Source organism: Corvus kubaryi, unplaced genomic scaffold (genome assembly GCF_017639235.1).
Source record: "Corvus kubaryi isolate FWS band 111438036 unplaced genomic scaffold, C.kubaryi_AGA036_p1.0 65055, whole genome shotgun sequence".
Taxonomy (NCBI): Eukaryota; Metazoa; Chordata; class Aves; order Passeriformes; family Corvidae; genus Corvus; species Corvus kubaryi.
In genome coordinates, this window is record NW_024581730.1 from 130,861 (window position 1) to 188,704 (window position 57,844).

Consider the following 57,844-nt stretch of genomic DNA (forward strand, 5'->3'; position numbering starts at 1 on the left):
AAACCCCTAAAAAACCCCCCAGTTTACCTGTGATGAGCCGACTTGGATTTTACCAGCTGGAACCTACACCCTGCCCACAATATTCCCAAGTCAATGAATCACAGAATGGTTTGGGTTGGGAGGGATCACCTCCGTCCAAAACCTCGCCATGGGCAGGGATACCTTCCACTAGACCAGGTTGCTCCAAGCCCCGTCCAACCTGGCCTTGAACACTTCCAGGGATGGGGCAGCCACAGCTTCTCTGGGCAACCTGCAGCATTGAGCAAGTCCCTGTTGCTCCCTGACATCCACCTGCCATACTTAAGGACACACAGTTTAGAAGATAAAGGACCAGCACATGAACATTTTTAGAAAGCTCACACAAAACAAGTCTTTATTCTTTGTCGCAGAAAATAAATACAGGTGCATATTCCATATGCTTTTCTATAAAAGCACTCCTACAAAATCACTGAACTGCATACAACAGTACAACCTTTTTGGCTTTTAAAATGCAAATATTATACAGTCACTTCATTTTGTTATCGTTTAAAGCACTTGTAGCAAGCAGCTTTGGAAAAGGAATGCTTAATTTAGAAGCCAAATTCTTGCCTCAAGTGTTTTGTGGGATTTTTCCATTGTGTATAGTGCAACTAACCTAAAAGCAACTAGAACAGTTTTTTGTAAAATGTTTATCCCACCCACCCCCCAAAAAAACCCGCAAAAAAAAAAAAAAAAAAAAAAAAACCAAAAAAGTCTTAAAAACTGTTCTACCTTGATACTTAAACCAAGAGAAAACAAGAAGTGGCTCAATGGAAATATTAAAGTAAGCACGACGCTTCACAGCTCGCTCTCTGTTTGCTTCCAGTTTGGCCCGGGGTATTTCTTTAGAGGAAGAAACATTAATCATCCACTCCTATATTCCTGAAAAGGTACGACATGGACTCTCCATTATGGATCCTGCGAATGGCTTCTGACAGGATCATGCTGATATCCACAGTCTTGATTTTAGGGCACTGAAGTTTCTGTATTTCATGTGGAATTGTGTTTGTAACAACCACCTACAGAAGAAAAAGAGATCATGAAAACGTATCTCTGTTGTGTTTTCCACCTTTCATATTGAAAATGTGAAAGGGAGTTTTACAGATCCCATGAAACCACCCTGGCTGACAAAACAACGTTTTACATTACTGTCAGGGTCACAATCTTAGGAAGAGCCATGTGTTGCCACAGATTTCATGTATCCATGGATACTAAAGGCACTGTCCCTCCTCCCTTTCATTCATTCTGCCACACAGGCCCAGAGGAAGGGACAAAAATATCCCACCCACTGAAGGGAAAGGTGTGCTGATACTGACAGTCCAGCATCTCACCACTTCCCACTGCTATAATTTAAGGACATGTGGATGCTAATATTCCAGCACACAATTCCATAGTGGGAAAGCTTGAATCCAGGAGCCTCCCATCTAAATCCTTAAAGCCAGCATATTTCAATGAACAAATCAGGAGAAAATTGCTAGTTTAGAAAAACCCCAAATAATTTGATGAGAGCTCAGACTCCACACTTACTTCATCGATGGCAGACTCCTCGATCAGCCGGGGAGCGTCTGAGGACAGCAGGCCATGGGTGGCCATGACAAAGATCTTGTAGGCCCCCCTCTCCTTGAGGGTCTCAGCTGCAGCCAGAAAGCTGTCAACATCATCTATGATGTCATCCTGCCAAAATCCCAGAGTCACTGAGGGTTCACCACATCAGACAGATCAACACAACACGTCTGACTAATGCTACAGCTTCACCAAGTGTAACAAACCCCAAACTATCAGAAAATTGCCCTTTTCCTTGACAAACCTTGTAAGAGATTACACTCTGCTTTAGAGAAATCATGAGTGAATCAAGGAATCATAGCATGGCCTGGGTTGGAAGGGACCCTAAAGATCATCTCATTCCAAGCCCTGCCATGGGCAGGGACACCTTCCATTGGACCTGGTTGCTCAGAGCTCCACACAGCCTGGCCTTGAACACTTCCAGGAATGTAGAAGTGGAAACTCATGGAAACAAGGTCCAAATGCTGCTTTCCAGAGTGGATCCTTTCATTGCTCCCAGTCAGCTTTGTGAGTGTGCTCAATGCTGCTCCATGCTATCAGAAGTCCACCAGAAACCAAAGTTTAGTGGCTGATACAGAACAGCTACTTGATTTCTAAAACTTTAACATGTTTAATATCATTTATGAGAAGTGATGGCATCTCACTTACCACAATGATAGCTATTCTTCCTCCCACATCTCCAACAACTGTGATGGGTGGCTTTTCCTTGGGAATCAGCACTGATTAATGGTAAATGTTTTTAGAGGGGTAGAAAGGAGAAAGGAGAAAGTTTATGTAATTTACTTCCAAGTATGGAAATAGCTGCTGGAGTTATTAAAGACATGAAGCAGCAACTATTTCAACAGCATTATTGAGAAAACCAGAAGGATTCTAATACATAAATAATTTTTTAAAGCTTAATTAAAACATTAACGATATTCATTTATATCTGAATTGTTTACCAATTCTATTAATTCTTAATTTCAACACAGAAACAGAGTGGCTTGCAGACACAGCCAGTTCAGTCACCCAAGCTGGGTTTTTGCACTGCAGTTTTGGTGGTGCAGCTGTAGGTCACATCCATACTCAAGCAAGAAAGAATCTTTTTCCCCCCACCAGGAAAGATTTTTTTTTTTTTCCCTCTATGAAGAACCACTCCTTTTAGACAATCCATCCCTGCCAGACCCAACCCCTAAACCCATGAAAACAAGAGGTAACACTTTCCCACACACACTTACTTACTGGGGATCTCCAGACTGGGGTGGATAGCAGCTACATATTTGGCAGTAGGAGGTGAGTGCCGACCATCCACCATGTCAGACTCAGCATCCTGAGCTTCCCCGTGGATCACGGCGATTCCCAACCGTAAGCGCTCAGCAAACGACTGTGCCCTGCAGAGAAAGGGTTAAAAGAACCCAGAAAAAGGTTAAGTTTAAAATAATTCACATATGTACAATCCTAATCTATTTCCATTTTATTTCTAAGGTTTCAGAGGGAAGTCAAATGATCCTAAAATTTTAGGAGAATTCACGGAAGAAGTCAGTTGTCTCTCAGTATCTTGTTTTTAACAGGTTTGTTAAAGTCAGAATAACCTTCAAAGTGCCCATATGGGCCGTAAAGCAACAGGATAAATGCTGCAAGTCACAAAATGCTGACTACTCCCTTCTGCTTTGCCCAGCAGCCAAAATAACATTTCCTAGCCTTCAGCATCCTTGGGATCCCATGCTTTAGCAGGACACATCTAACAGTAACCAAGAACAGCCTTGATGTCTGGATTGTCTGTATTTAATAGGAAAAAAAATATTCACATGAAAAGAGAAAACAAGTGTTCACCTGTTTATTTTAGTACTAAATCAAGACAATATCCCTGACCTGCTGACACATAACCCGAGATACCCTATGGAAAAGGGGAGCCAGACGATCATTCTGCCTGACAAACCACACTTGGAGTTGAACAGCTTGGATTTTTTAATTAGCTGACATGAAGTTCCTTCACAGCGCAGTATTTCTTCAACTAAAATTAGAAATCTCTGTAAAGAAGTATAAGGTTAGCTGGGGGAGTGGGAAAAGCAGAGAGTCAGGAAAATAGGAATTTGTATCCCAGATATTGGAAGCAGCAAATTCAAATTAGCACATCCATCCCACTTTACTTTGCACACCCAAGGATTTGGGATCCTGCCTAAGCCACCCATCCAAGTCTCCTCTGGTCCAAGCAAGCCCAGCAGATCCAGAGTGATTCACTCTGCTCTAACATCAGCATCTCAGACCTGTGCCTGAATCACCTCCTCTATCCTTAAGCCTTGTTTAACTATCCAAACAATCAAAAGTCCAGAGAATAATTTGCCCATCGTGATACTCATTTAATTAAAAATGAAGAATCTTCCACCCTGTGGTTATCATAGTTATACTATTTTTGCAAGTAGTTAATTACAGGTAATTATTATTCCAAACATTAAGAGTTACGACTTAGCAGGCATAACCGTATCAATAAAACCATAATAATTACCTTAAAATGCAGTATTAAACTGAATAAAGTTCAAAGTAACAGTAAAATGATTTATTAATTTTCCAGTGAGCTCAGAAACCACAGAGACATTCTGAACTTCACCACGCATGGGTTCTTTTTCACAAGCAGGCATTCATCAAAAGTCTCTTCCTAGATTGTTTTCAGCCTGGATTAGGCTGAAACATCCAATCATCCTTCTCCCAATACAATGTAACTCCTCAAATACTGCCTTAAATACTCATAGGAACATGTGAAGAAGCTAAACAATACAGTTCTGGGATCCTCTCCTCCAGAAATCACTGTGTGATGTGCAACTCATCTATTTGCTGGCATTGACAATTACTGGATAAGCATTAAAATGCTGCAACAAACACCCGCCTCCACCCAAGAGGCAATACTGACACTGTGGACAAGAAATGGAAAAGAAACAAATGTAAAATTACCTGGCCAAAACAAAAGAAATCACAAAAAGTACTGTTGGAGAAAAAGATGACAAAAGGTGATTTGCTACATAAAATAAGAAAAACACAGAGTATCACAATTCATTGGTATGGAAGTCTAAATAACTTTTCAACAAACTCTTGGTTTGTCAGCACAGCAAATACAGCATCTCTTAAACCATCACCCAGCTCTTGCAGTGCCTGCTGACAGCACTGTAATTCCAGAGTTTAGGAACAGTCAACTAAAAAGCTTCATGGATTAAGAACAGTCATTCAACCACCAAAGACTTCACAAACACAATCATCTCAAACAGCAAACCCAGTCTCACCATCTGTATTTAGGATCTGATCAACCATGTTCTTAGTTATGCCCATGTTAAGAAACTCATCTGGATTAATGGCATTACACTTCCAGCCACTTTTCCTCATTTACAGCAGGAAATTTATAATGTAAATGCACACAAATGTAACATGATTAAAAACCTTTACCATAAACACTGCACCGATTTAACCCATCCTTTTGTGTGTTTTTGTTTTTTTTTACTCTCCTTAGATTTATTATGATTACAGTGATGATGTAAAAACTACACAGCTGACAGAGCAGAATTGGGAGGGGTGTGAAGGCTGCATCTCCTAATTACTGGATATCTGTCCTTCACTTGATCCTAAGAACAAAATCCCGACAGATTTCCTGCTCTAAGGCAAGAGAGCAGATCTTACCCACCTCTTTGCAGACGCAGGAGATTTGGCCACAATTACAGCATTCCTGTAGTCTGGTATCTGTAGTAAATAACAGATAGCAATGTCTACTTCATATCTTTAGACAAATTTAAACTCAGTAAGAATCAGAGAAGTTTATTTTGCCAGAATAATTTTAAGCATTGAACATTTTACCTAAGAAAGCAACCTCAGAATCCATGGTACATGATTAGGGTTGACAGCTCAGTAAAAACAGGTATTTAGAAAATTCACATATTAACTTCAAACTGTACCTTTCATAAACCCCATTTTATTGTACAGATAACAGAAAAGTAACTGCTTTAGGACATCAGGGTTACACCCACAAGTGTTAAAAAAACCAGGAAACCATCAAAGAAAAGTTTCCTGTTCAACGTAAATTGTCTTTAATCACTAAAAACCAGCATTTTACCATTTCCTATTGCTTTATAGAGTACCCCAAGAGAGGTCACACCTCTCCCATCACATGACACTGACTCTTCCTATGGATGATCAGAAGGGATAGAACTTCCACAGTCACTGCACTGATCCTGGAGGCACAGTCTCATAGTGCTGCAAACTCTTCCACGCTGGTGTCAACATAAGGAGATGCTGCCGCAAACGCTGACAGCACCAGAGGGACGAGGCCAGGAAGTCTGGGTTTCCCTCTGAGATCTCACAGGTGTTTCAGTCAGGCTTCACAAGCACAGTCTGCTCCTCAGTTTTTGCTGCCCCTGCCCCATTCTCATACTGGTTTTTCACTCCAGACTCCTGTTCCACATTTAACGTGCATTTTAGTCCCCATCTCTCGAAAGTTTCTTATCCTCATCTCCATTTTCCCTACAAACAGTGACTCCACATCAGACTCATCTTGCTTGTCTGTACCTTCTCAAGCATTCCACCATTCACACTTCCAGTCCTCCTTTCCAACAGCAACTACAACTACACTCCCTCTGGTATCTCATCTTACCCCACTCCTTGCAAACTCAGCCTTTTCCTTCACTGTGCTGCCCTGGGATGATCCATCTCTACGGAGAGCAGCTTAAAGAGAACCTGTCTGTCATCCTATCCAAAAATCACAGCAAAGTCCTACAGAGCAGGCCCAGTCCTCAGAATTCCAGCGTTAAGGGATGGAAGACTCTTCACGAAATACCTGCAAATTGATCTGTTAGGGATGTAATTTCACAGATTTGTGGGGATGACACCCTGTCCTGCAGCTCACCACCTTGCTGGCAGACGTCAAATACCCATTTCAGAGCACAGAAATACTTGGGGTTTCTGCAAACACAGGCAAAGTAAGTTCTTCCACAATCTTACCCTCAAACACACACACTGCACTGGCTGAGTATTTCCAAAAGCTCTACCTGACATGGGCATGGGAAAGAAAAAATAAGTTCTGAATTTGGGCAAGGGTTCAGCCAACTGAAAGTAAGAAATTTTCTGAGGACGTCAGGCAACATTAATAATCCACAATGTTAGTAACTCCACCTATAAACTGGGAATTCAGCATGTTCTGTCCTTTATAAACACTGAGTTATACAAGAGGCTACAAAGATTAACATGACGGAAGGTATAGACAAGGCAGGGCCTGTCACTTGACATAATAAAGGCTTTGATCTTGTTCAGACATCACTGCCTCATTTTTCCCCTGCCAAATTACCAAATTTGTTCTCAGCTCTTCAAAAATGAAGTCAGAAAGTCAGAAATGTCATCCAAAAGACATTAAGGTGTCAACAAGTCCATGTAACAAAGGGCTACGTCACTCTGGGATTAACACGTGCGCAAAGGAAAGAGAAGCCACCAAGTATCCAACATCTGCCAGGCATACAGAGGAAAATTTTACTATCACAGGATTTCACTGACTGGAGTGTCTTCATCCCAGAACAGCAAGTGATTCTCTTCACATCTAGGAATAAACTTCCAACAGGCAACAACTACAAGCCCTCGTTCTCATAACGTTCAATGAAATGTTCTTTAAGTGACCTTCATTCTTATCAAACCAGACTCCATTTCATGCTCCTCAGTATATCCCATCACAACTGCTCTGCTTTGAAAGCTCTGGCATTCCCATTGCAGGATATCCAGCAAGCTGTGGCCACCAGGAACTTGAGATGAATACTAAATTCCTCCTGAGAAGCAAGGGATCAAAGTTTTAAGCAAAAATACTATAAATGATCTGGCTGGTGAAGGTACTTGCCAGTATAGATCCCATGTGATCAGATCCATTCAGTTAACTCTGGTTTTAGAAAGTCCCCTCATGGATGAGCAGAAGGATGAACAACTGAAAGTATCTTTCAAGAATTCTCTACATATACTTCAGATCTCTACAAATGGTCATTTGTTAGACTGCACAGCAGCGCCAGACTCAAAGCTGCAACAATTCTGTATAAACCATTAAAAGCTCAGGAATCAAAATGTGCTTCAAGACCAAATCAGGACCATGATCTTGTTATCAACCATAAACCACACTTCTAAGCAACATATAAAAGCACAACTTTGTCTTGCATCTGTGTATTTGGTTTTCCAGTTTTGTTCTTTTAAGTTAGGAAGTGCTTACAATGTGCAACGCTTCTCTCCTCAAACACAAGATGAATGACTGTGCCAAAGCCAGAGCCTGGAGTTTTGTTCTGCCATCCTCTTTGACTCTATTACCAAATGAAATGATAATAAGAGACTCAAATGGTAACTGATTCCCCAAACAGATTTTAATACTGTCATAACAAAATCATGTTGGTTTGGGTTTCTTTAAGGGGGTGGGGTGGGGTGTGTTTTGTTTTTTACATTGAGGCATTCCTATCTCTATAAAAAGAAAAAGCTGGGATTCAAAAGCAAGAGTGAGCTAAACCTTTTCTCTCAGCAGGAAGAAAGCACTTGCTTTATTCCAAATTACCATTAGTCAGAGGCTTAACGTGCATCTTATACCTACAATTATCATTTATATATTTTGTATAGGTGAATCTACCAGTAGCACTTCTCAAAACCCTTATAAAAATAGGATGGAGAAATGGAGGCAGAGATCATCCCAAGTTAAGCTCCTCAAGTCAAGACATGCAGCCTGAACAAACAGTGGGTAAGATTTCCACCCACCAGTCTTACTTTCGGAGTACAATCAATGGCTCTCTCATAGTTTACAATCTCCAAAGTGTTTCTTATTATGTGATTTAAATTTATATCCACACAAGCAGCCCATCCTATGAATGTCAAGGAAACTAGAAATAGGAAAGGAAGAGAACATCAAGAGCAAGAAAATCCTATTTTTTTTCAGTGTTAGGGGAATATATCTAAAAGAAAAACAGCATCGCTGCATGAGTAAGAAAACACCAGCTCTTCATGAAAGCAGAAGTTAAACACGCGGGGAAGAGAAGAACCACCAGCCCCAACACCACTCCCTACCCCAACACGACCCTTCCCCCCTTAAAATTCAGTTTGAAGAGTTAATCTTTTCAGAGGTATTTGTTTCAGATGCCCTGAGACATGACAAAAAAAGAATTTAAAAAACAAACTGGAATAACAGGCCTTCCTCACCTCTTCTTGGATGTACTGGAGTAAAAATGGGGATGCTCTCAAGTTATCAACTGGAATATTGAAGAAACCCTGAATTTCCTTCTGATGTAGATCCATGGTAATAAGATGAGTTAGTCCTTTAGAACAGAATAATAAAACTTACAGAGAAGCACATCAAGAACAGGAAGAGAGAAGAGATACTTTCTTTTTCTAAGTTTCACTTCATTGCAGTTTATCCATAAAAATCTCTAAGCTGCATGAGAACACTAAGTGAAAGTACATAATAAATTATGTTACTCTTAAGCACACTGGCACTAATATGTTTTGAGACTTCTACAGTGACTTTTTTAAAGGAACCTCAGAACACTGCACATAACTGACTCTGCAGTGCCACACTGAGGCAGGCAAGATCCTTCTCCATTGGACATGGGACAAAATGGAAGCACTGATTTGTCCCATGTCCCACAGCAAGACCCTGGCATGCTCATCAGAGTTTTGAACTCCTGAAAAATGGGCCAAACTCCTAATCAAAAACCACTTCTCCCAAAATAACAACCCAGATCACACAGTTTGTTATAACTGCCTGTTTTTTCCCAGGGATGAGAGTGAAAGGAAAGGAGCAGAAAATGTGTTGAAGGCTGTGAAAATGAATAATCTCATTCTCCCACATGGTCTCAAATGTAAAGGACAAAGTGCATTCATCCAACAAGTAAAAAACAGGCCAGAAATGACAAGGCAAAACTGTTCCAGACTGTGAGAAAGGCAAAGGATGGTATTATGAGAGGCGGATACCACAGTCCAAAGCAGCTCAGCCCAGAAGACTAATTTTGCCAGCTCAGCACAAGTCAATGTAAAATGGTTGTAACCAAATTTGGGTTTTTCATGAGCTCATCATTTGGAAACATTTCTAATTACATTCTCCTTTTTATGTAGGTTTTAAACACATTAAAAGCTTGGCAGTTATTTTTAAGCAGAGTCCAAATTTGTGCACAGATCTCCCTAAACCTGGAAGCTGACAGAGGAGCCCCCCTTGCCCTGATTATTTAAGGACAGCCACACTCTTACCAGCTTTGCACATCATCGAGGCCAGCAATTTAGAGACAATGGAGCCCCTTTTCCTCATCTTGCACTGTTTGCTGTAGGGGAAGTAAGGAATCACTCCAATAATGCTTTTGGCACAGGAGGTTTTACAGGCATACACCATGATCAGGAGCTCCATGATTGTGGTATTCACATCCCTGCAACGAGAAACATCTGCTTCTGTATCTGGTGCACAAAAATCCTGCATTCAACACAGTATTTACACCCACTCCAGGGATTTCATACCAAAGTATGTTGACTGAGTGAACATCACTAAGAATTCAGCTGTGCCCCTCGGAATGACAAGTGCCCTGGATGCAGCATTTTAATTTTTCACAAAAATTACACTTCTCTATTTTTCTTTAATTGGCTATTTTGGACAATTCAGCAGTTTTTGTTATACCAGGTTGCTGTAACAAAGTAGCCCATAATTCATCTCCAATATCACTTTTTCCACATAGATTTTTAAAGAAAACATCATCTATTACAACATATTCCTCTATTGTTCAAGCCAACAACAGGCTAAATACTTAATAATTAGCATCTATTCTCTGCACTAAATGAAGAGATGAAGAGGGCACTTTCTTAGAGACCTGGTCATCAACTCAGATCTACTATTTCTGCTCCCACTAAAAAAAAGTCTAAGCATTTGTGAAGTTCTTCTCACATAAAATTAAAGAATTTCTGAATCACAGGACACACTGCCCAGGAAACATTCCTCCTACATCTAGAACTTTGTGATAGTACTAGAGATAGGGAGCTGAAAAGAGAAGAGTTTAAAGAGAATGACATAAGCAAAAGAATACACTTAAGGAAAGAATGCAGAGATCAAGGGGAAGGTTTTATAGATATATTCACTAAAAATTAAAATAACAGTAGTTAGCTTATGCCAAAGTTGTCTTTGTGTACATATAAAAAACCCAACAAAACCAATAACAAAAACCTTCCACAAAGAAAAGCCTCTATCTAGTTAATCTAAACTTACTACACTATATCACAAACATAAAAGGTGATTAAAAATGAAAACCAGAAGCATTCCTATGGACAGCCCACATCAAATGCTAGCACAGGGTCTTTAAACAGTTACTCACTTTGAAACTGTTTGGATGATAAATACGTCCTTTCCTCTCACAGACTCCTGAATCTGCACTCGTGTTTCTGCCAAGAAGAGAAATATGTAATATTTGCAAGAGCAAAACTCCTTTTAGAGTCTAAGAAAAGGGGAACCAACACATGCAAATCAGCCTCAGGTACATTTCCAGTATTGCTAACTAAATGCTCACCTCTGTTTGGCTCTTGATAAACCTGAACCTTCCCCATCTCAACTCCCAAGCGCCTGTGGGAACAGAAAAAAGGTGCAAGTCAATAAGGGGAAAGGAAGGGCAAAACCAATGTAAATCCCATATAATGCAATAGTTACTGAAAAGGCTGCATTCCGTGGGAGAAAACCAAGGAAAGAAAATCCCAAACCATAAAACCAGTAATTACAGTGAACATTTCTTTAAAAAGCACCTACAATTTCCAAAAGCTGCACTCCAGACTATGCTAAACTTATTTTCAAGTCAAGCTCAGGACAAGAAGCAGGAGAAAAACGCTGGAATACTAAAGCATGTAACATTTTCTAATTTTTAATATATTTCCTGTTATATATATATATATATATATACACACACACACGTGTGGCAACCTACATGTGCACAATACTTAAAAATACCACTTTTAAATCATTCTTCTCTAGAAAAAACTCAATGCAGAGTGAAGAGGAAAGAGTAGCAGGCACTATATTATGGATAACGGAAGAAAAATATCTGCTGTATTTATCCCTTGTCAGCATTAGCAAGACCCCATCACTACAAAAAGGAGACCAGGGTATACTCTGCACTCAGGCCCAAATTCTTTCCACATGTAACCTGAGTTCCTCTGCATCCCCCTTTCTCATCCTATCACACCTAACTCTGGGTAAATAGGCCTCTGGAAGAAATCCATCCTGTCCAATATTCCCAATAAACTTACACATCCTAATTAGCACAGTAAAAATTTACTTAAGTCCTAAAAGTTCTGCTGAAGCTATTCATGGACCTAAGCTAAAGGAATGTTCCCATCCAAAACATACAGTGAGCAGGAGGGATATAGTTTTCCTGCCTAAAAAAAAAACCCAGTACAAGGAGTAAGAAAACTTCTGCCATGATGATTTAACACCATCCAAACATTAATTAGCCCCCGTGTTTCCTATAAAATGCTGCAGCCAATCACAACCTGCCATGGAACAATTCAAACATGAGTTAGTCTCTTTGTTATTGAGCTGTTGAAATACAATCTGTAATAGAGCACACTCCATATTCTTGCAAACCACGGCAGTTTTCCCACGTAACTTTCCTTAAATAGGGAAATCAAGCGTCCACTAAAACAAGTCCCATCAGAATAACCCCAAGACCCCAAGATTCCCTGCAGACCTTACTTACTCAGCAATCCTCTTGGACAGTTCCATGCATGAGGAATTGGAATTAGCTGAGAACAGCACCAGCCCACCCTTGGTGATATTCATGATGGCCCCAATTTCAGTTGATGGCACACAAAACATCAACCCTAAGTTGTTTTGCCGCTTCTGTAAGACTGCAAGAGATCAAATCCATGTTAAATCCATGTTAAAAACCACAAAAAATAAACACATTTTCTCTGTTTAGAAAATGCAGTTTCCCAGAAGCCTGGATATTCCAGCATCCTTAGTATCTGTTATCCCCCCTTTAATAGCTTCCCTACAGCTCTCCAAAGATCCCCCAAGACAACATCCCCTTCTAGCACCAACAGGTTTTTGCCTTTTTAACTGTTTTCCTCAGGCTATCATCCCATAACACTGATACTTTTTTCCATCAGCTTGTCCAGTTCATTTTCCAGAACTGAGCAACGTTTATTGACGTTTCCAAGATCACAAAGACAGTCGGGTAGAATTGAGCTTCAAAGAGCTCCTGGGTCCTGGCTAGAAGAATCTATTTCCATAGCTGAGTCTCTGTTCATCACTTCACAGTAACTTATAAACTTACAAATAAGGATGAAATGTAAGGAAGAATTCAATAAAGCTGGCAGCTGTAAATAATGACCTCTTGCACAGCAAATCCACTTGCTGAAGCAGCTGTTGTCATTCTTTGAAAGCAATATTTCTCCTGTGAAAACAGGAGAAAAATATCAGGAGGAAATCAGTATCATTTGTTTTTATGTTTCAAATAAAGGCACTAATCTCGCCAAGGATTTGATGTGATTCCATCTTTTTATTATGCTATGTAAATCACATTTTCATGGTTACTTCTATTATAAAATTTTAGTCAAATAAAAGGAAAGAAAGGATCACATTGACCAGCAGCCCTGGATAGATCGAAGCAGCATTCAACTCAAAATCCTGCTGCACTTCACTTCTGCTGTATAAATAATCCAATCCTTCATCATCCATTTCAGTATTATGTAGGGGACTGGAAATATTAAATGTGACTGGCATAATTCAAAGTTACAGCTAAATCAGTAACTTCTTTCCTGGTAAACATCTCCCTGCTGAGAAACAGAATTATCTAATAGGCACATGTAATTGGTTAGAAAAAGCTGATGATGTATCACCAATGAAGTACTCCAAAACAGCAACTAAAAGAAAAACAAGAGTTTTGTATTTACAGGAACAGCTGGCTAGGTCTGTAATGAAACTCCTTCACACCTCCCTGACAACCAGACACAGTCTCACTCAGTTTATCTTTGGCAGAGGAAACCAATTCACTCTCATGAAGAGCCAAAGTCAAGTCAGGAACCTCCTAACAAAAAATCTGTTGATGCCAAGGTTGAGCTCTGCTCAACTGCTGTGAATGAAAACCAGCCTGTCATCAGAAACATCCAAACTGTGCTGAGACCGAGCACAAACAGCAACCATTTCAGCCCCCAGAACGTCTGAATGTTTCACTGCACTAAAACCAGAAGGGCCCCCCATATCCCTAAAGCAAGACCAGTATCCCTCTCAAATGAAGTACCTAAAACCACCCCATTTCCTAGCTACTGTTTCTCTGTTCTGCTGCTCACTCACTCTCTGCAACTCCCAGCTGTCAACTAATGGCCATCACACATCAAATATTCATGACAGTGCTCAAGATCCATCTTGGATCCACCAGAGTGAGCACAGACCTGAAACGCTTTTAGGTCTCAGACCATCACATGAGAGCACCCTGCTTATGTGCCTGGATGGGAACAGCGTGGAGGCACCTTTCCATGTTACTAAAAGCATCCATAGAGTGCTCAGATGGCATATTTTTTATCCAATTATGTGCCTTGTTTCATGGATTAGAGAAATGAGGAGCATTATGAAATCTGAAAAGATGAGTTGTTGGCTCCCAACTATTGCTGAGGGTGCACTTTACACCACAATAAGATACTGATGTATTTACAAGCAACAGTGAACACTGCTCTTCACATAACTATAGGTCAAGGACTTTCTTGTGGATGCACTTCAGCAGCTACAAGTGGGCTATGGTGTGTGTGGGCAGGGAAGTTGCATTTCAAGAGTCATATGGATATATCAACCTTCAAACAGGTGTTGGGATGAAAGCAAGCTCACAGAACTTTATTAGATGTGCAAAGACATGACTCCACAGGGGTACACGGGACCATAACCCTCTGGTTTGAGATGGGCCAACCTTCCACGGTTGAACACAAGCATCAAGAACAGGCTGCAGCACAAACTCCTGCCTTTCCTTTTGTGCTGCACACAATTACAGAGACACGTCATGATGAGCACAACAATTACTGGGCACACACGGCTTTACGCCTCCATGAACTGAGCATGTCCACACAGAAAGCAACAGAGGCAGGAATAACTGGATGGGATAACCATGGTACTAAGGAATGGACCCCATGGGATGGAGGGAATCTGCACCCTCTCACCAATCACCCCAGAGGGAATTTTCCCATCCCTCCAAACTCACCGATCCCCCTGGGCTAACAGACCCTTCCACCTCCCTACCAGTCCTTCAGATGCTCCAGGTGGGTTACACAGGCCCTGTGGTCCCTGTGGATCCCATCCCTCCTCCCCGAGAGCGGCCCGGGCACGCCGCAGCCCCACGCCGGTGCCCCTCACCTGTGGGGCTTGCGGGAAGCCCGAGCAGCCCCAAAAAAAGGCCGCCCAGGAGAGGGTCTCCATCCCCTGAGGGGAGGGCGACGTAGCCCATTCCTCAGGGGTCGGAACCCCGTGTGGGGAAGGGAGATGTCCTGCCCCCACACAGCCGGCTGAAGTGGGCTGAGCGGGTGGGAGTGCCCCTCGCTGAAGGCCTTACCTGCCGACTCCGGCCCCCCGGCCCCGGGAAAAGGCGGCCCCGGCCGGAGGGGAAGGAGGGGGAGAGGCAAAGGCGGCGATGGAGCTCAGCCCCTCCGGTGCTCCGCGGGCAAGATGGCGGCGGGGCGTGAGGGAGGGAGCGCGGGCGGGCGGGGCGGGCCTGAGGCGACGCCCCCCCCGCCCCCCCCTCGCCGCTGAGGGGACCCGGCGCCATCTTCCCCCTTCCTCCGCCGCGCTCGGGGGCTGCGGGACGGGGTCTTGGAATCACAGAATCTTAGAATCAGGAGGGTTCGAAGAGACCTTCAAGATCATCCAGTCTGACCATCAAGCCAGCACTACTACGAAACCGCATCACCCAGCGGCAAATGCCTTTTCCAACACCTTCAGGGATGGTGACTCCACCACCTCCCTGGGCACCTATTCCAATGCCTGACCGCACGGACAATGAAAAGAATTTTTCTAATATCTAATCTGAATCTCCCGTGTCTCATCTTAAGGCCGTTTCCAAGACCAACCCCCTCCTCACTACAACATCGTTTCAGGGAGTTGAAGAGAACGATGAGGGGCTGAGCATCCTCCAGACTAAACAAACCCAGCTCAGCCATTCCTCATAAAATATATTTTCTAGACCCATCACGAGCCTTGTTGCCCTTTGCTGGGAAAGAGGAGGACACATCTGAGTCCCCAGCTGGGATAATGTGGGGACCTCAACACCATAATTCAGCTGCCCGTCCCCACCAAAAATTACCCCTGGTGCAAAATCCATGTGAATAAAGTGACGACGTCCACAGGGTGCCATTATTTTGGAGCTCCCACACCTGCATCCCCACCAGAGGGATGGGCAGGTGGCTGCCATGCTGCTGTAGGTGTTTCCATCTCTAGGGCCGGTCCTCTCCATCCCTGCTGGACACTAAGCTACCACCAGGCTTTTGCCATCAGCAAAGTGTTTATAGAAAAAGAGGCATTTCTGGAAAGTAAATTAAGAACAGAAACTATCAGTGGCCTCTCAATTCCTTGTCAAAAGCATACACGATTTATCCAGAGTCCTCTCAGGACTCTCCTTGCCACATACATGGCTTGAACTGCATGAAGATTCTTTTGACATCTGAAATGAGACTCTTATTTCAGTCACCCTGTTTAAAAAGAAAAAAAAGCTTTATCCCAAAACATCTATGACAAAACTGCTTTGAGGAAATTACAGTCATCCCACACAGACATACATCCCTCCTTTAAATGCAAAACCCAAACACCATGTTTTTTCCCCAGACTGCGCAGTTAGAACCTGTTTTAAATGACACTTCTCAGTACACCCCAGTTGAACAGCGTTTTATGGATCAGAATTTTAGCATTTACCATAAAGCTACAAATCAGGTACTTTCTGCTGTAGCTTTTCTCACAAAAAGCAATTAAATTTGATTATTCCTGGACTGCAGGGTGCACTGGAGCAAGGCTGAGGATCCCAGCAGATATTTCTGTCCTTAACATAAAAGAGGAGGAAAAGCCACAGGCCAGCTCACCAAACATGCCTGCGAAGGGACAACATTAAATTCATAGTTTGAAACCGCATTTCCGCCAGTACAAGCTGCATTTTCCACTTTAAATATTCACAGGCCAGTGTTTTCCCCAGATTTCACATTTGCTTCTTGCTTCATACATTCCAAGACTTCTTCATCTCCTTTTTCAATTTTTTTCTCAGCAGACTGGGAGCTGGGGAAGGAGAAGCCATTTAACCTGGAGCCCTGGAGCAGATGTCGAGCACTCCACTTGCAGGCTCACAAAGCCAGGACATGGGTGAAATACGTGAGCAGAGAGGCCATCAGCCTCTTAGATGCTGCGGTGATCCTCTGCCTTTCCTACATCCTCTTCCAAATTGCTCTGAGGTCCAAATCGCCACCCCCACCATTCCCAGTCATGTTTTTCTGCTTCCAGGCTGGTGCTGCCATACAGTTGATTCAGGATCATTGACCCAAGCAGGTGGGGTTTTTTTGTTTCAGGGCTTTTAGGACAAAAAGGAAGGGGGTTGAGCTTTTTGTTGGCCTCTTCACAGAGCAGCAGAGATTTCTCTTTGCATAGGTCTCCCTCACAGGATTCTGCTACAGGCTGGTGTGGCAGAGCAGTTTAATGCAGAACAACCAGAAACAACACATGGTGAAGCACTGACCCATAATGCAATTAGCAGCCTTCCCCAGAAGCATTTTTCAATACCCTGGGGCACTCAGAATTTGCTGACTGTTTGATTTGTGCTGCCCCAAATTCCTGACATTGCTTAAGCACACCACAGGACCAGGAACTAAGTGATTCTGTCTTCCGATCCTTTTTATAAGGCTACTGCCTTTGTTTTTCTTAGGGGAAAAAAAGAATCAATTTCTTTCTCACCTCTGTCTTCCTGATCAGAGGAACACCAGTTTAAATCTCAGCTCCCAAGCGAGATGGATTTGTTAATTTGACAATACTCTATCCAAACACTAAGGGTTCAACAAACTCCAAGATGAGCACACAGATTTTATTTCATTTACAATGATTCAATTAGCAGCCAGCTAAGGAATTCTGAAAATTTTCTGGGTGTGAACACACTGGCTCACAGAGATTTGCTGTTTGTAATCCAGACGTGACCCTGGCAAGCAGAGATGTGCAAAAAAACTCCCCCACACTACACCTAGTCCAGCCAAGGTGAAGGGCACTGCTCATCCAGCACTGGGCTGGACGACAGCTTGCATCCATCACCTGAGAGAAGATAAATGCTGCTGTCACACAGGATCCTGAGCTCCATCCATCACTGCTCAGCCAGGTTAGCTTTTGTTTGTTTGTTTGGAGTTGGTTTTGTTTAAAAAAAAAGTGGGTATTAAAGCTCACATACCAAACCACCTGATAATGAGAACTATCAGACATGGTGCACCAAAGAAACGCTCTGATTTGATCCTGACAGAGCTCTGTGAATAGGTTTGGTCTCTCCCAACAAATAAAGGCATCCCAAAAACATCCTCTACCCTACACAGCCCCTCTGAGCCCACAGGGAGGTTCTGCAGCACACACTGAGCACAGACCAAAAGCCATCACCTCCCTGCTCCCCTGCCTTCAGCTTTACTGCCTGAGGGACAACTGTGTCCAGTTTCCAGAATATTCTGCCTTGGATAGTACTCAGCTAGGGAGGCAGCACTCAAAGCAACTATAAATGCATTTTGGAATTGATGGAAGGAGGTGTAATTTTGTATCTTGGGAGTGATCTGGAAATAGCATTCCCTATGTCTGGGAAGCAAAGTGCATTAATAAAGGTCCTGGAGCAGGAAACGTGTCTTCTCTGTGTGAAGGGCTCTGGCAGTAGACAGCACTCATTGCTTTATCAAATATTACTGCTTGGCCATCTGTGGGAAACAGGCACAGACTCATTTGTCACAGTCCTGTTCCCCCCTGAGTCACAAAGCTCTGACTGAAGGACTCCCCGAGTTCAGGGCTTTTTTCCTGTTTCCAACTGCGCTCCCGGTTCTGGGTCTGTCTGTAATGTTTAACAGATTGGCTGCATGAGCTCTGGCACAGACACGAGGTTATCTCCAACCAGCCTCCCAACAAGGAGACAAGAGGTTTGTGGGAATACCTGGAGTGTGACAGGTCCTGCACAGACAGATGGCTCGAGGTGGGTATCAGGGCAAGGGTTTGGACAAACACTGCCCTGAAACAAAAGCGGGCTGTGGTGCCTCTTGTTTGGTACACAGATTCCTTCTGCTTTACTGTGTGTGGGCAGCTCTGTCCTGCAAAGTCTGTGTAACATCCTGTTCACCTCCATCACCTGATGTTTACAGGTGTGGTTTGCCCTTTGACTGGCCTTTAGAAAAAAGTGGTTGGACTGCAGAGTGGAATCATGTCATTGTAGGGAATTTGAACAGCTACACAATCCGTCACAAACCCTAGCTAGTGCCCTATTCCTCCTTGTCCTACCGACTGGGTCCCAGTGTGATTTGCCATTTGCCTCACCAAGCTGCAGGTTCTTTCCGAAGAGCACACAGGCACCATACTCTGTGCAGGCATTTAGTGAGCACAGGAAGGGCTGACTTGGTCACTGTAGAGCAACTTTGCAGATTAAAGCAGAATTCAGTGTATGAGAGCACGTCCTGTGCTTTGCATGCACAACTGCGGGCTGTAAAGAAAGATTTCGTACCAGCCTTGGCCCATACACTAAGCAGGAGCTGGGAGAGGTGCAGGGAGAATCAGCAAAGTACAACCAGCAGAGAGCATCCTATGTCCTCCCAGTTTGGTGCCAACCAGGGCCAGCCCTGGATCAGCAAGAGCAGATTAACACTTGTGCTGGGAGTGGGACCTTCACCCAGCTGCTACACCAAAAAAAGGCTGAGCCTTACCTAGGTGTTTACCCCACTTCCTGACACTATTACTAACATCTCCTTCACAGAGAAGCTTTTTACAAGTACCTCTCCTCTAACTCACTGTATTATTTCCTGTCTCATTGCAGCAAGCTCTGGAAGAGGTTCTGCTCTCAGACCTCTGTGCACTGTCTTTGACCTCATCAAACAAGTCAATTCCCCAAGTTCAAGAGTGGGACACTTAAAATTTTACTCACCAGAAAAGTCTCACCAGAAGAGCTCTCCTTAATGGGAATTTCCTCACCTGCTGCAGTGTCCCTCCCATTCATTTGCATTCACTATCCTGCTGCTGGTACTTTCAAGGCTGTCTTAGCTCCCACTCCTTCCTCTTTCCTCTTAACTATTCTGAGCCCAGTTTTTATCTCCATGCTGTCATCCAGGTCCCAGGAAGAAAATACTTTCTCCTCTTAAGTTACTGCTTGCCATGTCCTCCTTGGCTGGTTTCCTCCCTGACATCTCTGCAGCTTCTCCTACCTCCAGAGTCACCTGCAGTAGTCTCCCCTCCAAAGCAACGCAGCAACAGCTGCTTCTGGTGAGATCCCTGACTTAAATGCTTGCTAAAAACTTGCTTGTTCTCTCAGCTAAATCTCTCCATGCACAGGCTGGCCCACACACACCTCAATGCCTTAACCCCAAACACCCCAGTGGCTCTGCCCATCCCAGCCCACTGTTTGTAGGAGCGGGACTGTCAGATTGGCCCCTCTGCAGGACCAATGAGGCCTCACACCAGCAGGGCAGCGGGTTCAGCACCTTTCTCAATGACTGCAAATACTGGGGGGTTCAGGCTGTTCCACCCATCCCATGGCATCTGAAAGAGCCTTGAGAGCAAAGCTGCGTCAGAGTGGGGCACAGCTGCCAAGCAGCCATTCAGCCTTGTTGGATTGTCTGTTGGAAAGTATTTCCCCCCTTTTTTCATTCAGGCTTTTCTAGATAAGCATATGGCAAATGGAAATATCAGAAAGAATGAACTGCCTCCTAGTTGGGAATGAGGGACTGACAATTATCCCTGTGATAATGAGATAATCTGAATATGAGGGAACTTGATACAATGGGAGATTTATCTTGGAACCAGTCCCTTGGCAGCCTGGCCTGTATTGCTGTCAGCACTGTTTCCCATTGCACAAAGGGCAGGGATCAGACCTGGGATGACAGATCCATCTCTATCTCAAGCTCATCCTGCTCTGTTACCTACGGCTTTTCAAGTGGTAATTCCTTAGATTTGCCAGACACTCTGCTTCACTTAAATCACGTTGTCCCATGGGAATTTGTACCCACCTTGGATCTCCAAATGACCCAGAAAATTGCTTTCTTTCCTATCACAAACCAGGTCAATATTTCAAATCCTGACTTTCAAGGCTGCCAGGGTGAGGAGAGAGGCAAGACAGGAGTCCAAGGCCTTGGTCCAACATTCACGGAGACTCTTGTCGCAAGGAATTACGTGGATTCTGCAAACAGATAAGGAAAACCAGAAAGAGCAAACGTGGATCTGCACAACCTTGACATGGCAATCGATGCTGTAGTTTACCTCCAGGAGCAAGTAAATAGCTCCAGAGTTACGTGCTGCATAGCAAACATTGCAGTTTTATCTGCATGACAGGCAGCAATTTGTGGCAAAGGTTAAAGCTCTCTGTTCACTCAAGCTTGACATATGATGGTCATACTACATTCCGTGTTCTCAGCGGGTTTGTGCATGAATGTAAGGTTAAGTGCATGTGTGCCTTTAGGATCACGACCTTCATTCAATATTGCATGGCCCAGCAGGCCCGTAATTAATCCCCAACACGTTCAAGTGACAGCTCTCACTCGTAACGTCATCCATGCAGAACAGTGAGGTACGTGTAAATTCCTACGTTCCAGCTGGGAGTCAGAGATTTTCCAGCCACCACAGCAGGGAGGCTCCAAGGCAGGTTTCTGACAGGATGAACAGGACAATTGGTAGATTGGACTATTTTGCAGATAAATTGTGTAGGGCAGGAGAATGAGGTGTGATACAGCCACTGCTCGTTCAGCTGCTGAGGATGCTGTGCTATCATTCCCTGTTACCTGACCAACATTTTCTACTCACGAAAATGTAGGTTTCAAAGGCTGCTGAAGCCTGTGAAGAAAATCCCCACCACTTTCATCCTGGACAGTTTGCAAACATGAAACTTGACCAGACTCAGCTCAGCCACTTGCTCTTCTTCCTCCTCCCAATCACTGGTTTTCAAATGTACCCAAAGGTCTGAAACCCAATAATAAACCATAACCATGGTCTGGCAATGAGATCCATGTACCCCAGGCAAGTCCCACACCCAGGTCATGTCCTGTTTGCCTCACTCATAGAGCTGCTGTTAATACCAGTGGGTTTTTTTCCAAATTCTAGGTATTTAATCTTTTTATCTACTTGTTCTGTTACCAAAGAGGAACCTGCTCGGTCAGGTTGGATCAAGTGTTTTATCCCACAGGCAACACAACAGGCTGGGAATGTTTTACACAAGTTTATTGGGGATTAATATTCATTCACCACCAGCATAAAATATCAGATCTCTGCTATTTAAGGGCTGGAAACATGTCAAACACAGAGACAAGCATTGCTCAAGTTATGCTGTACATCAAATCTGAGTAACAGCATGACCACTGATTTGTCCTGCCTGAGGAGAGAAAAGATGAGTGTCTTACTCACTATTCCATTCCCTACAAACATACATACAGCCATTGCATTTAACCCTTTTTCTATAAAGGATCCATAAACAAGAGTCAAAAGGCACAAGGAGTAAAATGCTGCTACTTTGACCCACCTTGCTGCAGCTCTGGAGAGTTCTTCCATTCCCACTGTGTGTTAAATCATAACATATTTGAGATACCTCCAAAACATGAGATCACAGCTTGTTAGCATGTGCAGCCCTTCACAGTCCCCAGTCCCATGATTTGAGCTCTGAAATGAGGGAAATTGTAGAGAAAAGAACGGCCCCTTCCACACCAGAGCCCGCTCAGACCCTCGGGACCTCCACTTCTGAAGCAGACCTGGACTTGCGCCGGCTGGTCAGGCTGCCCAGGACCGACTCCTCGCTGAAGGCCCCTTCGAAGGTCGACAGGATGGACTGACGAAACTTCTCCTTGAAATCCGGCCCCACAAAGACGTACAGGATGGGGTTGATGCAGCTGTTGAAGAAAGCAAGGCTGGAAACCAAGGGGATCCCTATGTAAAGGGCCAATTTCATCTCATGGCTGGAAGAGTTTTTGGATATTTCCAGCAAGGAGAAGACATGATAGGGGAAATAACAAAGGAAAAATGAGACTGTGACAGCGATGATGATTCTGTAGGTCTTTGCAGAGTTGGCCAACTGCCTTCTTTTCAGCTTGACAGCGACAACACTGTAGCAGATGAGAATCACCATGAAGGGGATGAGGAACCCACATAAGAATCGCGTGATGATCATCACTTTGTGCCGCATCCTCCACAGCTGGCGCGTTGCCTCAGACGTGTAGTCATCGGACAGCGCAAAATTATTGTAACAACTGGTGACGTTCCTGGAACTGACCACAGTGTCCCGAAAGACGAGATACGGGGAGCTGAGCAGGAGAGCCAGGACCCACGTCCCCAGTGCGACCCTGGCCGCCAGCTCCGGGCTCCTGCGGTTGTGAGACCAGACGGGAAAGGCCACGGAAATGCAGCGGTCAATGCTGATGACCGTCAGGAGGAAGACACTGGCAAACATGTTGAGGAAGGCGATGGTGCTGTTCAGCTTGCACAGGAGCTTCCCAAACGGCCAGTGGAAGCCCAGGGCAGTGTAGGCAATGCTGAGGGGCAGGAAAAAGGTAAAGATGAAGTCAGCAATAGCCAGGTTGAGGAACCAGACGGAATTCACCGTCTTCTTCATCTTGAAGCCTGCAATCCAGATGACGAGGCCGTTCCCTGTCACCCCCAGCAAACAGGCAATGCTGTACACCACCATGGAGAGGATGTGCATGGTCTTCTGGAGGCCAGAGTAGTAGTCATGGTCAGTGGCATTCTCAGGCTGCTCTGTGGGGCAGCTGGCAGAGAAGAGCGAAGGGGAAGAAGAGGTGCTGTCCATCACTAGCAAGCCAAGACCTGAAATCACAACAGCACTGTTGTCTGCAGCTCCTACGGCTCAAGAGGGGTGAAAATCTTTGCAAGCAACTGTGCATAAAATGTGTATGAAAAGCAAGATTAGATAAATTCATTTATAATTGATATAAAGTCTTTTTCTACAGCATGCGCAGCTGCACCTTGCAGAAACCACCTTGACCAGAGAAACCAGCCCCAGTTTTGCTCTTGGTGTTGGTGCTGTCAGAACACCACCTTCATCCAACTACCCACAGCAGCAACCCATCATGGGCCAGCAGCAGAACCACGGAAACCCAGATCCCCCACTTTGACAAGTCCTCTTTGGATGACCAGTAACGAATTATGACAACAAAAACTAGCTAGACTGGTAACGTTGATGTTAACAGACTATTTTTTCACCAAGCCCATTCCAGGGAGGTGAACTCTAAGTGCAGAACACCCAAGCTGTATCCAAGTGTAACCATTGTCCGTTTACCCACCCACTACCCTCTTGGTGAGCACGCCCATCTCATGTCTCCGGCTCATCCCAGCACTTGCCTTGGCAGCAGGACTCACGGTGGTGCTCCTTGGCTGCTCTGCCCACATCTGGTGGTCTCACCTCCTGGCTGACTCCCCTTCTGCTGCTCCTCTCCAGGGTGACTCACCCTGCCTCGCCCCATTTTCCCATGGCTTGGGATCACGAGGAATTTAGTGGGATCACTTATTCTCTAATCTTCTTCCTCAATTTGTGGTGTGTTGATTTAACCCCTGAAGCCCCAGAGGGTGCAAGGTTCCCTGAGGCCGGTTGGCCAAGCCCACCCACTAACTCAGACTTGGAGAATGAAGAAAACACGGCCCCTCTCCTGCCTGCACCATTCATCCCCCTGGCAGCTCTCCCTCCTGAGCATCCGGAAATACATCCGGGTCACCGGGGCTGCCCTGCCGCGAGCGGGGACAGGGCCCGCTCTGCTCCCCACACCAGCAGCACCGTGCCCAACCTGTGCCATGGCCTGGCACACCAGCTTTCCTGGATCCAGGGTCTTGGCTGGGGGGTCTTGGGGTGCCTAGAAGTGCTCCCTGCCCGGTGCAGGGTGTGGGGGAGTCCCATCCTTTGGCCCATGGGAGGAATCGCGGGACAGTGGGAACACCGCAGGGCTGGGGGAGAAGCACCTGCGGGTGCACGGCGGGCAGGGCTGGAGCTGTGGGTGAAGGCAGAGGAGGGGTGACGGCAGAGGGGTGACAGCAGCGGGCCCCCGCCCCTCCCGGCCGGGCCAAGGTCACCCGCGCCCCGGGCGCCACGTGCGGGCCGCGCCGCCAGCCCCGCCCCGGCGCAGGCCAATGGGAGGCGGGGAGCGGGCAGAGCGCGGCGCTGATTGGTCCAGGCGCTTCCCGAGCGTATTCCCCGCCGCCGGTCCCGGGGCGCGGCGCGGCGCTGATTGGTCGCGGCGCCGAGGGGCGGGGCCCGGCCGGGCTATGGTAGCGCGCGGGCTCCCGCGCGGGAGCGGAGTCAGGATCGGGTAAGGATCGTGCGGGGCCGGGGCCCGAGCGGGGCGTGCGGCGCGGGGAGGCCAGGGCTAGGGCATGGCATGGCACGGCATGGCACGGCACGGCACGGCATGACATGGCATGGCATGGCATGGCATGGCATGGCATGGCATCCTGCTGCGGGGAACAGCGGGCAGGCAGCGCCCGTCCCCGCCGCCCGGGGCGCGTCACCGGGAGCCTCTCGGGATGTGGGAGGTGATGGAATCAGGTTACAGGGGGTGCAGAACTATGTGGGGTTGGAGCTTCGGGGAAGGGGTTCAACAGGTGAACTGCCAGGGCTGGATTGGTGTCCACTATCAGAGGGACATGATGGGGAGGGTCTCATCCTGACTGGGAATGGGAGCTCTGTCCCCCCTGAGCCAAAAGCAGTGAGTGCGAATGCTGCTGCAGACTGTACTGGGGGGATATGCAGGACCCAGACATCCTGCTCAGAGCCAGAGCACTTCCCCTCGCAGCCCTTTGCCCAGCCCAGCCTCTCTGGCAGTGAGGATTCCCACCCTGCCAGTGAGATCTGGACTTGGGCCAGAGCATGGCTGAGCATCCCTGCCCAGCAAGAGCAGCATGAATGGACTTTGGCAGCTTGGCACAAGGAAACCGTGTGGGATTGCTTAATAACCTGGTCACGGTCCTTCACCCCTCCTTGCGGGGTTAACGAGTAAAAAAGATGAATTGTTTTCTGCCAAGACAGCAGCTGGGCTGTTACTCCTTCCCCAAGAGCAGCAGTGGCATTGACTGGGCCAGAGGGCTCCTACCAGGCCTGGGCATCACACATGCCATGGAGCCAAGCAAAGGCAGAGCTGCTGCCTGTCGGGGCCTCTCAGCTGCACAAGATGCTTCAGTCAGGGTTTGGGGCAGGACTCTGACCTTCTGGGGTTTTGCCCAAGGGAAAGAAGCCAAGAGGTTTAAGCGTGCTGGGCATCACAGTGTGTGTTAAAATTGAGATCTGTGGGTAGGAGCACTTCATTGCCCTTGAAATTAAACATCAGGCACTGCTAAGATGGGCAGGGGGAGCTCAGGGAGGGGTGGCAATGGGAGAGTATCAGAAATTATCAAAGCATTGTAATTAACAAACTGATCTTAAATCAGCAGGGGATGCCTGAGGGTTGTGTGTGTTTTCCTCACCCAACAGCCCACGGCTGTTCTCAGGGAATATGTGGGATGGCAGCAGGCAGCACACAGGGAGATGAGGAGGCACCAGCCCTGCTGCCATCCCACAGACTCCCCTCTCCCCTGGCAGGTGACTTGGACACAGCAGCAGCACCATGGCAAGCTCAACACAGGGCCTCCCCAGCGCCGAGCTCTGGGCCTCCCATAACAAGATGGTGATGGAGCCGCTCGAAACCAATGACCCGGAGGTGAGAGCCCCTTCCTGGCTCCTGCTCAGCTGCTTTGTCCATCTCCCAGCCAGCTGTGGGGATGCTGACCTCCTCAAGCCAGGGTCCAAGGCTGCTGGAACCCATCCATCCTCTGTGCCCTCTCTGTGACGGGTTGGGATCAGCTCTACCAAGAAGGGATCGCATCTCCCTTCTCCAGCACCTTTCCAGGCTCCTATCCAAGCCCTGTACCCTCTCCTATACATACCCTATGGTGAAGAATCCACGTCTCCGTGCAGAGCCAGCACGGGTGAAGCCATTTCTCTCCTCTCCCAAAGGTGCACAGCATCATCAAGAAGGAGAAGCAGCGGCAGAGGCTGGGGCTGGAGTTAATCGCGTCGGAGAACTTCGCAAGCCGAGCAGTCCTGGAGGCCCTGGGATCCTGCATGAACAACAAATACTCCGAGGGTTACCCAGGACAGAGGTATGGGGCTGGGACAAGTCCCACCAAGCCAAACCCTCACAGGGTGGGAGAGGAACCCCCCATCCTGCCAGGCCTCACCTCTGGGAAGGAAGTGATGTCCTTATGCTGGCAATCAAGGTTTTCCAGGACAGGATCCGACCTTCTCAGCCTCTGTCCTTGGCCACACATGGGACACTCTCAGCAGGGTCACATCTGCTGTGGCTGCACAAACAGGGCATCAGCCCAGTTCCTCCCCAGCCTGGGTCTGTTCTGAGTAATGAATTTGGTTTTACCCTGTCCTTTACTGCAGGTACTATGGCGGGACAGAGTTTGTGGATGAGCTGGAAAGGCTGTGCCAGAAGCGAGCCCTGCAGGCCTACCAGCTCGACCCCCAGAAGTGGGGAGTCAATGTCCAGCCCTACTCAGGTATTGGAGTGCTCAGGAGAGCCAGGCCAGTTGCCCAGGCCTCTGTGTGCCCCAGCATTCATAACCAGCTCAGTGTGCTCTCTCTGCAGGGTCACCCGCAAACTTTGCGGTGTACACAGCCCTGGTGGAGCCCCACGGCAGGATCATGGGGCTGGACCTGCCCGATGGTGGCCACCTCACCCATGGGTTCATGACGGACAAGAAGAAGATCTCTGCCACCTCTGTCTTCTTCGAGTCCATGCCCTACAAGGTACAGACAGCTGCTCCAGCCAGAGCCAGGACATGGTTATCATAAGTGTTGGTGCCTCTTAAAGTTAGAAGTACCAGCGTCAGGCTGCCAACAGCCCCTCCTGCAGGATAGCACTGCAGCTGACCTTCACCACAGTGAGGTGGCTGAACCCTCCTCTTCCTCTCCCAGGTCAACCCCAAGACCGGTTACATTGACTATGACCAGCTGGAGGAGAACGCCCGGCTCTTCCACCCCAAGCTGATCATAGCAGGTAAGGATCACACCTGCACCGACCTCCCTGGTGGCACAGCCTGGGTGGGGGTGGCTCCCTGAAGCCAGCAGCACTCCTTTAAGTCCATGGATGCTGCAGAGCCAGGAGGAAATTTCCAACACAACCACCCTGGAAGGAGCTTGTGTTCTGTCCCCAGCTGGGCTGTCTGCACTGCAAGCTTCATCCTGGGGCTGTCCCAGGGTCCAGGCACATCTGCTCCTGTCCCCTCTCATCGCCTCTCTCTGCAGGTGTCAGCTGCTACTCGCGGAACCTGGACTACGCCCGCATGCGGAAGATCGCTGACAACAACGGGGCTTATCTGATGGCCGACATGGCCCACATCAGTGGGCTGGTGGCCGCTGGCGTGGTGCCCTCACCCTTCGACCACTGCGACATCGTCTCCACCACCACCCACAAGACCCTGCGGGGCTGCAGGGCCGGCATGATATTCTACCGAAAAGGTGCCCGACCTGGCTCTGGTGCTGGGGAAATGCTGCAAGTTAATGCTCCTTCCTGCTCTAACTGGGAAGGAGGGAGGGCAAAAAGATCCTGGGAGCGTCTGGGGAGCCTCCCTGGGCTAACCCTGGCTCACATTTGAAGAGGAGCAACCACCAACCAGCCCCGCTCTGCGCAGCCAAGGGATGAAAGCAGCTCATGGGAGAAGGTGGTTGTGCTGCCTCGTGACCATGTCCTCCCTCTCCTGCAGGCACCCGCAGCGTGGACCCCAAGACAGGCAAGGAGACCCTCTACAACCTGGAGAGCCTCATTAACCAGGCGGTGTTCCCGGGGCTGCAGGGAGGCCCACACAACCACGCCATTGCAGGTACACAACTGGGCTGGCTGCCAGCTCCAGCATGGCAGAGGGAGCTGGTAAAGGTGTCCTGGCAGCAGCACAGGAGGCTCCAGCTGCCCTGCAGGGCTCACAGCCTTGGGACGCTGTGGCAAAAGGCAGCTGGTTGATCCAGCAGTGCCCAAGGGGTGACCAAGCCTATCCTATCCTGTGTTTTGGCTCATGGTGATGCTGCCAGGCTGGTTAGGGGAAAGGAAGGATCAGTCTGTTCGTTAGTTTGGCTCCAGGATGGCTTCTGCTGGCAGTGCCATGCATCTCCAGCTCTGCTGGTGGGAGCCCCCCAAAACTGACCCTGGCCTGCCTCCGTCCGCAGGGATCGCCGTGGCGCTGCGTCAGGCCATGACGCCCGAGTTCAAGGCTTACCAGCAGCAGGTGGTGGCCAACTGCAAGGCGCTCTCGACCGCACTGATGGAGATGGGCTACGACATCGTCACAGGTGAGGACACGTCTTAGCAGTGGGATGGGGCTGATCCTGGGGTCTGACCAGGGCAGTGCTTCATGGACCACCACGGGCAGGGCTGTGTTGGTGCAATTCCTCAGCCCTGGTTAAATCTCAAGTCTTTTTTTTGCTGAAGTTTCCTGTAGGAGCAGCATTCCCCAGTCCCACATCCCCACCAAATCCCTCTCTTTGCAGGGGGCTCTGACAACCACCTGATCCTCGTGGATCTGCGCAGCAGAGGCACAGACGGCGGCCGGGCCGAGCGGGTGCTGGAGCTCTGCTCCATCGCCTGCAACAAGAACACATGCCCCGGTGAGGGATCCCACAAGCCCTGCCAGCTCCTGGTCTGCTCCGGAAGCCAGGCTGAAATCCCACAGGTGGTGGTTTTGGTGCCAGGCTTGGTCACGTGTGCCTTGTGTTGGTGCAGGTGATGTCAGCGCCCTGCGCCCCAGTGGCCTCCGGTTCGGGACACCAGCTCTCACCTCCCGCGGCTTCCGGCAGGACGATTTCCGCAAGGTGGCCCAGTACATCCACAGAGGTGAGTCGGGGGCGTGTGGGGCCAGGCCTCAGCACCAGCCTGGGCCAGGGCAGCTCCCCCGGGTGAGGAGGCACCAGCTGAGTCATGCTGGAGCCATGCCCACAGCTGGCAAGGGAGCACACCCAGAAATGAGGAATAACCAACCCTGCCTGCACATCTGGATGTGGGTGCAGACATCTGGCCACAGCTGGGACTGGCCAAACTCTCCCCACTGCAAAGGCAGCAGGCTGAAAGCCTGTCCCTCTCGCAGTTTTCTCCCCGTTGTCCTCAGGAGTTCCAACTTTGTTTCCCAGGGCAGCAAGTCCCTCAGATGGGAGGGAGGGAGGGAGCAGGGCTGTGTCCCAGGGAGCAGCAGGGCTGGGAGAGCTGTGGGATGCAGTAGTTGCGAGGGCTGACCAAGACATCTCCCATCCTGGCAGGGATCGAGCTGGCTCTGCGCGTGCAGAAGGACATGAGCCCCAAGGCCACACTGAAGGAATTTAAGGACAAACTGGAGGAGCCAAAATACTGTGGGGAGCTGAAGGCACTGAAGGAAGAGGTAGAAGCCTTCGCAGCCACGTTCCCACTCCCGGGGCTGCCTGTCCTGTAAGGGGACACAGCCATGCCTGCTTCCGGAGCCACGGGAGTACCCAGGATCGTGGCACACTCACATCCCCAGCCTGAGACCAACACCCAGTGCCTTCTCCCAGCACTTCCCTGCTGGAACTGCAGCAGCAGCTCCTCCTTTGGCTCTTACTCCCCTTTCCCCTCCCATGTGGTGCACGGGGGCCCCCTGAGTACAACCCCCATGAGGACACCCGCCCTTCACCAGTGTGTCACCACTGGGACCGAGCACCAGGTCACCCTCACCTCATGGCCAGGTGCTATCCAGTTCCTGCTGGCTGTAGAGCAGCAGATGAGATTTAGGCTGGTCTGTCCACATGCCATTGTCCCATGGCAGTGTGAGGGACAGGGGCTCCAGCTGCACAAGAGACCTCACAGCGACTAGAAGTTCCCCTGGTTTCAGCCTCAAAGATTCCCCTTCATCCTATGTGCCTTGCCACCTCCACAGGCCAAGCCTTGTCCCAAACATCCCTCCTGGGATCACCATCCCATCCTAACCAGATCCTCCAGTATTTTCTCAGACCCCTTGGCACAAAGCTTAGGTTGAACCATTTTTTAATAAGCACAGTAAAATTAAGAATTTAACCACATGACAAGAATTATAAGCTTTAAAAAATACGACCAATTTTTTTTTTTTTTGTATTTCAAAAATATCTGAACCCAAATAAATATTTTTTTTTTTAAAAGTACATTTCTCAGACTAGTCATTTGGTGTTAACATCTGTTAAACTCTTGTGCAGTAACATTTACAGCACGACACTAAGACATGCTTCTTGGATTTCTCCCGGTCACACTCGCCCTAACTACTGACGCAAGCATTCGGCACGCACAGGCACACACACAGAACTCAACATGCAGGAATAGGATACAGTGCTTTTAAAGTAAGGTGAGAATTCATCAGAGCCTCCTGGCAGCCCTCAGAGGCAGCTCCGAGCCCAGCCCCATCCCCGTGCCCGCGGGCGTGCCACCGGCAGGACCGGGTACCCTGCTTCTGCCTTCCAGTTAACTCTGTCTGGGGGAGCAGTGGGGGGGGGGGGGGGTTGTGGCCCCTCCAACATCGGGGTGCAGTTTGGTACTCTGACATTGGGCTCTGGGGCAGGTGTTCTGCAGCCTGGGCAGCTCCCTGAATTCCCTCACACCCTGTGACAGGAGCCTTCTCACAGTGCTGCTACAAGCCCCGGGTCCTGCCCAGCTCCTGAAATCTGCAATGTGGGCTGTCCCCCACCACCAGACCAGGGGGCTTAGGACCCTCGTGCTCAATAAAACCCAAAGAACTGGCCTGGGAGCACGGAGCCATCAGGTCCCACCCCTGCAGTGCCTCTCCCACCCTCCCATCACGGTGAATATTGCTAGAGTACAGGCAGCTCCTCCCTGCCAAGGCAAGGCAGCTGTGGAGCTGCTCAGAAGTGATTGCTATCAGATGAAAGGAAATCTGAGCACTGTTCTCTGAGAAATGAAACCTGTGTAGGGTTAAGATCACCTACAGCTATGGCTGACCCTCCTGGGGTGGGAGCTGGAAGCGGCGGGTTAGTGGAGAGCAGGGCAGGGGCTGGCACTTAGGAAGAGGAGGAGTGAGAAATGGGAGCCCTCCCTCCTGGCCGGGGGAGGCTTCTGCACTGATGAATTCTCGGTCAGGTCAAACACCTCCTCTCCCTGGCGGCGAGGAGGGAGCCGGCGTGGCCGTGCAGGAGCGGGGACATGCTGGGCTGGGAGCACTCACAGAAGCAGGAGATGGCCATGCAGGGCACCGCTGGCTCTGGCAGCTGAGAGGCTGGTGAGGATGGCACTACCACTGCCAGGAACCCACCCTGCTCCTGGTGAAAGGATGGCTCAGGCAAGACAACGACACACGTGCCAGAACTCATGGCAGGAGCTATCAGTGCAAAGGTTGTGGCTTGCTGTTAGTCTGAATATCAGAAACTGGTGAGGTACCACAGCAGAGACGGGGGAAAGTCCTAAAGTGCCAATACAGGGATCTGTACTGTACAGGAGCAGAAGAACAAAGACAGAGAAATTACAGAGGAAAGAGGAATTCAGCTCCCAAACACCAGCTGTTCTCGGAATCCCCCCAGTTTCTGCCACCACAAGCAGAGAGGGCAGGTTGGGCTCCAAATACACCAAGGTGCCACAGCCTGGTGTTAACTCCCCCTTTGCAGTCCGAGTTCAGAGGTTACACTGCTGAGAGGAGGACAAGCACTTGAGGGCGTGTTTCTCCACAGCTCCCAGTTGCAGACAATCCCAGAGCTCCTGTTGGGTGATGTTTCAGCCAAGCCCCCGGGGCATCCTCCCCAGTCAGAGCTGCTTTGTGGTAGAGAGGTGAAGCGGGTCATACAGGTGGTAGTGCAAGTATTGCTCAACACGGCCTTGAATATCAGATACTCCAGGTTGGACAGAGGGAGCAAGAAGTGAGTTATTTATCATTTTATGAGCACAGCTGAACACCACAGGTAGAGACCACTGTGACTAAGATGAGCCACCACTAATCATCTCTCCCACTCCGCGCTGGAGGAAGACGTGAGTGAGTCAGCAGGAAAAAAGTCTCTCCCTCCCTCCCTCCTTAAACCCAAACAGCACTAGGTTGTTTTTCAGCAGGAAACAAGCTCCTGTTTTGAGCACTGCTCCAGAGCAGGACGCTGGGAGCTTTCATCTGCCTGGTGTCACCTGCACTACTCATTTACTCAGATGCCTCTTCCCCCAGGGAATCTCACCTCAGCTTTAGTGTGGAAGTTTGGGTGCGGATGAATCAACCAGGGGGCACCTTGAGTCACTTCAGGAAGCAGCCAATTTGATGGACATGGAGGCCTTTCACCAGCAGACTCAGTTCACATGAGACAGGAGGGCACAGGCAGGACAGGAAAAGGCTTTGAACACGTGGCAAAGGTGAGCAGCCCCAGAGAGATCCCGCTCACCTTCAGCAAAGGCCACACCAAACTGCTTCCAACCACAACCTCAAAACACCATCACAAGCAACCCCCTACCCAGGAAATCTCTCTGGAAAGTACCACGAGGCCAACTTGGCTGAGCCACCACAGACAGCAATAACCTTAAAAACAGCCTTTCTGCCCTGTTGGTTTCTACCCCAGAGAGCCCTTTCCAGGGGAGAGAAGGAGGCGGCACGATCCTGAGGCACAGATGCTGGTGCAAAATGACAGCCTCCCCAAGGAGCCTCCCTGCCTGCAGGACATGGTTTTGGAGCAGTGCAGGTCTCACAGCAAGTCTCCGTGGGGTCTAAGCCACACTAGGGAACCCCAGGCTGTACACAGAAACTTCCCAGGCTCAGAAGGAAGATCACATTCATCTCCAAAGCTGCCTTACATTATCACCATAAACAGAAGTTTAAAAAAAACCAACAAACCAAAGAACAGATCAGCTCTTGTACGATCTCAGCTGTTCTTACCCCCTAATCAGCATTAAAAAGAATTAAAACCAAGATTATCTTTCCCAGCAAGACTTTTCTTACTTAGAAGTACCTCAGGAGCTGCTACTGCCACATGACACCAGGCAGAGCAGCCCGGGCCCAGTATCACCTATGAGACTCCAGAGGGAAGCGCTGCGCCCAGGCACAAAGCTTTCGGCACTGACAGGAACGATCTGGGAATGTCACCACGTTGGTGATACATCCTTTATGGCATAGAAGCTTTGAAAAGAAAAGTTCTCAGTACCCAGGCTCAGAGAGCAGCAGTTCTGCCCCATCCAGAGCCACCCAGGAGCCCCAGGAGAGGTAGTCGAGACGCGACAATGGCTCAGCCAGGAGCAGCACGCAGTGACGTCAGCCCTGTTTTACCACAAAGCACAAACACCAACTCCCCAACAAAAAAAATAAACTAAACTATTACGGATACAACATGGAATCTAGTACATTCATCCCCAATCTCTCCTGAGCACTCATACCTCACCAGCCAGGCAGCCTGTGGTAACACCCTGCAGTCTCACAGCATGGCTCCAGCTGAATCGCATCGTTTCCCCATCACAAAAAGCACCTAAAAATAGGGTCCTCACCCTCCTTCAGTTCCCTTCTGTCTTTAAAAAGCCAGCCCTGACCTGACACTCTTTGAGGATTCCCAGTCTCACTCCAACCTGCTCAGAGGCCGCCCAGCAAATCGGACGTGACAAATGAACAAGGCACAGTGCTCTACATTCACAGCGGCTCGGGGCTTGCCAGCGTTAGGGAGTGCTTCCACCTTCCTGATTTTAACAAAACTGGGAGAAACTGGCAAACCCTTTCTGGAGAGAAGCATGTGTGCCTCTGCTGTGCTCCCACTCACCCAGGGACAACCTGTCCTGGGAAGGGCCAAGAAACTCAGGAAGTGCAGGAAGGGACACCATCCACTGTGGCTGCAACAGACCCATGAGCTGCCGCCCTGGCAGGGTGCTCTGAGCTACACTCACAGGACAGACACATCAGTGGATAAAAAACTTGACATGGCCTTTACACCTCTGGTCACAGCCCTGGCTCTATGGAAGGGACAGACAGTGCTCAGGGTTCTGGCAGAAGCGTGCAGAGCACTGTGCTGTTTGGGGGGCTGCACACTAGTCAGTATTGATCCCCAAGACAGCCCACCTCCCTCCATGCCATAACCCCCCTGGGATGCTGCCATGATCCACTTTAAAAGTTAACAGTGCCCCTTCTGACATTTACAGTGTGCCCGATGGTTTATGTGATGGAACATCTACGCTTTTGGCTACAGGGGACACCCAGAAATCCGCTCCTGCAGACCTGGATTCCTGCGGAGCAGAGACACAAACACCTGGGCCCCTTCCCGATGGGTGAGAGCTACTGCAGACAGCGGCAATGTCAAGCACGGATGAGCTCTGTCAGACTCTGAGCACGCGGGCACACAGCCTGTGCAAGGCTAGATCTTGTACAAAAAGCTGGGAACATAGTCAAATCTGAGCAGGGGGTTCCCCCCCTGCCCCGGTTCCTGAATGTAGTGCAGCTTCAGCAGCTCAGCCAAGTACTGCACTATTTTGATATCTTCATTGGCAAGGCCCAGCTGGAGCTTTAGGAAGTTAATCCTGCGATTCACAACGGATTCCTCCGGTTCCCTTTCGCTGATGGGAAGGTGCAAATGATGGCAGAAGGTGAAGAGGAAGGCTTTAGAACACAGCTGGGTGAGGATACTTTGGACGTGCATGTAGTAGGTGCTGCCGCGCTTGATCTGCGTGCGGTGGTCAGCCAGCCGGGCCACCACGGTGCCCTTGTAGAGGGGGCAGCGCAGGGTCTTGCTGTCGGCGTCCAGGATGCTCAGGTAGCGGCTGTACCGGCTCAGGGCATGCAGCACGTTCACCCCAGCAGGGGACACTGTCCTGGAACAGCAAGAGAGAGGTCACGGCTGGAGGGGAGCCAATAGTTAAGCAGCAGGGTGTGTCTGTGCCCTCTATCCCGTGTATTTTCCCTCTAGCTGATGAGCTGGTGCAAGACCTCTGTGGGTGAATAAAGCCTTCCACGGAAGAGAGGGGACAAATAGGCTCTCCAGCCTGCCAGATCCCAAAGAAACCTCGATTTCCTGGATCCCCACATGCCCTGATCAGTGCTGTGCATGCTACAGCATAAACCACCACACTTCAGGTCAGCTTTCTCCTTCAGGGACATGGAGAGGGAGTGATAGGACACCTCTGGTGAGCAGACACATCATGCAGCAGCTGGAAGCTTCTCGATGTGACTCAGAAACCCAAAGCAGTCCCCCCTTTCCAAGAGCTCCATGTTCCCCCCAAACTGCTTTGGGAGGGAGCTGCTCTGACGTGGTCGAAGCCCAGTGTGATGCAGAACCTTCTGCATTTCCCGAAAGGGAGAACCATCCTTAACCCACAACATTCCCTGGCTATTTGTCATTCAGGTGCACTCAGGTGCAAACCCACAGCAGATACAATTACCTACCAAGCTTAACCTAATGTTATTGAAATGCAAATTATGAGCTTATGCTTCAGCTCCTCCATTCTTTGTGGTGACAGCTGCTGGGCTGAGATATGGCTCCCAGCCTCAAACTGGGAGCTCCAACTGGTGTAGGGGCTGTCCCTGTGCCCAGGCAGCACCTGGCCTTAGGAGACACAGGATCCTTACTAGAATAAATAGTTTAGCATCTAAGTCCCTTCCCAGAGCCCTCATACAAATGGTTTGTGGAGAGCACCCACATTAAACTCAACACTTAATTAACATTCCACGGAGGAGAGCTGAAATGACTGACACACGTTACAGACAGTTCTTAAATAAAGTTTTCTGTTTATAAAAATTGCATCTAACCGCAAACATTGAGCAATGAGTACACACTTGGGGCTTTTAAAAACCTCACTGACAGATAGAGAGCTTGTGAGCAGCTGTTAGCAGAGCTGTCATCCTGCCTCACGAGCATAGGAATGAGAGCAAACTCACAGTTTTTGGGTAATTTCACCATCCACATCCCCCAGCAATACAATACTTTGCAGCTCAGAAAGCAGGTTTCTGTGTTTTAATTTTCCTGCTGTTTACAAGCACTCCTGCAGGAGCTATTCCAGCCCGGCTCTGAGCACTGGGCTGCCACTCTGACTCATGTTTTCCACGCTGGTGACAGCAATGGCCATTCCCTGCCATACCTGCACCCAAAGCACAGAACACATCCTGGAACACACAAAAAAATCCTGTTCATAACATCAACAAGGGCAGGGCCCTTGAGCTGAGCAAACACTCTTTGCTAATATGAGCTGTGAAACCACAGTTCAGGACTGGGTGTTGGGAAGGGGCACTTGTTTTTGGGACAGTCCACACCCTAAGCAGAGGTTTCCTACAGTCCCAACACTGCACCTGCACAGCTCCAGGGGCCTTTCTTCCTCACCAGCACAGCCCGAGGTGCTGCACTCCAATTCTGACATACAGATATCATCACCTCTTCAACAGGCTCCACAAGGAAAAACCCTCCCCCCAGCACAGCACCATTAACCCTAAAATTCCAGAAATGTGAGAAGAGTTCCAGTAGGAGATGGCAAAGCAGAGCACGCAGACTCCACAAACACTTGTATCACATCATCCAGGAACACAGTGGGACTCTGGTGTTTGTTCTCTGCTTTGCCAGGCAAAGACCTAAACCAGAAGGAAACCTCCTGGCCAAGGAACTCACCTAAGGCAGGCAGCAAGTGCCCAGCAGATGTTTTAAACATTAACTCTCAAGTGAGGCTGGATGCAGAGATGCAAATCTACCCCTTTTCCAAAATAAATCCCACCAGCAGAAATCCGTGGTAGCTGTGCCAGTAATTAAGAGACCTCCCCTGCACACCCATTGCCCTCTGAGATGAACTTCTTACCACACACCTCGACCCTATTAAAGCAAACAGATCCTGGGATTTACCTCTGGAGTCCGATCAACTTCCACTTCTGGAAATCCACCAAGTGCAGAGGGGAAGTAACCCAGTGCTTCACGGGCTTGGCATACACACCGCAGTTGGGCACGAAGATGGAGAGCGCCGTCACGAGCTTCTTGACCATGGCCTCGTCCTCCCCCAGCACCACCAGGGTCCTCCCGCTGAGCAGGGAGTAGATGGCGGGGTGGGCGAAGGGGTACTGGCGGATGAACCGCAGCGCGTTCTGCCCAGCCCTCTTTCTGTGCCTTTCCCCGGTGGCACAGGCCAGATGGGCGGGAGAGGGGGTCCTGTCGGAGCACGTGGAGGCGGCGCTGCTGATGTAGCTCATGGAGTCTGAGCACTCGTCCAGGCTGCTCTTACTGACCTCCCTGCTGCCTGTCAGGTAGTGTGAGTCGAGCTCATAGGGCAGGAGCCCCCCCGAGAGGCCATCGTGGGAGGGGAAGCCCCCACGCAGCCCCTGCTCGGCCGCCCGGTACGGCTGCGGGGGGATCCGCACCACCCCGTCCTCCTCGCACGGCTTCTGCCCCAGCTCAGGCAGGGGCTCCAGGAAGCTGGGACTCTCCTTCCCGATACAACAGGCAGCATCCACCTGCACTAAGCTTTCCTGCTTTGAGACGTCGTCCTGCCCATCGTCAACGTCCGGGTTCAGTCTCGGGGTGAAGCGAAGGCCTCCCTCGTCGTCATCCACGTAGGGCTCCTCGTTAATGGCACTTGGGTAGCTCGCTTTGAAATCCTCTGGGATGAGGGACTCGGAGGGACACGTGCTGAGCACCTCGATGCTGTCCTCGCTGACTGTGCGCCGGCTGCCCACCTTGCTCCGGCCCGCCTGGGGGCTGGGAATGACGGGCAGGCTGGCCTGGCTCTCTGACTTTGTCAGCCCAGATCCCGACTTCTCCGTTCCCAGCACCTCGATGCTCTCCCCGCTACTGATGCTGCCTTTGATATCTGCATCCAGATAGTCCAGGTTCTCCTGATGCTCAGACATCACGGACTCAGACATTTTGGGTTCTTCAGAGTCCTCCATTTCCTGCTCCATCTTGATGGGCACACACTCCACACTGGACTTGTAGGAGCCCAGGCTGATGACCACTTTAGGAGCAAGGGACTCTTCTGAACACTTTTCATCTATGGCATCCTGGCCGAGCCCCTGGCAGCCTCTGTACTGTTTTTCAGGAGGTTTTTCATCTAGGAAAGACACATCCTCAAAGAGGAAGTTGGTGACACTCTGCTGCTTTAGGAGAGCCCGGCTGATCTGCTCTGTCAGGAGGTAACACACATCACCTCGAAAAGTCCTCTCGATATGGTGCAACTGGTCAAGGGTCTGGGTGAAAAAATAAACATCACAGAGTTCCTTCAGTGTCTTCAGCTTCTTGTCAAAGCACTTGGCAGACTTGGCTTTGATGAGCTTGGGGGTGTAGGATGGCATGTGGGTGTAAAGGTGAGTTTCACCAGGCTCAGCAGGATCAGAGGCAGTTGGGTCCTGAGCGCCATCCACGTCAGCCTGGTCCAGGGCACACTCTGGCTCATAGGGGTGAAATTCAGACTCCTTCAGCTTCCTGTAGGGATATGACCGGATTTGCCTCAGCAGGTCTTGATGCTCGATGATTGACTTTTCTACGCTGGCCAGCTCGTTGGCCTTCTCAATGGCCTGGGTTGTGTAATACCCCTTGTCGTTGGCTTTCTTCTGTTGCTCAGTCTCGTTGTGCAGGACAGTCCTGGTGTAGTCAAGATCTTTCAGTTTCTTTTCCAGTTCGTTGGCAAAAGCTTTCCGGTTCCCCGTCTTCAGGCATTCAGAGGCTTTGGAGAACTCGGCAGAGAGTTCCTGAAACTGCTGCATGATTTTGTGCTCGTCAGCAGAAATATAGGCCATGCAGAAGGGCCTCACAAAGCCCCTGGCTTCCAGGTCATACAGGGTCAAGTGGTGCACGTAGGCAAACGCCCCTTCCTTGGAGTCTCCCAGCACCACCTTGGAATCCTCCACAAAGTTCAGCTTCGGGTAGGCAGAGCCGGGAGGGTGCCCCACAAAGGATGCCTGGTAATCCACAGACATGATCCGCAGGGAAAAATAATTGAGATCGAAGGTGCCCGACACTTTGGCGTCATCGGGGATGGTCAGGAGGGGCTGGGGCCCCACTTGCTCCGAGAACTCGGAGATGAGGATGAAGTCCCGGGTGAACTTGGAGCCGGCGACCTTGGCCCAGGGGTTGGCGCCCTGGCCGGCGAAAGGGAACAGCGGCACCGAGTACTCCTCGGGCAGGGGCGGCTCGCGGTACAGATCATCCTCCAGCTCCTCCTCCCTGGTGAAGGCCACCACGTCAGGGGCGCTGATCATATTTCCCGCAGGACGGGACCGACATGGAGCAGCGACGCGCCCCCGGTTCCCCCGCCACCGCCGGGCCCCGCGGGAGGCACCGGAGCAGCCCCGGCCCGGCCCCGCCGCAGCCGCAGCCCCGTGTCCCCCTCACGCCGCCTCCATGGCCGGAGCCGCCGCCTCCTCACGGCCCCGCAGCCATCTTGGAGTCACATGACGCGCGGCCTCCGACCCCGCCGGCAGGAAGCGAGGCCACCGCCTCCTCCTCTTCCTCAGCTGGAGTTGTTTATTTTTACCGTCGTCGCCCTTTGTCGTTACCGATCCTGGGACGGGCCCAGCGGCGGCGGGAAAATCGAGGCGGGGCCGCGGCGGGAGGGGACACAGGGGACGCCGCGGGGCATCTTGGAAGTTGTAGTTCTGTGCCGCAACCGCGGCTGCGCTTTACGGCAGGACGTGACGGTAAGGGGGAGCGACAGGAGAGCGCGGGAGATCGGCCGGTGAGGGAGGAACGGGGGGGAAAGAGGGAAGGGAAGGGAAGGGGAAGGGAGAGGGAGGGGGCTGCCCCAGCTGAGGGACAGCCCGGGGGGATCAGGGGTGGCGAGGGGGCTGCGCTGCCCCGGCCGTAGGGGGAGAGGGCAGCCCCTGCAGGGCAGGAGAGGGCCGAGGGACAGGATGCGGGACCCCCCGACAGCTGTGTCCGGAGGAGGGTGACGCCTTCTCCATCCCCGTGCGGCGCCGGGGGGGCTGCCCTGAGCCTCCCGGCGGGGCTGGTTAAAGGCTGAGCGGCCGAGCGGTGACATCAACCATCTCTCTCCATGCCGGCAGGATCCGGCCCCGGGACGCGGAGCAGCAGCATGCCCTGTCCCCGCGGGAGCTGGCTTTACCTCCTGTGATGAACCTCTACGTGCGGCTGTTTACCAGGGGCAGGATGCTGCCCCAGCCCTGGCGCTTCTTCTCGCGGGCCGCCGAGGACTTGGCGCTGCAGAGGATCCGCAAGGTGCTCTGCGTGGCGGAGAAGAACGATGCTGCCCGAGGGATCGCTGACCTGCTCTCCAACAGCAGGATGCGGCGGGTAGGAACACCCCACATGGTGCTGCACCCTGGTACACGGACAGGAGTGGCTTAGCTGGCTGGGGAGGGTCCATGGCATGTGCGGCAGCCCCAGCACTCTTGGCAGAGCTTGGCATGGACACTTCACGTCAGCACGTGCCACACTTGGCACTGTTTGTGTCTCTGAACACACGAGGGTACAAGAATGGCTTTGTTCTGTGGACGAACACCGCTTGCCCAAATGTATTTGGGAGTCTCAGATCCTTGTGGTTTAAGTCCAGTGGGAGCTCCCTCTGCCCAGGCTGCCTTCCCCAGGCACTGAGCTCCATGGTGAGGGCTCTCTGGGTCGTTCCTGGGTTAGCAGCGTGTGACAGAGGCTTCAGAAACTGACACCACCCATTGGCATGCATTTTCCTATCCAAAAGCACCACTTCTGCAGCATCAGCGTCAGGGTTTGCTGGAGTTCACCAATAAAGCAAAAACAGGCTATGGTTTGGAGAAGAGGAATTGAAAGATCTCTCCTCCCTGCTGCTCTGGGTTGTGACCGTTAACAGTTTGCATAATCACCTGCTGTTTCCAAACTTAGGAACTAGAAGGTGCTTCTAGACCAGAATCAGAGAATCGTTGAGGTTGGAAAAGACCCCTGAGATCATCAAGACCAACCTGTGACCAATCCCCACCTTGTCACCCAGCCCAGAGAACTGAGTGCCATTTCCAGTCACTCCCTGAATACCTCCAGAGGTGGTGCCTCCAAATTTCCCTGGGCAGTTCCAATGCTTGATAACCCTTTCCATGAAGAAATTCTTCCTGATGTCCAACCTAAACCTTCCCTGGCACAGCCTGAGGCTCCTTCCTCTCATCTTGTCACTTGTTACCTGGGAAAAAAGGCTGACCCCCACATGGCTCCAACCTCCTTTATTTGAATAAAAGGTGTTATTGAGAACCTGGGCGCTGACAGTCCCAATGAAGAAATCATCCTGCTTCTGTAAAAAAAGCAGCAAATACAGAATCTAGAAACTTCCATGAGTCCCATTTAGGTGGGAGGTAACCCTGGGGACACTACTTGTCACTTGGAACAGGACAGGTGTTTGTCAGGAGTTCCTGAACACTGGCCAGCCCCATTAAACAAATCAGTTCTTCATTATCCATGGGGAGATAACCGTGGAATCACCCTCAGGAATGGTTTAAAATCCTCTTACCTTGGAAATCACCGTTTCAGTGTCTCCATAAATGGTACAGGAGATTTCCATCCCCTTGCTGCAATTCCTGTTAGCTCCAGTACCTGGTTTTCCTTTGCCCTGTGCCTCCATCCCAGTGTGGATAAAGCGAGATGGGATGGATTTGTTTCTTGTTAAAAAATTAATTAAAAAAAAATTAAGAGTTTGTTTTCTGTTAAAAGCCAGAAACTCAGGAATTCTTTTCCTTCCAGAGAGAAGGGTTTTCCAAGTTCAACAAGATCTATGAATACGACTACCAGATGTTTGGCCAGGTAAGAGTTTTCTCTCAATCTGCTGCTGGATTAATGAAGTACAAATACTAATTAATAAAAGCCATTTGTCAGGAGTTACAAAACACAGCTCCAGCCATGGGGATGTTCTGCCCAGAGATGAGGAAAAGTCAGATGTTGTTTTCTTGGCTCAGCCACCTGTTTTGTTGCTCTAAATCTTTCAGCTTTCTGGTTTTATGTCAGTCAAAACCACATTGCTGTTTAGAATTGGGAGCTTCCTACAAAAACTGAGGATAAGGCCATGGATAGAGCTTGTTATGATGTATTAGTTATGGCTGCCCCATCCCTGGAAGTGTCCCAGGCCAGGTTGGATGGGGCTTGGAGCAACCTGGGATAGTGGAAGGTGTCCCTGCCCATGGCAGGAGGTGGCAGTGAATGGGGCTTTAAGGTCCCTCCCAACCCAAACCATTCCATGATTAACAGGAGAAAGGTGTCACTAATAATGTAAATTGAGAACCCAAGGGAGATTTGGGGGCTGTGGGTAGTTTTTGGTGAGTGATGGGCACTAATTTCCTTGCTCTGTCTCTTGCAGAACGTTACCATGGTGATGACATCCGTGTCAGGACATTTACTGGCTCATGATTTTATCATGCCATTTCGCAAATGGTTGGTACCTCATGCCCCTGGCAGGAAGGGCTTTGTCACCTCTTGCCCTTCACAAGAAGGGCCTGTCACCTCCTGCTCTCATCCTCAACACTGCAAGCACCTCCTTCACACAGCCTTGGGACACGGCAACCTCAAAGACAAGGGGGCAGGGAGGGACTCTAACTCAGAGCAGGGTGATAAGTTCCAAATTTTATACGAAACAGCCAAAATATTGTTTCAAATTCCTGTCTTCAGAGTGCTAAAAAATCCTAAAGATGTAATACTGGTTAAAATACATCAAGGCAGGGAATTAAACTGATTCCAAAATGGGATGGTTATGTGTTCTTTGTTCAGCTAGGAGCTGTTCTGGGAAGCAAGGTTCTTTCTCTGCCTTACCTCCTTTTGTTCTCTGGGCTTCAAATAGGAGAAGCTGCTTGTTGCCTTCCAGATTTGCTGTTTTCTCTGGCTGGTTTTTCATTCTGTTGCTTTTAAATGTTACTCAGCATTTCATGTGAGCTCTGCATTGTCTGAGACGAGGCCTGTAATAAAATACATTAATTCCAGTACTTGGAGAGCACCAGTTAGTGTCTCACAAATGTGTGTTTTAGTTTATGTGATGCACACATGTTTGTCCTCTGTTTTCCAGGCATAGCTGCAACCCTTTAGCTCTTTTTGATGCTGAAATTGAGAAGTATTGCCCTGAAAATTACCTGGATATCAAGGTACATCATGGTTAAGACTTTCCTTGAAACTGAGCTCAGGGGTTGGTTAAACAAATATTGTCCCAGACAGAAGGATGATCTTATCTTTGTCCTTAACATTCAAATTTCTGCAGTTTAGCAGATTCCTCCTACATTTCCTAGGACTATATATGCTGTTCATTTGTGACATTGAAACTCTTCTTCTCATGTACAAGTAGTGCTAAAGCTAAAAATAGAAATGTTTTTTTCCAACAAGGTGGAATCGGTGATTGTGTCTCAGTTTTATAGAAAAAGACATTTTTAGAAAACAGATTGTGGTACATCTCACTCCAAGCCAAGCTTTTAACAGAATTAGATGTAAATAAATGACTCAAATCTTTTGAAAGCTGCCTGATCTCCTGAGACACACAATAACAAGATGTTATTGCAACAACCCATCTCCATGGATACACGTTGCGTTTCGTGTTCAGTGAGTCATTCTGAAATTAAATGACAAAGCAAGCAGCCTGGAATGTTCTCCTTGTGTTGTTTTTCTCCTCTCAGAGAACCCTTGAACGAGAAATCCAGCAGTGCCAAGCCCTGGTGATCTGGACTGACTGTGATCGAGAAGGAGAGAACATCGGCTTTGAGATCATCCATGTGTGCAGAGCTGGTGTGTAGAGCATCTTCATCAGTCTGAGTTTTAATGTTCTGATGGTTCAACAACTCCTTTAGCAGAGGAAAACTCTCAATTTTATTGTGTCCAGGTTAAATGCTGGCTAATTCTGATCAATATGTGGCTCTGATAGATCAGAAATGCATCCAGCTGTTGGAAAGCTGTAGAATCAGTTGACAGCACACTCTCTCAACAATAGCAGTTTATTAATTGCTCCTTTCCATTGGTGTTTGAGTCACTCTGATTTCTCTTCTGTGTGTATCTGGCAGTAAAGCCAAACCTCCAGGTTTTCCGAGCCCGCTTCTCTGAGATCACACTTCATGCTGTCAGATCAGCCTGCGAGAACCTCACCCAGCCCGACCAAAAAACGAGCGATGCCGTTGACGTCAGGCAGGAGCTGGACCTCAGGATAGGTACGTGAACATCTGTTACTGCAACCTCAACACAAGGCAGAAATGCTCTCTGTAGTGTCATAAACCTGATTTTTAGATCAGATACAACTAAATGACATTTTGTGTTTTACGGGAAATGTGCTCTTTGAATCAGAGAATCACCAACACCAAGACTGAGTCCAACCTGTGACAGTCCCCTCCTTGTAAACCAGACCAGAGCACTGAGTGCCACAGCCAGTTGTTTTGTGAACATCTCTAGGGATGGTGACTCCACCACCTCCCTGGGCAGTCCATTCCAATGTTTAACAGCCCTTTCTGTGAAGAAATTCTTCCTGAAATGAGGAAATCTCTCCTTTAAGCAAATAATTAAGTTTATAGTTCATGCAATACTGACAAGCTTCTTCAACTGAGTATTAAACAGAGTAAAATTAATGCTCAGATTATTAAAAGGATCTGAAGTGCTGTGATTATCATTCAACATTGTACTATTCAGTTCTGGTGCCCATTCTGTTTCCTCAGGTGCTGCCTTCACCAGATTCCAGACTCTGAGGCTGCGGAAGATCTTCCCTGATATTTTAGCAGATCAGCTCATCAGCTACGGCAGCTGCCAGTTCCCAACACTGGGATTTGTAGTTGAACGCTTCAAAGCCATCCAGGCCTTTGTTCCTGAAGCCTTCTTCAAAATTAAGGGTATGTTTGGGGAAACACAGCCCTGGGCTCCATCTTGGAGGGTTTGATGTGGATAGAAAGGAAAAACATTGGAGCAACAAACACCAAATGTGGCAGAGGTGGTTTCCTCTTCCTCTGCCGTGACCACTGAGCAGAGCTGGAAGGTTTCCAAGTGCCTTTGTGGTATTTCCATTTTGTGGCTCCTCTATCAGCCAGCTCTGTTGTCCATCACAGTGACCCACAACCATGAAGATGGCAGTGTGGTCTTCAACTGGAAGAGGAACCGGCTCTTCAATCACACAGCGTGCCTGGTCCTTTACCAGATGTGTATGGAGGTAGGAAAGCTTGTAAATAGTTGCATAATCCAGATTCAGCCAAACATTCCCTGTATCTGTCTTGTTCAAGACTTTTAAAGAACAGTTTGTGTAAACTCCTAAAGGAGATGTGGGTTTTGTTTACTGTGTTTAGGATCCAGTAGCGACTGTTGTTGATGTTGTGAGCAAGCCAAAGAGCAAATGGAGGCCCTTGCCCCTGGACACTGTGGTATGTTTGAACTCTGGGAAGAATTTCTCTGAAAAGAACTTTGAACAGATGTTTTACTCACTGCTCTGAATTATCCACTAATACTTTTGGGTTTTCTGGCTCTTCCCAATGCAGGAACTGGAAAAATTGGCTTCCCGCAAACTGAAAATAAATGCAAAGGAAACGATGACATTAGCAGAAAAACTCTATACTAAAGGGTAAGAAAGCAAGACTTGGCTTGGTAAACTTAATTCTTTTAAAAGTAAATGGCCTTTTGTCCAAAATGGGAAGCATCTTGGAGCAATTCTCAAAGTGCTCTCCTGTCTTTCTTCCTAAGGTTCATTAGTTACCCCCGAACCGAGACCAATATTTTCCCCAAGGAGCTGAACCTCTCTGCCTTGGTAGAACAGCAAACACAGGACCCAAACTGGGGAGAGTTTGCACAGAGGATTTTGGATCAGGGTGGGCCAACCCCTCGGAGTGGAACCAAATCCGATCAGGCTCACCCTCCCATTCACCCCACAAAATACACCAGCAACCTGCAGGTGGGTATAACCAGAGGGAGCTGGATGGATTGTGTTGCTTGATAAATAAAGATAAAAGTCTTAACATGGTCATTAGCAGAAAATCCTCACCTGAGTTCCCACTGATTTTGTGATGTCTTGTTAACCTGGGAGGACACTGACCCTTCCCACTGTTCGATCTCAGGGCAATGAGCAGAGACTCTACGAATTCATCGTGCGCCACTTCTTGGCTTGCTGCTCTCAAGATGCCAAAGGACAGGAAACAACCGTGGAGATCGACATTGCCAACGAGCAATTCATTGCTCAAGGACTCATGATCCTGGCCCGAAATTACCTGGAAGTGTATCCTTACGACAAGTGGAGTGATAAGGTAATCCCCTTGAGTGACATAAGTGGGAGAGGCTGAAGTAGCCCTTCACTGCCAACTTCAGACCTCTCTGAAAAACATCTTTTGACCATTTCTGGCCGTTTCACTCAGAGCCTTTGTCCTGAGTGAATGGACCAGGAAGCATTTTCAAAGAGATTCTCCTTCCCTTCAGGTTATCCCGCTGTATCAGAAGGGGTCTCGCTTTCAGCCCACCACGGTGGAGATGGTGGATGGGGAAACCAGTCCTCCCTTGCTCCTCACAGAAGCAGATCTCATTGCTCTCATGGAAAAACACGGCATTGGTCAGTGTGGGCAGCGTGGCCTCTCGCTCTTGGCAGAGGGAGTTCTCCCCAGGGAATTCTCCAAATGTTGCTGCAGATAAGAAATCACTTAAATGTGCATAATAAAGGGATATAGAGGGCAAAGTCCAAACATCCTCAGGAGCCTGCAGAGCACCTCCAGTACCCAGGGAGATGGGCAGTTTCATGTCGAGGGTGTGCCACCAGCAGCGTGCTGGCCTCAGTGCCAGTGGGGCACCAGGGCAGTGCTGCTCCTCACCATAAGTTGTGTCCTTGTCCCTGGGCACAGGGGAAATCACTCCTTGGCCCTTGATTTGACTGATATCTCTCTGCTTCCAGGGACTGATGCCACCCATGCCGAGCACATCGAGACGATCAAGACGCGGATGTACGTGGGGCTTACAGCAGATCAGCGCTTCCTGCCCGGCCACCTGGGCATGGGGCTGGTGGAAGGTGAGGGAAGAGCCCTTACAAAGATGGCAGGGTCCTTTACCTGCTCCTTCCTTTCGCTTACCATTCCATATATTCCTCAGGCTATGATTCCATGGGCTACGAGATGTCCAAGCCTGACCTTCGAGCTGAGCTGGAGGCTGATCTAAAACTGATCTGTGAGGGGAAGAAAGACAAATCTGTAGTGTTGCACCAGCAGGTCCAAAAGTACAAGCAAGTCTTCATTGAAGCTGTGGCCAGAGCCAACAAGTGAGTCCTGCCTTTGCCCTCCCTCTTCCTTTTGCTTTGCTCTGCTGGGAGCTGCTGGCTGCTCATCTGAAGCTCAGCCTGGAGTGAGGGACCTTGTCACACTGTTTCCCTGGAATGAGGGATCCTGTCACACTGTTTCCCTGGAGCTCTGCCCCCTGTGTATAGGCACTTGCATGGGAAAGCATGACTCGCAGCCTGGCACGCTGTCAGGAGTTCCTGACAGCTAAGGGTTTAAACCAGGATGAGCAGTTAAGATTAAATTTGGGGATGGCAGCATGCACTGACCTCTCATGTTGTACCCACACCTTTCCTGTTCCAGAAATGTGGCGCTGAGTCAGTGTACTCGTGGAGAAGCTCAGAGGGGCTGTGTGGGGGGCAGCAGGCTCTGAGTCACTGCAGCACCTGATTGCTCCTTGCAGGGACACACAGGATGCTCTGCTCATTTCTTCACAGGTTGGACCAGGCCCTGGCTCAGTATTTTGGAGAAGCTGCAGAAATTCCAGAGCAGGATGAGGTATACCCAGAAACGCCTGTTTCTGTTCGGAAGTGTCCCCAGTGCAACAGTGACATGGTCCTGAAGACCAGGAAGAATGGCGGGTTGGTGACTTTCCCTCTTGTAGCCTCCTGTGTTGGTTTGTGTTTCTCCAGGCATTCATTTACCTCCTTTGGTAAAAGCTTGGAAACCTTGGGCTGCAGCTTGCTGACTCCACCAGCTACATGAGCTGTGTGGACTCAGCTGAACCTCTTGTCAAGTGGGTATTTGCCCTTAAAAATTGCAGTTTTGACAATTTCTGACGGCTGAGAAGACACAGGAATGGATCCCTGACTGTCTTGACTTTGCCTTTTCCTCATCCAGTGCCTTTGTCCCACGGCAGGTTCTACCTCAGCTGCATGGGCTATCCAGCCTGTAAAACTGCAGTCTGGTTCCCTGACTTCGTGCTGGATGTGACCAGGGATGAGAGCGTCTGTGATGTGTGTAAACCCCATCCAGTTCACAGGTGGGTCATGCCACTTATCCCCTGTTGGACACTGGGGCAGAGACTTCCATGGGCTAGGCTGGACAACCATTTTCCATTCCAGTCTCGGAAAGCTGGAGTAGCACTTGGCTTGGGGATGGAAAGAAGAGGGGTTGGGGAAACTGGTCTCCATATAGCAGAATCAAAACAATAAATAAAAATTCAAGTTTAAATTGAGGTCTGTTGATGAGAAACTGGGAGACTTTGACTCTTCCTTTCCTTGCAGACTGAAATTTAAATTCAAGAAAGGCAGCGTTCCCCCTGTGATGCCTCTGGAGTTTGTTGGCTGCATTGGAGGCTGCGATGAGATGCTGAGAGAGCTCTTGGACCTTAAGTACTTGCACAGATCATCCCAACCTGCATTGTCCACCACCCAGCCCGGGCATCACCTGCAGGCCAACCACTCCCTGAACAGAGCCAGCAGTGAGAGCAGGCAAGCCAGGGGGACCTCAAACCTGGCACGGGGACACCTGCTCTCCATCAACTCCTCCAGGACCCCCAGGGCTGCTCCTCCAGTCGCTCCAGACGATGGGAATGCCGTGGTGTGCAACTGCGGGAGCGAGGCGCTGCTGCTGACTGTGCGCAAGGACGGCCCCAACCGCGGCCGCCAGTTCTACAAGTGCAGCTCCAGCACCTGCAACTTCTTCCTCTGGGCTGACGAGCAGCCACAGGATGGAGGCACCGCAGCTCCCCGCAGCTCCACGCAGCTCCAGCCCACCGCTGGAAGAGCCGCAGCGGGATTCCAGCGCCCAGGAGGAGGGAGAGAGCCCTTGGGAAGCAGCAGCCGGGATGCTGGAGGTGGCGCAGTGTGCAATTGTGACCAGCCTGCCGTGACACGCACCGTGCAGAAGGACGGGCCCAACAAGGGGCGGCAGTTCCACACCTGCCCCAAGCCCCGTGAGCAGCAGTGCGGCTTCTTCCAGTGGGCAGATGAGAACGTGGCACCAGGTATGGCCGGGCTGGGGGGAGGCACAAGGGCTGGAGGCTCTTCTTAAGCTGAACAAAACAAGGAGCTGCTGGAGAGGGTCCAGTGGAGGCCACAAAGATGATGCAGGGTCTGGAGCATCTCTCTGATGAGGAAAGACTGAGGGAGCTGGGCCTGTTTAGTCTAGAGAAGAAAAGACTGAGAGGGGATCTCTAATGCATATAAATATCTCAAAGGTGGGTGCTGAGAGGATGGTGCCAGACTTTTTTTTGTGGTGCTCAGCAACAGGATGAGGAGCAATGGCCAGGAACTAAAACACTACAAGCTTGACATCAACATGAGGAAGAACTTCTTTACATTAAAGGTGGCAGAGCTCTGGAACAGCTGCCCAGGGAGGTGATGGAGTCTCCCTCTCTGAACACATTCAAACCCACCTGGACACGTTCCTGTGTCACCTGCTCCAGGTGACCTTGCCTTGGCAGGGGGGTTGAACTGGCTGATCTCCAGAGGTCCATACATTTAACAGATGTCAGGTTTGTCTTCAAAACATCTGTCAGCAGCTTTACAGCGCTTCAGATGTTGCTCTTAACAACAAAGTCTGGCTTACCTTTCCAAGTGCTGGCAGCATACATCCCCACAGCACACATCCAAGCAGGATGCGTGGCTTCTATGTGCAGTAAACTTCATCCTCTGTCTGTCCATGACTTGTTGGATAAAGCCCAGCACTCTTTCCAACAGTCTGTTTGGGAATTTGTCTTCCCAAATTACAGTGCTCAGCTTTATGAGAGCTGTTACTGACTTGGTCCAGAGTTGGAGCCGTGGCACCACTTCTGGACATCTCTAACCCCATTCTGGCATGCCAGAAATCCAGTTTCCACAGGGAAACTGTGCTGCTCCCTCTGCCCTAGTTTAGGGGTGCAGGGAAAGGGCAAGTCATGCTGGAGCTTTGATCAGAGATGAAACTGAGTGTGGAAACTTGCTGAAAACAAAAATAATGACAAAATAAGGATGCAAAAGAGAGAGAGCTGACAAAAAAGAGACATAACCAGGTACAGAGGGAGATATGTGGTCTTGTGAGAGATCCTCCTCCTCCTCAGACATTTGGGCCTAAAGGGGTAAAATCAAGTTTTCAAAACTATTTAAACCCCAAGTTCTTCTCTGCCATGTTTTGTTTCTGCTTCAGCTGCAGACCAGGGTATGCCAGCAGGCAGATCAGCTTTCCCTGTGCTGTTCCCGTATGTCTCTAATGCTGCAAGACAAATGGGTAACATTTCACTGTTCAGACAAGTCTGAAGCAACTGTAGGTTCAGGAATAATCTGAGAATCCTTCATCTGCTATTTTGAATTTACCTTGTGTTTGTCACCTATTTATGTTTTCAAAGATCTGTAAATTCAAGTTGTTTATCTCTAGGCCCTTCTGGAGATGACTCTTTGAACCACTTCGGCAGCAATGGATACTCCAGAGGGTTGGGAAGCAAGGCCAAGAGACCAGGCAGTCTCTCCTCAGGATCTGCTGCCAAGAAACCACGGACCTGCAGCGTTTGCCACCAGCCTGGGCACACAAGGAAAACCTGCCCTCAGAACCACTGAGCTGGGATGGAGCTATGAGAGCCTGGAAGGACTGGGGTTGTGAACTGTTGCAGGAGCAACCTCTGCCACAAGGAACTGGACTCTGGAAACAAGTCCCTTGAGTGCTTTTTGGAAGGGCTGATTGCAGGCTGCTCCTGCCAAGGGATGCCATTTGTTACAGCAAGGGTTCAACCAGCTTGGGAAAGTGGTTCCACTACCAGCTTTTGTTTCCAGCTGCTCTTCTGCTGAGCAGATTGGGATAGTCTGAACATTTCAAGGAAGCACTTGGAAGCTGAGTCTATGGACAAAACTGTGCTGGATTGTCCCCCTGCACCATCCTGGTGGTTGTTCCTGCCCTTTCCATACAGGGAAGAGCTGGATCAGGGCCACCAGGACAGACACCAGGGCTGCTGAGCTCTGCTCAGTCCCTGGCTTTCCACAGTGTGGAATTTAAGTTCCCTTCTAAGTTGATGTCACCTGAGCAACATTCCTCCTTTTTTGTCACCCTTACCTGCGTTGTCCCTGCTAGTGAAGGAGGGTCAGGTGTAGAGGAGCTGGATCTGGTGCTTGCCCTGGGAGGAGCTCAGCTGCAGTGCTCAGGAAAAACCTTCATTTTAGATGGTCGCTGAATTTGAAGGCAAGTTCTTCCTCAAACTTTGAGACATGCCTTTGTAATGCTGCTAGCTGATGAAAGTTATTTTTGTCAAACTACTAAGTTTCTTATTAAAATATTATTTAAATTTTAAATTTGATGCAGTGACACCTTAATTCTGCCTAATTATTTCTTCCTACATAAAACAGTGAAGCTTTTACTGTAAAAGCATCCAGCCAAATCTTGCTCTTTCCAATCACTGAAACAATACAGGAGCTTTCTTGGCAGAAATTCCCCACAGTAATTTAGAAGTGAGCTACAAAGAGATGGGAAAAGTGTTTTTTATCTCACCAGCTGCATCTGCTGACCCGGGACAGACAGAGCTGGCTGAGCTGAAGGGAGGCTCTGTTTTCCTGTTCTGAGTTCAGACTGAAGTTCCCTGGGAAGCCAGGCTGCCTCTCCCCTCGCTGTTGGGGCTTCCTCTGTTCATGAAATGAGGGAGATCCACAGGATTCCTATGTGCTCTGCTGCTCAGGATCCTGCTCCTGGGCACGGAGCAGTTCCTGGGGTCAGCACTGAGGGGACGGGTAGGAGGCTGGAGCACTTGGAGGGCAGCTGGAAGCAGAGCCACAGCAGCACAGGTCTGAAAGAGAGCCTGAAACTCTGCAGCAGTCCATTGCTGTCAGGCCTAAATCCATGCAGAAAGTCAGGAGAATTTGGGTCGCATTTCTCTGCACCCCTCACTCCCACCATTAACAGCCGTGGCCTAAGAATACACACCCTGGGCTAAAATAACAGGATTACAGGGTTTTGGAATGCAGTTGCTGAGCCACAGCAGGGCAGCAGCCTGGCCAGCCACCCTGGAATGGCAACAGCAGTGGGAAGCAGCTGTGCAGGACACAGGGAGCAGGTGGCATCAGCCAGGACCAGCTTTAGGAGTCTAACCCTGGTCAATGCTCAGCTGAGCCCTGTAAGTGGTACAAGCTCAGCGTCCAGACAGCTCTGTCCACACGGCAGTCAGGCACTCTGTGGGTCCAGGGCTTTGGAAGAGGAGGAGGAAGACTTTGCAGGATGGGATCTTATCAACACCAAGCTCTCCGTGCAGCAGGAGCACGCCTTGGGTGGCTCCCAAGAAGGCCACCACAGCTGGGGGGTCACTTCAGCCCTTACCAGGGGAAAGGAGACAAAACAGAGCTGACACCAGAGAACCAGTGTGCACAGGGAAGGTTTATTCTCATCACTAACACCTGGGAAGTGGTTTGGAAGAACAAAGTAATTGTCAGACTGGGAGGAAAAGCAGGTTTTTTTCCTCCCATAAACAAGATAGCTGTAAAGAAACCTAAACCACAACAGCTGCTCACAGTGGAGTCCACAGGATTCCTCCAGCTCCACCCATGTGCAAAACCAGCTCTTCCCATTAAATATAAGAATAAATTCCTTTGCTCTGGGACTAGAGCCAGACCAAACCCTACTAGCAGCCACTCAAAGGAAAAGAAAAAAACCAACAAAATACCCAAACAAAATATATCTTCTTAATAAAAAGCATAAACCACTTCAGTTCCTGCAAGCACTCTGCTCACAACATCATTCCTGCCCTGCATCCCCACCCCATACCGGGGGGCTCCAGGGAAAAAGGACATCAAGACAGCAGCAATACATGTGTGAAAAGGTGACCAGACAGACTGGGAGGGGACACAGCACCTGCAGACAGACACTGGCAGCCACCCACCCACCAGGGAGAGGACACAGCCCTGCTGCAGCCTCCAGCTGAAACCAGGAGCTTCCCCAGGGCCAGCAGCTCTTTTTCAGGACATCTTCCAGCAAAACACTGCATGGGACAAGGGCCGCTTCCTCGGGGCAGAGCCAACACTGTCAGAACAAAGAGGTAGGGCTGAACTCGCCCCTTCTGGCAGCTGGAAGGGTTTCCAAGGAATAAACCCCCAGCCCCATTTGCTATTGCTGTACCATCAAGCACCCAGACAACAACCCAGATCATCCACGGGGCTTATTTTGGATTGGCAAAATCCCTACAGGTGGGTGAGGCTCCCCCTCTGCCCCAAGTGCTGGCACAGTGAGACCACGTGCAGTGCTGGTGACAGGACCCACCCAGGACGCTGCACCCGAGGGGTCTGCAGGACACAGCAGCACGAAGGGGCTGCTCTGCTCCAGCTGGTCTCAGAGCATGAGGGGAGCCTGACAGCTGGGACAGGCAGAGGACACTGGGAACCAAACATGCTTCACTTGGCTCCCAGCAGACAGAATTCACCTGTGAGTGTGGGCTGCCCTCACCCCACGTTTGGCAGAGCCTCCCAGCCAAAGGCTCCTTCTGCCAGCCCCCACCTCTGCTCAGGCACGTCTTATTCACACAGGAAACTTTTTTTTTTTCTCATAAAGTGCAAGAACTTTGCCTCTTACTGACTAGTCACCTAGAAGCATCACAGCCCTCACGGCAGGGAGCAGCAGGCAGGGGAGCAACACCCCACGTTCAGGAGCTCCCGACACACAGGTCACTTCAGCAGGACCTCTGGCTCAGACATGGCCCTGTAGAGCACGAAGCCCATCTCATCGATTTCCTCTTCCAACAGCCCAGAGAACAGGTTGATTTTGGGGTTGAAATAGGAAGGCAGGACCCCTTTCTCCAGGTAGGCCACCAGCTCCTCAAGCACCTGCTGGAACCTGTCAGCAAGGCTTTCCTCTGCCCAGTCTGAAGCAGTGTCACTGAGGTGCAGGATGACGTGGGTCACGGGGCTGCCGCCCAGTTTGTGCAGGCTGGGCTGGCTCCTGCAGACGCCATTCAGGATGCGGAGGCAGAGCTGCCGAGCCCCGGAGTCACCGGCATCCAGCTCCTTCACCCTCGAGACCTCCGTCCTGTAAAAGCTCTCCAGCCAGAGGTTTTCCACCAGTCCTTCAGGAGGAACAGCCAGAAGAACCTTGTCCTCCATTTCCACCACTGGGAAGAGGGTGATGCTCAGCTCAACCTGATCGTGTTTGACTTCCAGCTTCAGGTCTCGGGAGGCCACGACAGGGTGGATGGCACAGCCCAGCAGGCCACCGATGGCCGGCCAGTTGATGGAGGCCACCAGCAGCTTGTGGAGGGTCTCGTTGAGCACACTGGAGGAGAGGTAGCGGCCCACGATGAACCTGTCCCAGGGGCTGCACCCACGAGGGAAATAGCCCAGATCAATCCTCTTGATCATCCAGTGCTGGGGGTTCCTCACCACAGTGTCCTCTCCCGAGATGAGGCTCCAGAGCCCAGCATCGAGGACCACCGGGAGCATGAGGTGGATGTGGTCAGCTGCCAGGACCTCGAGGCCGTCGAGCAGGGCTCCGCTGAGGAAGAAGCGGCCGAAGGGCAGCTCCGGGCACTTGCTCCGCAGGAAGTTCTGCAGTTGGGTGCAGATGCTCCTGGCCAGCTGCAGGACGAGGGACACTTGGATCTCAGGCACGGCCAGCTGGCTGCTGTGTGAGAGAAGCTTCTCCTGCAGCGTGAGGCAGCGCCCAGGGCTGGACTTGACCTGAGGAGCCTCCAGAAGGGCAGAGCAGCCCCTGGGATCTGTGAGCAAGGAATGAAGTCACAGCTCTGAGTAGATCATTTGCAATCCTCAGCAGCAGAGGGGAAAGCACGAGTTGGGTGCCCAGCTCTCAGGCCACCCCTCTGGAGGTGACAATGGCCCCTGCCAAGCCCTCTGATGCTAATGGCACTTCCCAGCCCCCCAGAGCCCAAACCAACCTCAAAACCTGATTGTTCCCAGCCTCACTTCTCAGCTAGAGATGGGAACCAGGCAAGGGACTTGCTGCCAGGGTCAGAGAATCACAGAATATGCTGAGTTGGAAGGGACCCACAAAGGACCCACTCCTGGCCCTGCACAGACACCCCAACAATCCCACTGTGTCCCTGAGAGCGTTGTTCAAACACTCCTGGAGCTCTGGCAGCCTTGGGGCCGTGAGCATTCCCTGGGGAGCCTGGTCAGCGCCCGACCACCCTCTGGGGGAAGTGCCTTTTTCCTAATAACCGGCCTAGACTTCCCCTGACACAGCTCCTGCTGTTCCCTCATGTCCTGTCACTGGTCAGCAGAAGATCAGTGCCTGCCCCTCCACCTTCTCACACAAGGATCCTACAAACGATCCTGCTCTGGGTCCAGTATCTCAGGACATGGCCTGGACCGAGCTGGGCCTGTTTCCCACTTGGAAAAACACCATCTCCGTGGGCAGCCAGACAAGGCAGCCTTTGTCTGCGGCAGGTCCCGAGAACACCTTCCTGCAGGCAGAGCTGACCCAGAAAACGAGCACAGCCAACACCACTCCAGAGGAAACAAACCCCGAGAGCCCCCGCCCTGCAGCGCTGGCCGGGACACCCTGGGTGTTATCAGAGGTCCTGTTTCCACAGGCATTGCCTAAAAAGGGGCCGTGGCTCAGGAGCCTCCCAGGAGGGCAGGCTCAGTCGGGTCAGCTTTCCGGACACCGAGCTAAAAATAACACGGAGCTCCCGGACTGCCGGGAGCAGCGGCACAGCCACCCCGAGCACATCAAGGTGATCTTCCTGACTGGGCACTGTGAGCCTCACCTGGCACCAGAGGCCGAGCTGGAGAGAGCAGAGGCTCGCTGAGGTCTTCCCTTCTCTGCTTCTTGGGGGGTTTTGGTGGTGTCTTGATCAATGCCAAGTCCTGCCAGCTCTCCTCCAGGGACTTCTGCTCAGCTTTGGGATCGCCTTCATCCCGAGGGCTGGTGGCTCGGTCGATCAGCTGGAGGGAAGGAAAACCCAAGCAGGCAAGCTGTTGTCTTTGTTTCCCCCAAATTATGGGTGACAACAGCCCCTCAGGAGCACACACATGGGGGAACAGCCCCACTCAAGGCTTCTGCTCAGAAAAACACCCAGTTTGGGGGGCCACAAAGGTGCACATCATGTTCCTGCGAGTTTTACGTGGGAAACAGATACCCAAATACAACTTAAGTCCCAGGTGCCTTTTGGGATGGGATACTGTATCCCAAATGCTCCAGGCAAACGGAACATGGAGGTATGCATGGTCCCACAGGGTGGGAGCGGGCAGCTCCATGCCCATGGCACTGCTGCCAGCACCGGTGGCATTTGTGCCACATGCAAGGAACCAGCTCAGGAGCAGACATCGAGGTTTGTGGCACATCTTGCCCCACCACACTGGGGCCAGCCCAGTTCTCTGGGCATCTTCCCGTGCTCTGATCCCCGCTCCAGGCTTACCCTCTTGACGGCCAGCGTGGCGATGGCCAGCACGGCCGCGCCGCTGACGCCCAGCACCAGCCTGGCGTTGGCCAGCAGCACGTCAAACACGCTGCCCAGCCCGTCGATGACACTGCCCAGCCCGCCGTTCTCCTGCCGCCTGCCCCGCTGGTGCCAAAACGCCGCCATGGTCGCCCTGCGGAGAACAGGAGTGTCAGCCCGGGCTGGGGGAGCTGTCTCCCCGGGACAGGCGCGGACGAGGGGGCTTGGGGAACAAGGGGTTCCACTGGCACGCTTTCCTCCGGGACAAAGGCTCTCGCCGCCGCCGGGACGCCTGGCTGCGGCGAGGGAGCAAGGGTCACCCGGAGAAGCGACACCCCGGGGGAGGGACACCCCAGGGAAGGAAGAGGCATTCCAGGGGAGGAAGGGACACCCCAGAGAACGGGTACCGCCGGGAAGGGACAGCCCAGGAAAGGAAGGGGCATCCCGGACAAGGAGCGGACACGCCGGGGAAGAGTCACCCGCTCCTCACCCGGCCCTGCCGCAAAGCCTCGCGAGGCACCTGCGGCGCTGGGCGCGGTACCGCGGCCCCGGGAGGAGAGCCCCCCCTCCACCCCGCCGAGCGAGGGGAGGCGGCCGGGCCGGGCACTGGCACCGGGACCGGGCACCGGGACCGGGACCCGCGCCCCCCGCCCCGCACTCACCGCGCGCCCCCGGCGCGGCCCCAG

General features: G+C 50.1%; 6 protein-coding genes across 12 annotated transcripts; 2 read left to right on the top strand and 4 right to left on the bottom strand.

The window, feature by feature from the left end:
* Nucleotides 1-344: 344 nt before the first annotated feature.
* LOC121672936 (phosphoribosyl pyrophosphate synthase-associated protein 2) lies at nucleotides 345-15,261 on the bottom strand. Of its 3 annotated transcripts, none has more exons than XM_042045876.1 (12): nucleotides 15,111-15,247; nucleotides 12,906-12,968; nucleotides 12,270-12,420; nucleotides 11,091-11,143; nucleotides 10,899-10,965; nucleotides 9,793-9,965; nucleotides 8,749-8,864; nucleotides 5,231-5,286; nucleotides 2,803-2,951; nucleotides 2,230-2,300; nucleotides 1,546-1,692; nucleotides 345-1,037 (listed from the first exon to the last, which is right to left on the bottom strand). In XM_042045876.1, the coding sequence occupies exons 3-12, from the start codon at nucleotides 12,386-12,388 to the stop codon at nucleotides 879-881; spliced, it is 1,110 nt and encodes a 369-aa protein (XP_041901810.1). In that variant the 5' UTR covers nucleotides 12,389-12,420; nucleotides 12,906-12,968; nucleotides 15,111-15,247; the 3' UTR covers nucleotides 345-878. The 3 variants fall into 3 exon arrangements, with proteins under 3 accessions (XP_041901810.1, XP_041901809.1, XP_041901811.1); XM_042045875.1 differs by having other exon boundaries at nucleotides 12,849-12,968; XM_042045877.1 differs by lacking the exon at nucleotides 12,906-12,968 and having other exon boundaries at nucleotides 15,111-15,261.
* A 984-nt stretch (nucleotides 15,262-16,245) lies between these two features.
* Nucleotides 16,246-26,741, bottom strand: LOC121672932 (chemokine-like receptor 1). 3 transcript variants are annotated; one of them, XR_006019083.1, is made up of 3 exons: nucleotides 24,089-24,798; nucleotides 22,260-23,554; nucleotides 16,246-22,112 (listed from the first exon to the last, which is right to left on the bottom strand). XR_006019083.1 is itself a non-coding variant. In XM_042045865.1 (2 exons), exon 2 carries the CDS (start codon nucleotides 23,535-23,537, stop codon nucleotides 22,452-22,454), a length of 1,086 nt encoding a protein of 361 aa, XP_041901799.1. In that variant the 5' UTR covers nucleotides 23,538-23,554; nucleotides 26,657-26,741; the 3' UTR covers nucleotides 16,246-22,451. The 3 variants fall into 3 exon arrangements, 2 of the variants coding, with proteins under 2 accessions (XP_041901799.1, XP_041901798.1); XM_042045865.1 differs by lacking the exon at nucleotides 24,089-24,798 and adding an exon at nucleotides 26,657-26,741 and having other exon boundaries at nucleotides 16,246-23,554; XM_042045864.1 differs by having other exon boundaries at nucleotides 16,246-23,554.
* Nucleotides 25,024-30,792, top strand: LOC121672931 (serine hydroxymethyltransferase, cytosolic-like). The gene is made up of 12 exons (XM_042045863.1): nucleotides 25,024-25,047; nucleotides 26,313-26,430; nucleotides 26,727-26,872; nucleotides 27,162-27,277; nucleotides 27,367-27,527; nucleotides 27,696-27,777; nucleotides 28,026-28,238; nucleotides 28,484-28,600; nucleotides 28,941-29,063; nucleotides 29,262-29,378; nucleotides 29,494-29,604; nucleotides 30,024-30,792. The coding sequence occupies exons 2-12, from the start codon at nucleotides 26,338-26,340 to the stop codon at nucleotides 30,191-30,193; spliced, it is 1,449 nt and encodes a 482-aa protein (XP_041901797.1). The 5' UTR covers nucleotides 25,024-25,047; nucleotides 26,313-26,337; the 3' UTR covers nucleotides 30,194-30,792.
* Nucleotides 30,793-32,613: 1,821 nt separating this feature from the next.
* On the bottom strand, nucleotides 32,614-40,224 carry LOC121672930 (guanine nucleotide exchange protein SMCR8-like). Its single transcript, XM_042045862.1, has 2 exons — nucleotides 37,527-40,224; nucleotides 32,614-35,514 (listed from the first exon to the last, which is right to left on the bottom strand). Exons 1-2 carry the CDS (start codon nucleotides 39,869-39,871, stop codon nucleotides 35,061-35,063), a joined length of 2,799 nt encoding a protein of 932 aa, XP_041901796.1. The 5' UTR covers nucleotides 39,872-40,224; the 3' UTR covers nucleotides 32,614-35,060.
* Nucleotides 40,225-40,276: 52 nt separating this feature from the next.
* Nucleotides 40,277-52,077, top strand: LOC121672929 (DNA topoisomerase 3-alpha-like). 2 transcript variants are annotated; one of them, XM_042045861.1, is made up of 20 exons: nucleotides 40,277-40,309; nucleotides 40,676-40,922; nucleotides 42,330-42,389; nucleotides 42,940-43,013; nucleotides 43,639-43,714; nucleotides 44,237-44,345; nucleotides 44,618-44,761; nucleotides 45,260-45,430; nucleotides 45,644-45,744; nucleotides 45,878-45,952; nucleotides 46,067-46,149; nucleotides 46,269-46,476; nucleotides 46,640-46,825; nucleotides 46,995-47,124; nucleotides 47,461-47,574; nucleotides 47,655-47,820; nucleotides 48,274-48,417; nucleotides 48,696-48,818; nucleotides 49,063-49,784; nucleotides 51,173-52,077. In XM_042045861.1, the coding sequence occupies exons 2-20, from the start codon at nucleotides 40,743-40,745 to the stop codon at nucleotides 51,349-51,351; spliced, it is 3,045 nt and encodes a 1,014-aa protein (XP_041901795.1). In that variant the 5' UTR covers nucleotides 40,277-40,309; nucleotides 40,676-40,742; the 3' UTR covers nucleotides 51,352-52,077. The 2 variants fall into 2 exon arrangements, with proteins under 2 accessions (XP_041901795.1, XP_041901794.1); XM_042045860.1 differs by lacking the exon at nucleotides 40,277-40,309 and adding an exon at nucleotides 40,318-40,347.
* A 1,054-nt stretch (nucleotides 52,078-53,131) lies between these two features.
* On the bottom strand, nucleotides 53,132-57,838 carry LOC121672938 (mitochondrial dynamics protein MID49-like). Of its 2 annotated transcripts, none has more exons than XM_042045880.1 (4): nucleotides 57,821-57,838; nucleotides 57,138-57,312; nucleotides 56,487-56,664; nucleotides 53,132-55,475 (listed from the first exon to the last, which is right to left on the bottom strand). In XM_042045880.1, the coding sequence occupies exons 2-4, from the start codon at nucleotides 57,303-57,305 to the stop codon at nucleotides 54,430-54,432; spliced, it is 1,392 nt and encodes a 463-aa protein (XP_041901814.1). In that variant the 5' UTR covers nucleotides 57,306-57,312; nucleotides 57,821-57,838; the 3' UTR covers nucleotides 53,132-54,429. The 2 variants fall into 2 exon arrangements, with proteins under 2 accessions (XP_041901814.1, XP_041901813.1); XM_042045879.1 differs by lacking the exon at nucleotides 57,821-57,838 and adding an exon at nucleotides 57,649-57,777.
* Between the last annotated feature and the right edge of the window lie 6 nt (nucleotides 57,839-57,844).

Excerpts from the sequence above, each read along its gene's own strand:
- LOC121672936 (XM_042045877.1), bottom strand. The coding sequence starts at position 12,388 with ATGTTTTGTGTGCCATCAACTGAAATTGGGGCCATCATGAATATCACC. Across the intron at positions 11,144-12,269 it reads CTGTCCAAGAGGATTGCTGA|GCGCTTGGGAGTTGAGATGG; the intron begins GTAAGTAAGGTC and ends CTGTTCCCACAG. Across the intron at positions 10,966-11,090 it reads TTATCAAGAGCCAAACAGAG|AAACACGAGTGCAGATTCAG; the intron begins GTGAGCATTTAG and ends TCTTCTTGGCAG.
- LOC121672932 (XM_042045865.1), bottom strand. The coding sequence starts at position 23,537 with ATGGACAGCACCTCTTCTTCCCCTTCGCTCTTCTCTGCCAGCTGCCCC.
- LOC121672931 (XM_042045863.1), top strand. The coding sequence starts at position 26,338 with ATGGCAAGCTCAACACAGGGCCTCCCCAGCGCCGAGCTCTGGGCCTCC. Across the intron at positions 27,278-27,366 it reads CAATGTCCAGCCCTACTCAG|GGTCACCCGCAAACTTTGCG; the intron begins GTATTGGAGTGC and ends CTCTCTCTGCAG. Across the intron at positions 27,778-28,025 it reads CCCCAAGCTGATCATAGCAG|GTGTCAGCTGCTACTCGCGG; the intron begins GTAAGGATCACA and ends CTCTCTCTGCAG.
- LOC121672930 (XM_042045862.1), bottom strand. The coding sequence starts at position 39,871 with ATGATCAGCGCCCCTGACGTGGTGGCCTTCACCAGGGAGGAGGAGCTG. Across the intron at positions 35,515-37,526 it reads AAGTTGATCGGACTCCAGAG|GACAGTGTCCCCTGCTGGGG; the intron begins GTAAATCCCAGG and ends TTGCTGTTCCAG.
- LOC121672929 (XM_042045861.1), top strand. The coding sequence starts at position 40,743 with ATGAACCTCTACGTGCGGCTGTTTACCAGGGGCAGGATGCTGCCCCAG. Across the intron at positions 44,346-44,617 it reads CATCCATGTGTGCAGAGCTG|TAAAGCCAAACCTCCAGGTT; the intron begins GTGTGTAGAGCA and ends TGTATCTGGCAG. Across the intron at positions 44,762-45,259 it reads GGAGCTGGACCTCAGGATAG|GTGCTGCCTTCACCAGATTC; the intron begins GTACGTGAACAT and ends CTGTTTCCTCAG.
- LOC121672938 (XM_042045880.1), bottom strand. The coding sequence starts at position 57,305 with ATGGCGGCGTTTTGGCACCAGCGGGGCAGGCGGCAGGAGAACGGCGGG. Across the intron at positions 56,665-57,137 it reads CCACGCTGGCCGTCAAGAGG|CTGATCGACCGAGCCACCAG; the intron begins GTAAGCCTGGAG and ends CCTTCCCTCCAG. Across the intron at positions 55,476-56,486 it reads AGCTCGGCCTCTGGTGCCAG|ATCCCAGGGGCTGCTCTGCC; the intron begins GTGAGGCTCACA and ends CCTTGCTCACAG.